At 37.9% G+C, this 50,611-nt stretch overlaps 1 protein-coding gene across 5 annotated transcripts; it reads right to left on the bottom strand.

The window, feature by feature from the left end:
* Positions 1 to 433: 433 nt before the first annotated feature.
* Positions 434 to 42,845, bottom strand: LOC113538915 (coiled-coil domain-containing protein 9B). Of its 5 annotated transcripts, XM_034308156.2 has the most exons (16): positions 42,718 to 42,845; positions 42,404 to 42,525; positions 33,678 to 33,785; positions 33,411 to 33,515; positions 32,926 to 33,066; positions 32,361 to 32,492; positions 23,757 to 23,834; positions 17,451 to 17,620; positions 14,903 to 14,946; positions 14,601 to 14,654; positions 12,383 to 12,470; positions 10,921 to 10,954; positions 9,815 to 10,478; positions 8,988 to 9,070; positions 7,988 to 8,050; positions 434 to 5,688 (listed from the first exon to the last, which is right to left on the bottom strand). In XM_034308156.2, exons 1-15 carry the CDS (start codon positions 42,734 to 42,736, stop codon positions 8,036 to 8,038), a joined length of 1,857 nt encoding a protein of 618 aa, XP_034164047.2. In that variant the 5' UTR covers positions 42,737 to 42,845; the 3' UTR covers positions 434 to 5,688; positions 7,988 to 8,035. The 5 variants fall into 5 exon arrangements, with proteins under 5 accessions (XP_034164047.2, XP_026790153.3, XP_026790154.3 ...); XM_026934352.3 differs by lacking the exon at positions 7,988 to 8,050; XM_026934353.3 differs by lacking the exons at positions 7,988 to 8,050; positions 42,404 to 42,525; positions 42,718 to 42,845 and adding an exon at positions 40,066 to 40,312.
* Positions 42,846 to 50,611: the final 7,766 nt, after the last annotated feature.

Raw genomic sequence — 50,611 nt, 5'->3', positions numbered from 1 at the left:
CTCTGTATGCTATAGCATGACAATTTCCCTTCACTGGAACAGCTATATTATAATATCTAGTGGAAAACCCTACCAGAAGAGTGGAGGTTATTATAACAGCAACGAGGGGCTAAATCTAGAATGGATGTTCAACAAACACATATGCGTGTGATGGTCAGGTGTAAACACACTTTTGGCCATATAGTGTACATACAACTGAAGCAAAATCCAAGTGTAATATTGAGTAAGGATCTTGCTTAAAGGCTTAACAGTGACTCTCTGATAGTCCATGGATTTGAATTGACAATCTTTCAGTCACCAGCACAGAACCACCAGTAATTTTAAGGCCTCCTAAACAACTACAGTCAAATTGAACTGTTTTCTTCTAAGCCAACTCGATTTGAGTGATGAGTCTACCATAAACTGTAAGTCCGTCAAGTCCAACTACTCAAAATTTCCCCTAATTCAGAATTTTTTATTTGGACAGTTCTGTTGAACTACTCAGTATGTTACACTCTTATGACAATGACAAAAACAAAGACATGAAAATATAATTCTTGAGCTAATAAATACAATCATGTACAGAAATGTGAACCAAAATATGTTTAATACAGTATGTAGTACACAAAATTCATTTCAAATTCTGTTGGACACAAAGTGACAGTGGCAATATATTAATTACAGCATGATGTACAAAATTAAATATTAAATTAGTCACTTAATCCATGCTTAAATAAAGCAGAAAATTGCAACATTCAAGTGAACAGAAATATTTCAGATTTAAGTTAGCAAAAGCATTACTTATATTTAGTAATAATGAAATGTTCAGAAAAAGGCCTAGAACAATACAGGGTGTCCCAAAGGTCTCTATATACAGGGGAATTAACACATTTAACACATTAGGCATTTTGCTAAAAAGTGTTAATTTGCCCTATGTATGGAGACTTTTGGGACACCCCTATATTGTCATTGAAATATGCAGGACCCAATCACTCTATAATGGTAATAATTTTCCCTAATAAATATTAACATTTTTATATTATTAGGCAATTTTTAATGCTATAAATAGGTACAGATATTTTCAACTTGACTTTTGAACCAGGTTGAGTTTTCCTTCTTCGTACCCAATTATTCATATTAGTATTATAAACATAAGTCAAAAGAAGTATTGCGTTATTCTACACAAATTGCCTCAGGCCTATTTTACAATATGTGCAAATACAAAATGCATTTTTTCATTCTTCACAGCTGAACAAAATTCTGCATAAGCAAATCAATTCTGGACTTCAAATATTTTATGTGACAGAAGTGTTCAGTCTTAAAGGGGTTTGTATTTCAATGTACAGTGTTTATCAGATTCAACGGTAACATTTCTGAACATAGCGAGCATTTATACAAAATAAAGTGCTTATAAACATACTTTAAAAGCAGTAAACATTGCTTGAACTGTCTTTGCACAAAATGTCACTTCCCAAAATATATGCATACAAAAATACAAAAATCAGTAGCATGTGATTGATGTATCCGGTATATAAGTCTGTATATGTGTGTATGCATGTACACAATTTGGATCGTGTGGTTGATTTGCCGTGAGTATGTATGCTTATTTTTGTGCATTAAAACTTAATTTAGACATTCAATATGCTGCGTAGTGCTTTTAGCATAATGCGTCTTCCTTCAAACCACAACAGCTAGGCTGATAGGCATTTCAGTAAACAGTAGCAACTAGTAGTGGGCAGTTTTGGTGCAAGAAAAGTGGGCATTTCTCAATCATGTGTCTGTTTCCCAGTTGTTAAAATGTGATTGGCTAGAATTTATGTCAGTTACACAGTCAAAACGAGGGTGACGGGAGTATCAAAGAAGTGTAAATGTAATACTATAATAAATTAATAAGATCATGCACAAAAATGGGAATCAGTGAGGGTTTAATATGTGCTACACAATGTTCAAACTGATGTCAAATAACTATAAAAGTTATCTAGCTGTCTGCTACTGATAGACTTAATGTTAGCTGTAAATGACAAATTATAAATGCACCAGTGTGAGTCAAATGAAATTCTTTTTTTTTTTTAATCATTTATTACCAATAGGTTTCACAAAGGTGCATCATTGTTCTACCTAATCTGTTTTTTTTTTTTGTGTGTAACACAAGTGTTCCTGTGCTTAACGAGTGTCTGGATTCATCTAGAAAAAAAAAACTGTTTGTTTCTCTAATTTATGTTGCACTTACAAGGTTTTCATTTGACTCAGCCTCACACAGCGCCTTTAAAAGCAAGTCTGGAAAAACAGCAATGATCATTGGTTTCCTCTCGTCTTGGGTAATATTGCAATATGTGTGATTTATGGATGAAAGGGAAAGCTTCAGGGTTACTCATTTGTACATTTCTGTGACACTTTTCCTAATTTACACCTAGTCACATCATCCTAACACATCCACGTCATCACTATCATTTCCAGTTTCTCAGCTGAAGTACAGCCTCAATACTAAGACTTCAGCATTTCACATATAGATTTACCTAACCAGGACTTTTTCTCCCATAACACACTCAGATAGAAACAAAACCTCTTTATGATAACTCCTAATAAAGATGATTGAGTACCAAGATTGCAAAATCACTTTTAATACCAACTAATGATGTGTGAGAAACACCCATGATTGAGAAAATTCCACAAGACTTAAAAACTCTTGTTTTTTTTTCTTTTCGTTTTTTTGTCAGAGACTGCTTCTCCTAAAAAAAAAAAAAAAGTCCACTGTGATGTATTGTGATCATTGTCAACCCTAGTTTAAGCTGTATCATCCACCCCTAGTATTAGTAATTTCCTTGTATTCGCTACACATTTACCTCATAAGATCTAATCTAGATCCAATATCTTTCAATGACTTGCAGGCACCTTCCTTTTTTCCTCATTCCTAACTTTTCTTTTAGCCAAAATACACAGTACTCAAGTCATCATTATGGCCTACACATTAGCAAAATGTGTTAAACCCAGTAGGTAGTAATCTCATGGAAGTAGTGGGCAGTACGGCCAAAAATTTATATCACAGTGTATATTAAAATGATCGGTACATATCATGGTATACTGATGTAATGATTAACTGATCATTTTTAGTATCTTTGATTCCCTGCTGAATAAACAACAGACATTTATGATTTCTTTCAGAATGCTTTATGCACTTTATGCAGAAAAAGGATAAAGGTGATTTCATGATTGGGGTGCCATTTAGCCCCCATTCTTAGGCAACAATCTCACTTTTACAAGGTTTCTTTGATGAAGATGTAATGTAAAGATGAAGGGTTGAGGGTTTTTTTTTTTTTAAGCACAGAATTAGCAAACACAAAAAAATATGGTTAACTAGGATCTATGCTAATGGCATGAGGACATTATGTAGGGTGACCATATTTTGGTTTTCAAAAAAGAGGACACTAGGGCACTAGGATGGTGGCGTTCGGCACACGGGCACTCGTGGTGGGTGGGAGATTGTGGTTAGTCTTAACAAATGCCTCAATAAATTATATGGCCAAATAATCTCCTTTCGATTCAATTAATGTCTCTTACAAATAAAAACAAATAAAAGCCAAAAAAAAAAAGTTTTACCACTTTTTATATATTATTTTTCTTTTATTGACCATAGAATAAAATATAATCAAATCAGTTGCCATTTTAAAAAAATCCAGTACTTCACTAGACTTGTTTCAGAGAATAGCAAAGAAAATATGTGCAATTTTCAGCAGTTCTGAATGAAATTCAATGCTTTTAGACCCCTTTTAGAATATCTGGTCCACTTCCCAACCGAGACGTAAACAGGAATATTTTCTGTAATTCATCTGTGTATTTACATTTGTGTCAGGCTCCATGCACTGCTCTTCTCAACCAATCATCTGTCCCTGGTTGTGGTGTGGCGCTTCCTACACACACGCTGAGGGTAATGACTGAGAAGCAGTTTGACCAATGGTTGCATGCAGGGCTTGTACACAATCGACCAATTGTGGAGGGCGAAAAGGTGGAACCTAAAGAATTGGGTTAAAGCGATGCAAATATGCACACAGAGTGTGTGGCAATTGTAGAAAATGTAGACCTGAAAGCAAAGCAAAACCCCGGATATTTTACGAAATTTAGATGAAATGCATTGGAAAAGGAGGACGTATGGTCACCCTACATTAGGGAAATTTTAATGAATTACTTAAAATAATTTTTTAAGCTAATAATTGGACCTACAATTTGTAACAGTGTTGTACTTTAAAGTGACCTCGTCAGTCAATGCCACAATATCACTAGAAAAAAATTAAGGAAACAGAATGATCTTTTTGATCTTCAGGAAATTTGGATGATGCAACTTCCTGTTGAACATGCAACTTGGATATATTCCAAATATTTCGTAGAGATGAATATGTTCGGGTATCAAGGGTGAATGAATATTGTGAGACGTAACTAAAATACATAAAGTACATTTTTCATAATCTGTAACGGATGACTCGTGGAAAAGGATGTTTCAAGCATGGGATGTCAAATGGATGTGCACACTAATGCAAAAACAATATTTTAAGTATGATATTTTTTAGGGTAAAGTGTAGTTATAGCGGGCTAGGACAGCCAAAAATGCTGGTTTTATTAATGTTTTCAGTAATCTGAAATATGCAAGAAAATTATAACATGAAAATGGCTAACCCATATGTTGAGACATAAAAGGGACATTTTGAAAGAAATTGGGAGAAATGGTTTTTGTTTACTGGTCAAGACTGACAAGCTTTCCCTGTTATCCTGTATGTATATGTATGTCTTTAACCAGTCTTTATTGCTGTTAACTCTATGCAGTTGTCTGTATACACATATAAACTTTAATTCTAAGAATATGTGATACATGGTCGAGTAATATTGACAGATGCTTTTTAAATACTGGTATTATTTTATTTCCCATTTTAGTTTAGATTGTTTAGTTTATGATTGTTCCGCCTCTGAAAAGTAAAGTAACAAAAAAGAAAAAATATCAGAATTATGCATATAGCTTGTTGTGAAGGACACTTTACCCATAAATAAAATCTCTTTAACTTTTCTTTACATACATATCTGAAAATGTAATAATAGCGGGACACAAATGGCACCACAATCATGGAATCACACATAAAGAGAAACCAAATGAAATGTAAGCTTGCTGTTGAGCAAACCACTTCACCATTGAATTGAGTGGTTCATCATGAAATAAATAGCACACTTATTTTAAAATAAAATTTTTTATGCTGATCATGATGGGTGCTAACATGTATGCTCAAGCCAACATCACACCCTAATTTATCCAAATCTGTTCAGGTTTTTAATGTGAAAGACCAGCAAGTAAGCCAATCAACACAGAGGACTGCTTCAGTACTGCGCACTCTCCCTCTTTCTGAATGACAGCAGGCATCTTTAGTAGCCATAATACATTTTTTTTTTAAATACAGATACTTAGCTGTTAGTTTGTGTATATGGACATAATAACATCCACTGAGCATCATTAAAAGTGAGTCATGATCTTAGAACTGCCATACTGCCCACTACTACAACATGGTGGTAATTTCTATTAGTTCTCAAACTAACCATTCCTGAAGCTGGAACAGACTAAAACAGGCAAACTGCAGTGCAGCCTTTTTCTTTGTTTGGTTTCTGTCTTCCATCTCAATCAGATGTGACCACGAAACACACCATCTAAACTATTTTCCCATTCTCTCTAGCCTGGATGGGAGAGGGAGAAAGAAGCAAATGTTAAATCATATACAGCATGTTCAATCACAAGTCATACAGCTTCACAAATACAATTTCACGTGCTCCATACTAAAACCATAACTGAACATAACATGCCTTTATCTGCCGTCAAAATAAAATAGGTTAAAATTGCAGCTGAGTTTTCTTCAATGTGAACAAAAAAGCATGAGGATGGGGAAATGCTGCTGGTAGTGCACAAGCTCACTGAGCATCTGAACATTCTGCACTTTCTGGTTTGCCATACATACATATTTTATATATATAAGAGATAGACACACACATGTGCGTGCGCGCACACACTGATCAGCCATAAAATTAAAACCACTGACAGGTGAAGTCAATGACATTGATTATCTCATTACAATGGCACCAAGGGGTGGGATATATTAGGCAGCAAGTGAACAGTCAGTTCTTGAAGTTGATGTGTTGGAAGCAGGAAAAATGGGCAAGCGTAAGGATCTGAGCGACTTTGACAAGGGCCAGATTGTGATGGCTAGACGACTGGGTCAGAGCATCTCCAAAACAGCGGGTCTTCTGGGGTGTTCCCGGCATGCAGTGTTTAGTATCTACCAAAAATGGTCCAAGGAAGGACAACTGGGGAATCAGCGACAGGTTCATGGGCGCCCAAGGCTCCTTGATGAGCGTGGGGAGCGAAGGCTAGCCCATCTGGTCCAATCCCACAGAAAAGCTACTGTAGCACAATTTGCTGAAAAAGTTCATGCTGGCTATGATAGAAAGGTATCAAAACACACAGCGCATTGCAGTTTGCCGTGTATGGGGCTACGTAGCCGCAGATCAGTCAGAGTGCCCATGCTGACCCCTGTCCACTGCCAAAAGCGTCTACAATGGGCACGTGAGCATCAGAACTGGACCATGGAGCAATGGAAGAAGGTGGCCTGGTCTGATGAATCATGTTTTCTTTTAAATCATATGGACGGCTGGGTGCGTGTGCATCGTTTACCTGGGGAAGAGATGGCACCAGGATGCACTATGGGAAGAAGGCGAGCTGGCGGAGGCAGTGTGATGCTCTGGCAATGTTCTGCTGGGAAACCTTGGGTGGCCTCTTTCAGCAGGATAATGCGCCCTGCCACACTGCAAAAATTGTTCAGGAACGGTTTGAGGAACATGAAGAGTTCAAGGTTTTGACTTGGCCTCCAAATTCCCCAGATCTCAATCCAATTGAGCATCTGTGGGATGTGCTGGACAAACAAGTCTGATCCATGGAGGCCCCACCTCACAACTTACAGGACTTCAATGATCTGCTGTTAACGTCTTGGTGCCAGATACCACAGCACTTCCTCAACGGGTCAGAGCTGTTTTGGCGGCAGAAAGGGTACATACACAGTATTAGTCAGGTGGTTTTAATGCTATGGCTGATCGGTGTACACACACAGTGTATAATCTGGCCTTTCGGTTCAGTGGTTTGCATCTTGAGGTAAACCATCTGTATTTACATTCATGAAGGCGTCTCTTGATAGTGCAAATGTGTCTGTAGCTATGTACAGTATATGGCCAAAAGTAAGTGGACACCTAACCATCACACCCACATGCGATTTTTGAACATTCCACAAGAGCATTAGTGAGGTCAGGTACTGATGTTGGCCGGGGGGAGGCCTGGGGCACAGTCTGTGTTCCAATTCATCCCAAAAGTGTTCAGTGTGGTTGAGGTCCACACCAATCTCGGGAGCCATCTCTTCATGGACCTCTCTTTGTGCACAGGGGCATAGTCATGCTGAAAAAGGTTTGGGCCCCTTAGTTCAGTGAAGGGGAACTGTAATTCTACAAAGACACTCTAGACAATTGTGTGCTTCTAACTTTGTGGCAACAGTTTGGGGAAGAACCATATATGGGTGTGATGGTCAGGTTTCCATATACTTTTGGTCATACAGTGTATGTGTATGGGTGTGTTAGTGTATAATGCCATGCGATGGACTGGCATCCCATCCAGGGTGTATTCTTGCCCAGTTTTCCCATGATAGGCTCCAGATGCATCACAACACTGACCAAGGTTAAGCGGTTACTAAAATGTATAAATATATGAGACTTAATGAACTCTTGTTACTCGTCTTGTCACTTAAATCAGATGCAAATTACCATTAAATGTCAGATTAGGATAAGATTAATTACCTTGCTGTTCACAGATTAGGAATAAGGGTTTTTTTTTTTTTTTTTTTAAAGTTATTCTCATTTGGCAAGCCAAAGATATCACATGTACCTATACCAGTTGGTCAATCTTGCTGAGCCACAGAGAACCTTAGTTAATCGTTACCTGTTGCTAACTTGCTAAAATCATATCTTTTCCATTCTTCTCAGGTTTTCAGTCATCTAGAACCTTTAGAGACAACAAAAATTTCCCCTTGACTGTAAGGCCACACACACAAAAATCAGGTTTGATTCCTTTTCACGCTGTTCTTAAATATAAATAGCCATAAATATAACTAGATCCCTACAGCTAGCGGAAAAACAGGTACAGTCATATTTATGAAACACAGCTCAGAGTTACAAGCCTAGCCTCAGGGATCTCTAGGTCTTTAAAGCAGATTAGTGGTATCTATGTGCATATGCATAACTAACTATAGATTACACTGCCACAATTGCTGGCAGCGGCTGAAGTCCTCACATCCGCCCCCCGCCCACCAACACACTACAATAACAACGCATAACAAGCAATGGCGCCTTGATGTAGGAATATCTGTTGCTTATCTCTGGTTTAAGGCTCAAAACCCAACCTTACCCTTTACAGTTAACCACAGGGTTAATGATGTACGTTTGTAATGTGTGAGAAGAGTGTAGCAAATAATTTAGACTTTAAGGCAACACAAGTCCTATGCAAGCTGTATAAAACCTGAATATTCGTGAAGCCACTATTAAGATTTCTCCTGGCAATTTTTGTCCACACCACATAAAACCTGATTGTGATAAATCGAGCTGAGCTGAACGAAGTGTACCACTGAACACCAACAGTACCACCTTCAAACCTCATGAATCACTTGAACTCTCTAATGTAGCTTCAGTGAGCTGCACAGCCACACAAGGCAGTGATACTTCAAATTTGCAAGTCAAATGAACAATTCTCGTCAGCATGGAGCCAGAGCATTACTAAACCCATCTTTTTCATGACGCACTAGAAGAAAATGACTCATTTGGATTTGAAATGTGCTCAACCCTCCCCAAAACAGAAGGGCTGAGACATCTTATAGATCATACTATTGCCTAAAAGAGCCAATATTAGATGTGGTTTTGGCCCATTAATGAACCATTTCTCGTACCTTTTCAGTGCTGGTGCTGTGGACAGGCAGCGTATCTCCAGATTCCAAACTCAATACTGAGAGACTGGAGTCAATCAGCTCGTCTGTAAGAGAGAGACATAAATTACTTGCAACTAATCACAACTCCAGTAGTTATGCGAAAGACTAATTTTCTTATTAAACTGTTGAAGCACACTATTTCATCATGAATGTTAACATCTTAGTAGCAACTAAATTAGGTAATGTTTCTTTAAATAGATCAATTAATTAGGTAGTAAGGAAGCACCTAACTGATTTTGATTTTCCTAGCCTAATATTGATTAAGTCCAGGTGACGTTTTTTCCAATCTTCAACGATGTAATTGAATGAGCAGGTGTACAAGTGTTCATAGTGGCTGATGTGTGCATGTTTTTGTCAGTTAACATAAATGTGTTATTTAACTTTCAGTCATAATTACTGTCAGAGCTGCTGGTATAAAAAATTAATCAACACCTTCTGATCAATCAGATTGGAGAATATAACAGCTCTGTGCTACAAATAGTTTTACTTAGGAATGATTAAACTCATTATCAGCTGATCATGTGGATTGGTTGATACTCAGAGTTTTAATATCAGTATTGTTCTGAAAATGAGAAAACAAATATCGGCTTAGCGCATTACTTTTAGACAGTCATACTTCTCCAACTTCGCATATCCATATGGTGATTTATTCCAGTTACAGCAGCCTTATGTAAGCCTTTATCTTATTTATTTAAGCTAAACCATTTTTAGCTATTCTGTTAAGGAATAAGTTACTTCAGTCAGAAACTTGTCAGGTTTACGAGATGAAGAGATGAACACTCCCCTACCAGTATTTCTGGAGGTGTTATTTTTCAGAGGCTCCATCGTGTGAAGCAGGTTCTGTTCAGTAGAAGCTGTGGCGTCAGTGCCGTTTTGAGAACCAACACTATCACAAGGTGATTCTTTAGATTTGCTCTCAGTTTCTTCCTTTAGGAAGCTCTCAGGTGTTGGTTTCAGTTCTTTAATGCTTGTCTCCTGGGAATCAAACTGGCCTGGTGTTTTGGCTTGAGGATCTGTGAGAAGAATGCCTGTGGCCTTTTGCTCCTGGTTGTTTTTCATTCCTTCCTGATCATGACCCAAGTCCTGTTGGGCATCCTGCTCTCCAAGCGCTGTTTTGGTCTGTGGCATGTTTTTTAAAGAACCGGCTTTGATCTCTGTCTTATCAGTGTTCGAGTTCTTCTCGAAAGCTCCCTGAATGAGGTCTTCTGAAAAACGGACCTTCTTCTCAGCTCCTCTAGAGATGGAGGTGTTCTTGTTGGACGAGTCTGTAGGAATAAGCTGACTCTCTAGTTTTGTATCTGCAGAAACATAACCAGTGGTTGTAGCTGTCTCCACAGACGCACTGGATTCGGCTTCCTGGGTCTCGGTGTCTGGACTGTTACTGTTGACCTCAGGATCACACAGAGCATCCAGCTCCTCCAAAAACTCCTCCAAACTCGTGTCTGGACCCACCTGCAGATTTGGATCATAACAGATGGCAAACTATTTCTAATAATTATTTTTACCAGATGGCACATTCACAAATTTATCATGGGAGAGTTTGGTTTCTACAAAGAATACTTTGTTTTTTTCCCAGCTTAGAGGTCTACAGAATACATGCTACATCTGAAGTAGCTTAATATTAATAAATTAATAAATCATGTTGTATGGTATAAATTGTTCAGCATTTTTAGTAAGTATTTAGATGTATAACAGAACTTCATCAAGAGTAATACTGGCTATAATCTAACATGTCAAGCGTAGCTCTTATGTGATATCAGCCATGACTGTGAGGACAGACTGTAGCAGCTGTAACCATAATCAAGAAGACTCAGCTGTATCAAAACATTATTAATTAAGCTCCTTGGGAAAAGGAAGTCAGGTATTTATTTTTTGTACTCATTACAGAACTAACCTGTAATTGCTCTGTTTCCTCTTTAGCGTCCCATCTGAAAAAAAAAGTATATTTGTACATGAACTGTTAAAGCCTGGAAGTACTTTAAAGGGATAATCTTCTCTTTTAAATGTTCTCTTCTCTGCAATGTATTGACATTCAAGCACAAAACTGAATTGACAGGGTAAAGGGGGAAAAACACCTAATGCTCAGGCAGCCAAGCTAAATTCTTTAGCAATGCCAATATCCTAACTATAATGCAAATAATGAACCAGAAGTAATCCATATTTTAGCACCAGTTAATGGACTTAGCCAGTAACATCATGTATCAAGCTGGATACAAATGATTTAAATAAATATATTAGAAATTCATCATAAAAACTTTTGTATTTTACAAAGCTCCTAAGACAGTATAAATTAATATAAGGAGACTCACTAATGTGAAATTCGTCTGACAGACTTCATCAAATCATATAGATGGTTAAGAGTTAAAACTGGCCTGCAATTTTATGTATAGACTATGCTGTCAAGTTTAAATACATTAAAATAAATTTGATTTAATTTAATGAGAAAAAGGTGAATGTCATTTCATATTAATGACTTGAAATTACACAATCCAAAAGAAATACATAAATTAAGACAAATATGACTAGCCATTCGTTCGGACAAAAGAAATGGCACTCATAATAAACGAGGAAAAGGTAGTTTGTATCAGTGGTAGCAGACACACTGCATTAATGGATGTTTTAGTGTACACTGCACCTCAGAGGCACTCTTTCACACTTTAGTCATCATTTTGTCATTTTCAGCTCTCTGTGAGCTTTGCCTTTTACGGAGTTTATTGGACTCACTGAATTCAAATCAGCTGTGCTGTGCATTTGTTTGGTAATTGACAAGTGACTTGAATTTATCAATACATGCACGTGAGTATGAAGAAACTTCATAGAAACATTCGTAAATCTGGTGGGAATTCTTAGTTCGGTTTGGCCTACAACTTTCCTAAAAGATTAAAAAACGAGGTCTGTTGCTATTTGAGGTTACTCTGGTAATGTCTCTGAATCATCGTGAACCCACTACTCAGTAAAAATCCAATAGAATAATTTTTGTTTAACCCTAGAACACACAATACTCAAATTATTGCTCCAATACTGTATAAATATGATAACATAAACAGCCCCAAATTTCTGATTTTATACTACCAGTTAAACAAGTTGCCAAGTTCAGTGTAGCTATCCACCCGTGAAATTACTACTATCTAATGTAGTCACAGTTTATAGGTACATAGAAATTATTTATATACACAAAGTTATTTATAAACACAATATGAAACACTGGGAGGAGCTGTCAAAATATTCTGATGAATTTTCCATAATGGGTGAATATTGGCATAACTAACGGATTCTGTAAATTCCATAATTAAATGAAAAGTCAAATATTATGTGCATTGATGTATTTTCATGATCAGAGCAGCAGCCTGTCTTACCTCCTGGCTCGGCCGGTCAAACGGTCCTTTCCTTTCACTTTACTGCCAACCACAGGAACATTCTTTCCTCTCTTATCACGCTGTCCAACTGGAGCACATTCACAATATACACACCAATACACGTTATATCACACTTCTAAGAAATCCTGTTTCAGTGGTTTCATTGTTTAGAAGGTTAAAGATTTTAGTTTATTAGCATAGTTGATGTTTTAGAGATAAGAGCCCTAGTGTATGGTTTGGTAATAGTTTAGTTTTCCATGACGATTCATAAAAAACACAGATCTCTGTAGCAAAATTTGGACAATATGGCTATATTATATCGATAATGCAATAAACTATGTCACACAAAAGAGCATCTTGTGTATTAACATGACTTTGTATAACACTGACTATCTTCTCTGATACTCACAGTAATTCACTGGATGTTAAAATCCATTTTTATAATGAATGTTTTTCATTTTCCATTCTGCTCCATGTTATGAATTTATTTTTGCAGAAGTTCAATAAACATACGCTCACCGTCCACTTTAATAGGAACACCTGTACACCTGCTCAATTATGCAGTTATCCAATCATCCAATCATGTGCTAGCAGCACAATGCATAAAGCAAAAGCAGATACAGGTCAAGAGCTTTAGTTAATGCTCATATCAAACATCAGAAAGGTGTAAAAGTGTGATCTGTGTAATTTTAACCATGGCATGGTTGTTGGTGCCACATGGGCTGGTTTAAGTATTTCAGAAACTGCTGATCTGGGATTTTCCCACACATAACGGTCTCTAGAGTTTCTAAAGAATGGTGCGAAAAACAAAAAACACTGATGTGTTGTGCATGCTGAGATGCTTTTCTACTCACCATGGTTATAAAGAGTGATTATTTGAGTTATTATATCCTTTCTGGCAGCTCAAACCAATCTGGCCATTTTTCTATGACCTCAACAAGGCCTTTCCACCCACAGAACTGTCACTTACTCAATGTCACTTGCACCATTCTGTGTAAACTCTGTTTGGTGTGAACATTAACTGAAGCGCTTGACTTATATCTGCATGATTTTATGCATTGTGCTGCTGCCACATGATTGGCTGATTGGATAACCACATAAACCACATAGCAGGTGTACAGGTGTTCCTATTAAAGTGGACGATAAGTGTATATTAGATTTCATCTGAAGGCATTTTAAATGCCATTACTGTTTAAAATCCTACATGTGCTGTTAGTAAATCCAAATTTTATGATACACTATATGGCCAAAAGTATGTGGGAACCTGACCATCACACTCATACATGGTTCTTCCCCAAACTGTTGCCACAAAGTTAGAAGCACACAATTGTATAGGATGTCTTTGTATGCTGTAGGTTTACACTTTCCCTTCACTGGAACTAAGGGGCTCAGACATGTTCCAGCATGAAAATGAGCCTGAGCACAAAGCAAGCTGATATGAAGTTTATATATTTAAATACAGGCCCACACCACAATACATATAAATTAATAGAGGCAGATAAGAGAGTAAGAAGCTTTTTGCAGTCCCCTCCATCCCCTCACCCCGGGTATAGACTTTAATGAACACAATCCAACTATTCAAATATTATTATCATTATTTAAATGTGTACAAAAATATTCTAGCTATTTATTAGAACCATTGTGGATTTATTCCTATAAGTTGACTTACAGGACTACTTGCTGAGGTGGGGGATTCAATTAAGTGACCATCCATCCTTCCATTTTCCATACCGCTTATCCTACACAGGGTCACGGGGAGCCTGGAGTCTATCCCAGGAAACATGGGGCACAAGGTGGGGGACACGCTGGATGGGGTGCTAAACCATCGCAGGGCACAATCGCACACACATTCACACACCCATTCACACACTACGTCCAATTTGGAAATGCCAGTCAGCCTACAACGCAGGTCTTTGGACTAGGGAAGGAAACCGGAGTACCCAGAGGAAACCCCTGAACCACGGGGAGAACATGCAAACTCCACCCACACAGAGCAGAGGCGGGACTCGAACCCCCAACCCCAGAGTTGCAAGGCAAACGTGCTAAAGTACTAACATTATATTATAATAATAATATCCATAATAAATATAGTTATGCTTCAAGTACACCACTTGAACCACTGGCAGAGCTTGTAAGTTGCCAAAGACTTCAGCTGGTATCATGGATTAAAACTAAATAAAAGAAATGAAAAAATTTGCAGACTTTGAGATTTGTCTACCTCGTGATTCTGTTGTGGAAGGTCTGGAATGTCCTCTTCTAGCATTTCTTCCTCCTGTTCATCAAAATGAACAATAATTATTTAAGTTCTAAATGAATACCTATGTGATGTATGAATAAGATTAGCCTTAAAATGTAAATGGTTGGTTTCTATAATCTATAGATTTAAACAATAAATTAAATAAACAAAACAAGAAGTAATTATCCTTCAATTTTCAATCTTGTTTTTTTTTTTTGCACCTTTTTCACCCTTAAAATGTTGTTTAGTTTTATAAGAGGGACTTACAAAATTGATTTTCTCACCTCTGCTCTGTTTACCTCGCTCTGCTGTGCCTTTTTCAGAAAACCTGTAAAGAATATTTGTGGACAGGGAAACAAACCAGATAGGTACAAGTGACCTGGTCAATCAATAACATCATGTGAGTGGTGCTACAGTGCTGAAAGCACAGATGCAAAAAGAAACCAAAAATGTTAGTCCAACAACCTGTGGAACTGTTTCTATTTATTCATATCAATATCCTAAAAAAAGGCTTGTAGATAAAACCTGAGTGACGCGTCATGTTATTTTTTATTGTACACTTATTTTATTGTACTGATTGTCAGCCTGTATTTATGCAGCGCTCACTAAACATTTTGGCCAGAAACATTTACTTCTCCCGCTCCACTTCAGTTTATGGTGTTTGCAAGCTAGTCCAAATAAGGCAAGGCATTTTAAGCCTGTCTAAAAATAGGCTTCTTTTCCCATGCAGTGCTTCTCTCACAAGGGAATCATCTCAGCATCTCAAAAGCTGCTCTGTTGAGGGCTTCCAGACAGAGGGTGTGTGAAGAAACATTGGGTACAGCACTTAGACATAGCAGAGCCTCTACATTCTCACATACAAACAGAAAGAGAACAACTGGTGGGGAATATACAGGACCCAAAAAGTTAAGATTGTAAAGTACTTCTGCTGTGGCCTTGTGCGAGACACAAAACCAGCAAATATCTCCAGCCCATCAACTGCTTAAACCCATCCAACCAAAGCTGAAACCAGCTCAGAGATAATGAGGGACACAATGAAATAGGTGTCCATGAAATTCTCATTTCCTTCTCCATCTGATTTCTTTCCCTCTCACGCTCACTCTACTTTGGTTTGTCAACTCATGTTATACTCTCCTTTTAAAATGATTTTAAATGATTTTGCCAGTGGTAACTTGCACACGTTCACCCACCTTCTAATTTAGAATTATAGATCAGGACATGGACGTACACTTTCAACCAATGCCATGACTCAGATGTGCCACCCACATTCTCTCTCCTCTCCCTCCCTCAGTGTCAAGTGTAGCCTCCTGAATGTGCGTGTCTGTAGGTAGGTTGATGGGTATGCAATAGCTGCATCAGTATAAACTTATAAGATAATCATTTTTCTTTTCCTTCAAATTTTTTTGGCGAACACAATAAATTTTGTATGTAGCCCAAAAAAAAAAAAAACACAACCCACAACCTTAGAATTTTTACCCGTGACTGCATTTTCAAACCATCTCAATTTGATGGGAAAAGATGGACTTGGTAATGCTGCATAAAAAAGACATAATTTAATACTCACAAACAAATTCAGCTCTTTCTGACAGTCTGAAATAGCATTTGAATAAATGTACCATTATCTTTCAATAAACTCTTCTATGTAAGCTCACTCTCATCTGCATGGGTGAATATAAAAAAAACCCTTAACTTTTCATTACATTTATACCAATTTAAACAAATAGTTTCTCCCATTTGTACAAATATGTAATATCTTCTTCAATATCTAAAACAACTGAGAATTTTATTGGAACAATAGCCATTTCTGTTAAAAAGCCATTTCTATCACTTGTAATAAACAGTAATAAGTAAGAGTAATTTGTATAGGTCCCCCTTATTTAGCAACTACAGCATCACCACTTTGTCCAATTTGTGCTAATAATCCAACATGCATCATGCTATGGAGAAAACTGAACTACACCTGATGAATCATGGGTTTTAATAGGTTTAATGGGTCTGAATAAGTCAGAATAAGATTGTATTGATTTGCAGTAACTCTTTCCTGAACCCAAATCAAGCCAGTAAATCAGTCAAATGTTCCCACAGCGCAACAGAGCCACTGGTCTTTCAATTTGAACATCATAATATGTTAGAATGTCCATTTAAATGGAAGACAAAAACTGTTGCGTTAAATTTCATTTAATTTTTCGTACAACTTGCTGAAAAGTGAAAACTAGAACCTTCAAAAAACACTTTAGAAAACTTCACTGTTAGTAGACATCCTCAGAAGCTCAATTTCTGTAAAATATACCAGAAATGCACAGTCTGGCGATGCATACAATTACTGTGATACAGTCTGAATCTTTTTTCCCTTTTTTCCCCCGAACTGTCATTATGTCTAGTCTGAAAACCCCTGTTCCTAGGATCCATAATGGGTCATTTGCCAGTTATAATTAAATGTTAAAAAGCCGGTATTTTGGACCAAATGCAGCGGTCCATAAAATAGTAGAATAAAATTTAAGACTAAATAACACATAAGTAAATATTTCCTGAAAAATTTGGAATCTAATAAAATATTATTTTTTCAATCCCTTTATTGTGTTTTAATTTTTTCTGTATGAAGAAAGCTGAAAAGGAACAAAAACACAAAAACTCAAGTCAACTTCCACAAAAGAACTTAAATTTATCATTTAAGTGGCAGTTAGACATGCAGAAAGAGAAACAGCTCAACAAACAAAGACAAAAGAAATTAGGACAAGGCCCAAACCAAACTAAGACAAATGGGTTAATCACAGGTGTACACGAGGCACACAAAATGCATGCAACAGGCGGAGGACGGCCGCGGCAGCTTACGTAAGCTCCGGTTTGTCCATGTCCCAGGCTCTCTTCCACTGGCCCTGGGAGTTTCTGTGCCGAGCCACACGTTCTCGGTCGATTTCTTCCCTCTCTTTTTTCCAGCGCAGGTACTCCAGCTGCTCTTCGCTGGACGTGGGGATGCTGAGGTCAGTCAGCACTTCGGTTTGCTAAAGAGGGTGAAGGATAAGACAAGAATAAAATATAGTGTATAAAACAACTACGTCTAAAGAACTTGATTCTGTATAAGCTGCTGAAAAAAACTGCTCATCGTTCATGATTTTTCATTGCATGAGCACAGAAATTTTTTTTTTCAAAATTCTAATAGTCAAATTTCAGGAAGGCAATTCATAATAACTCTTTTATACTGCTTTAATGCCTAGTGGGACATTAGTTTCTCCTTCTAGATCTAAACATAAAAGGATATGGACACACACTATACCAAAGCATCAACCTGAGCAGATTTAGTGTTGTTCTAAGAGAAATCAGCTGAGGGAAAACAGGAAGCACTCCTAGGAGTACAACAAAAAGCACAACATTCGTGAAAGCCATTGTGTTCTTCCCTTAGGAGCCGAGCCATTAGGTCATTCGTGTCCGACATGCAGCTCAGAAACAGGTTCCTCAACTCTAATTAGTCATCTGCAGTCATAAAAATAAATTAAATACAAATCTATATCTAATACATTTGTTTCATTTTATCTCAAAGTTACTACAACAAAAATCAAACACAGAAGTATAACTACAGGACTGCTTCATGTTGTCGAAAGTCTGTACACCACCACAATGGATTTGAAATGAAGCAATCAAGATGTGATTGAAGTGTAGACCTTTAGCTTTAATTCAAGGGGTTTAACAAAGATACTGCATTAACCATTTAGGAATTACAGCCATTTTATTTATTTATTTATTTATTTTACATAGTCCCTCCATTTTCACAGGCTCAAAAGTAACTGGACAAACTAACATAAGCATAAATATTAGGATTAATATGGATGCAAATCCTTTGTAGTCAATGACTGCCTGAAATCTGGAACCCACGGACATCAACAAATGCTGAGTTTCCCTTGAGATGCTTTGCCAGGCCTTTAGTGCAGCCACCTTCAGTTGCTGTCTTTCTGCCTTCAGTTTTGTCTTCAGCATGCTCAACTGGGTTATTTAGGAACATGGCTATTTAAGAACAATCCATCCTTTCGCAGTATGTTTTGGGTCATCACTTGACTGAATCTGAAAGTAGAGCTCTGTACACTTCAGTATTCTTCCTGCTATTTCTATCAACAGTCACCCATCCAAGTGCACACACACCGTGAACACACACCCGGAGCAATGGGCAGCCTTTTTTTTTTTTTTTTGCTGCGGCGCCCAGGGAGCAGTTGGGGGTTCGGTGCCTTGCTCAAGGGTCTCACCTCAGTCGTGGTATTGAGGGTGGGAGAGAGCGCTGGTCATTCACTCCCCCCACCTACAATCCCTGCCGGACCTGAGACTCGAACCCACGACCTTCAGGTTCACCTTCGGGTTGCAAGTCTGACTCTCTATCCATTAGGCCACGACTGCCCTAATTGGGTCATGAGCCCTTCCTTTCCTTCTCCATACTTCCAATCATTCTGGTACAAGTTAATCTTACATCAGAACTGGCTTTGCTTTAAAAACTTAAAGCAAAGTCTAATCTAGCCTTTCTGTTCTTGAATGTTACCAGTGGTTTGCAGCTTGAGGTAAACAGTCTGTATTTACATTCATGAAGGTGTCTCTTGATTGTAGACTTTGACAATGACACGCCTACCTCCCCCAGTGTGTTCTTGACTTGGTGAGATGTTATGAAGGGGTTTTTCTTCACCAAGGAAAGAATTCTCTGATCATCCACTTTAGTTGTCTTCTGTGGTCTTCCAGGCCTTTCGGTGTTGCTGAGCTCACCAGTGCATTCCTTCTTTTTAAGAATGTACCAGATTGTTGATTTGGCCGCTCCTAAAGTTTCTGCTACCTCTGTGATGGGTCTGTTTTTTTGTCCCCCCCCCCTCAGCTTAATGATGGCCTCTTTCACTTGCATCAACATCTCTTTGGACTGCATATTGAGAGTTCCCATGAACAGCTACCAAATGCAAATTCAACACTTGGAATCAACTCCAGACCTTTTATCTCCTTAATTTGTCATGAAATAATGAGGAAACAGGCCACACCTGGCCATGAAACTGCTTATCAGTCAGTTGTCCAATTACTTTTGAGCCTTTGAAAATGGAAGGACTCTGTAATAAAATGGCAGTAATTCCTAAATTGTTAATGCAATATTTTTGTTAAACCCCTTGAATTAAAGCTGAAAGTCTACACTTCAATCTTGATTGCTTCATTTCAAATCCATTGTGGTGGTGTACAGAGTCAAAAATTACAAAAATTGTTTAAACTGTCCAAATACTAATGGACCTGACTGACTCTACCCTCAGTGATCTAGGAACCTCTGGAAGTACTGACTCACATGTATATTTTTTCTAATTTCCACCAGAACCGTAATAAAGGAATAAACACATCTATAAATTAATAGGCAAATTTAGGAAAGAAACTTTAAACTGCCTTTTAAATCGGTCTTAAGTGATGCTTTTATTGCAGTTTTTCTCAATTGCTTTGGCACAGTACTCAAGAGAAAATCAATGTTTTAAAACATTGTGTGACATATTCACGTTGGTTATACAGTTTTCACAGAATTATACACATTCCTTGTGTTCAGACAGATTTCAGACGCTTCAGCACTTTATAGCAAATACTAAGTACAGTTGTCATCAGCTGTTACAGTGACGCAATGTAAAAGCATTAGTAGCAAAACTGATACCACTGCTTTTCTACTGAATTTGATTACTCCCACATGCATTGATCATTGTCTAAATCTTTACATGCAAAATAGTAGAGTAAACAGGAAAAACTGCCAAATACATATAATGCCTAAGCATTAGTCATCTGGCTTTACTATGTAAGAATGATAGGGAGCTGGACAGGAATGACTTACAAAAATATGCAATAAACTGGGATAATGTTAGCATTCATTGCACAAACCTAATAAGGGTATAATTTTTAATGGAATTCCTCCCACTCTACTCCCTTTTCCTCAACCCCATAGAAGAATTTTCCTAGTTTATGGAAAGTTTATGACCATTGGCCCTACGGCAACATGTCATTGATGGAAGCGATAGATGCTGCAGTGGGTGGTTGTGTTGTAATGCTTTGGCCAGACCAGCATGAACAACAGGATGAAGTGTAGGATGTAGTGTAATAGTCAATTACTTCATTTTACTGTAATTTCCAATTATTTCAATATTCAGTTATTCTTACTTGCATTACTGCATTGTTGTTATAGTATGTATCTCATGTACAATGCTTAATAATATACAATAAATACATATATGTTTAAATAGGTTGCAGGGCTTTTGATTTGACCGATATACTATTGTAATTGAGTGGGTACAGAGAAATTCATCTTCATAGTACACTGTTCTCAACGACAACCAAACTGTCATTGAAAACTATCAACTAGCATTTTGAAAGTCTTGGCTTAAAAAAAAAAAATAAAGGGGCATTTAATTTTGGTGGCTCTGATGAATTCATTGGTGGATTTACTTAATTTTGAAACACAAGTTAAACATTTTTCAAACTTCTCTTTCTAACTCAGTGAGTTATGACATTTTGCAAGAGAAATATGTTGTTGTGCTGCTTGGTTCAGCTGCTGTGGTCATGCCCTTACAGATTTGATCATTTTGAAAATGTTTCAGGAAATGTGCCAAAGCAACTGAGAAAAACTTTAATAGGAAAACATTCAAAAATGCATTAACATCAAGCTTGCCCTTTAAAGAAACTATTATGTGTTGAATAATTGGCCACAAAGTTTTGATGTCTGACACGATTAGTGAATTGCTGAAAGACATTTTGGAATAGGTAGGAAGTTCTGTTCACCAGAGTATCTGCTGGTCACTGTGGAAAACACATGAATGAAACTCAGAGTGTATCCAGATGGTGTACTGGAAGCTCCTTCTGGGGTTTAAACCAGTTTCACAAGGAGAACTTGATAGCCTCATTTCTTAAGGCCATGTTAACTACAATGATGAGTTTGGTTTATTATGAATCTATTCCCTTAGAAGAAGAAGAAGAAGCCTTTATTTGTCACATACATTACAGCACAGTGAAATTCTTTTCTTTGCATATTCCAGCTTGTTAGGAAGTTGGGGTCAGAGTGCAGGGTCAGCCATGATACGGAGCAGAGAGGATTATGGGCCCAACAACGGCACCTTGGCAGTGCTGTGGGCTTGAAAACCAAACCTACTGACCAGAAAACCAGAGCCTTAACTGTTGAGCCACCAAATGAGAGACTGACAGACTGACTAAATGAATGACTGACAGACTAACTGAATGAATAACTAACTGACTGAATCACTGACAGACTGACTGAATGACAGACTGAATGACTCACTACCTAGTAACTGTAATGTCAGTATAAGAGCAAAGTATAGCTACTTTACCAAACAACCCATGCTCAGTAACACACAAGCTGCAAGCAAAAATAAAAAATTATACACACATATTCTAATGTAATTTAATCCATTTATGGATTTTGCTTTGCTAATAAAACCATTAAATGATATAACATTCCCAGCATCCTTCGCTCTGTCCCATTATCAGGCATTTTTAAGGTCAAGAGATTTATACATGTCACTTTAGAAAGCGCCTACAATTATCATGGTAATATATCCATAGCAGCTGGTGAGCATGTGATCTGCAGTGCCCCCTGTCTGCCTGTGCGATTTAGGATCAGATGCTGCAGTTTTGTACACTGCCATATGCACACACCACCCACGTGAATCTTACATAATCTTCCCAGCATAACCAATATAAATGGCAGTTTTACCACTGAAAGTGATTCCCCAGAGGTTTATTAGTTTGTGTACATGGTAGGGGTTGTCTCAGCTAAAACGAATTCCAAAGAATGCTGGGGAGACATGGTGCTGAACACAGACAATAATGAATAAAGCCATGATTAACAGCTGTGTTTCTACTAACAAGGTTCCCTTATTGTTTCATTCAGTAAGTATTTCCTTGTAAATGTTAATGCCTCTTAGAAATGGTTGGGATTTTTATCACCGACCATAAAAACCTAAATCCATGCTTACTGAAGAACTCACAGAGTATAGATTTAATTACCATAATCCTCATTATTAAAAGTAGAATGGTATTATTTATGATACCTCATTCTGAATATCTGTAATAGTTAATAAATAGATACTCATTTAATCATTGAGAGAGAGGGAAAAACTTCTATATAATTTTTCCACTGCAATTAAACTTTCCTCCTGTGAGTTCAGTGTACTTCAGTGGCCTCCACAGTCACCGGATCGGTAGATTTGCGGCATGAATGTGTAGCTGACAAATCTGCAGCAAATGTATGATGCAGTGATGTTCACATGGACCAGAAACAATATTTCCAACACTGTTCTGCTGTTCTAAGAATTAGTATTAGTGTTCTTAATAAAGTGGCCAGTGAGTGTATATATATCTCAGACTCTGCCTTTATAACTTTATATTAAGAAACACAGAGACCTAAAGTTGTCGTCTTGTTTGTAATTTGTGTTCTTTTGTGTACCAGTACATGATAGAAAATATTAAATACATTTTTTGTAGATAATCAATAAACATTAAACATCATTAACTATGACTGCCCATTATTTGTTTTTAATCTAAAAGGTCTCCAATGTGCTTATAGTGTTTAGTTAAATGGCCCTTATGGTAATATCCTGTATTACTCTGCTACTGCGCAATTTATCAATTGGTTTCCTCAAGGTTATATGCAGATTGCTATTATTAGTGGTGCTAGACCTTGAGCTCAAATGTTATTTGTGTTTGTCAGATGATGGTGTATCACACACTAAGCTCTTGCTACTTACAGCAGATTGGGGCAACGCTAAAACACAACCATCCAAAATGCAACACTGCAGTGATGTAAGAGAATGTTACCCATATTTTACTGTTAATTAGAGGAATCAACAATGAATAAATACAATGAATAAATGCTGCAAAAGGGTGCTGCATGTCCTGTATGATCTTGTCATGAAGTTTGTGTTAAGGTTTTATTAGAAAAGCATGTCCTCTTTCTCCTCTACCTTCTACTGTCACTGACTCTGAATCTCTCTCTACATTTAAAACACTGCACAACAACACTGAGAAACACAATTTAGAAGCATGACATGTAATGCCAAGCTCAAATTTTCCTAACATTGTTCCACCATTAGCTAGCAATTGAATGGAAAGAGAGAGAGAGAGAGAGAGAGAGAACCTTACCTGGGGATAGGAGTTATACTCGGTGAATCCATGATGAGCACACTCAACTCGACACTTTCGTTCCTGCTTCTTTCCAACCTGAAGATCGAGGGATTTAAAAAAAAAAAAAAAAAAAATTAAAAATAAAAGAGTAGCAGCAAACAGATTTACTTTACAATGGTATACACTTATATTAACAGAAATATGAATATTCACTTCGAGAAATGTTTATGTTTATTTGTATATTATTTGCACTAGGTTTATTATTTGTATGAACAAGCACAATCTGAATTTACATTACGCAATCATTTTACAATAATATAGCTTAAATTATTTTAATCAGCAGAATTTTAGTGGATCATGCATTTCAACTGTGTGCAAGTTCAACAAATAAATTCAACACAACACACAAGAGAAACACAACAGGAGAGATGAGGGTTAAAGTGCACTTTGGGATTATACTGCCCTCAACTGGACAAAGTCAGTTGTTTCAGAGTCAAGGTAAACATGAAATATTACAGGTTGGCAATTAAACACAATAGTGAACAAAAATTATTTGTGTATACCTTTGCTGCATCCATGAAATACACACTTGGCAGCATTTTCTAAGTTGTTTATTGTATGGTATGGTAATACAATCTTACCAGTTTAGACATTAAAAATGAAATGTTACATTGACTTTTTATTTGCATTTTTTAATTTTAGCACCCAATATACGTTGTGAACAAAAATATGCAACTGAATTTAAATTGTCATAAACTATGCACATTTAAAAGGAAACACAACTGTAAATACATGCTTGAATTAGTATTTTCTAATTAGCATTTGAATAGTCTGTAAAATGCTGCCATACACACAGCACACAGAGACAAAGACAAATGTTTGTTTTACTGTTTTTGAGGCATTTTGTGTGTTACTGTAGCTAAATAATGAGCTAAACACCCACTCAAAATTAAACTTCATTAACCAGAAGTAAGTGTGGTTAAGCGTCGGCTTGATGGTGCGATGAGGGAGTCACGTGCAGCAAGCAGGTAACGAGTGTGTAGCTACAGCTGTGTGATAAACTGGACAGTAATATAACCTTTGTGTCCAGTGAGGTGCTGAATGCCTGACAGAGAGAGACACATAGTGGAGGTATAACGCTATCGTGTGTTAAATGAGACTTAAGTTCTGTACATTCTTATGTTTTCTGTGAAGATTGTCCCAATGAGACCCATTATTAATAATAACAATGAACTCAACACCTTCTCAACAACAATAAACTCAAATTCTCATGGTTTCCCATTTGGCCTTTGTAAAAGTCTAAAAACCTTTTCACACACACACACACACTCATTTGTCTTTTTATTCTTGTGAGGACCTTCCATTGATGCTATATCTACACCCAAACCTAACCCTAACCTTAAACTTAGTAACTAAAAGGAAACATTTTGACTCTTTTAAAAATACGGCCAGACGCAAAGCAGAGGATCCTGGTTTATACCGGACACGTGACTTTGCTTTAGCGTGCAGCAGCAACATTGCGAGCAGCATTGTTCACACACACACACACTGAGTAACTTATGTACATACGTAACATTTAAAAGCGACATCCACAAGATGGCATGTTACAGCCAAAACATCCCTGTCCATCAGGTTTCCAAGTCAAATCATAAAATGTTAAGCGATTTCATTAACAGTGACGTTAAACACATTGCCGAGCTCTGTCTCTCTTAAAACTTTCCGTTGCTGTCATGATTGTTGGCATGAGCTGCGTCTCAAATCAAAAATTCTAATTCATTCAAAAGTATTTACTAATCCTTACTAATCTAAAAAATCCAGAAAATACAAATGGTACAAAAAAAGACTGATCCTTCAGTATGTTTGAAGCACATGAGAGGTTTTTAAAATATAAACACTAACTGTAATAGGAAAACTGGTTAATGATAGTACTCAATAACACTCTAGAACAGTACATAAGAATGCAATCTGAGACACAATGCTTGTTTGTTTAGCTGAGGCAGATGGGAAAATTTGTTCATTTTTACTGAACTATGCTAGCGCTGTGTGTTAGGATATTAAGAAAGACTTCCATAGCATGTACCCAATTCATTTAAGTGTGGCTTTTCTGAATGTGACTCCCAGTAATATTTCAAAGTATTAGCACACAAAATTGATCTTTGATATTTCTAATATTATTTTGTAAAATAAATGGCCCCATATGTAAATCAAGAGACCCCACTTTGGGTCACGAGCCCTAATTTGGGAACCCCTGTGTGAGATATTCTTGTCCCTACCAAGTTATATATATACATATATACACACACAAAACAACACACACACACACACACACACACACACACACACACACACACACACACACACACACACACACACACACACAAACCCCTCTCTCTCAGCCAGCCTACTCTGGCACCCTGCTTCTTGTCTCCCTGCTGAATAATTTAGTCTTTCAGAACAAAGTGCAGCTAAATGTTAATTAGTTTAAAAACCTACTGTTCATTATGCTGGGAAACAATGCTGCAGAGACAGTGTGAGTGAGAGAGGGTGGGTGTGTGTGTGTGTGTGTGTGTGTGTGTGTGTGTGTATAATGAGCGGGCACTGAATCAGGCAGTCAGCGGTTTCCCACTTCTCGCTCTTTCTCTGTGTTTTAGCGCTGAAGCTCTGCCCACACTGCCGTGCGCTACAGCCTCTAGCCTCTGACTCTCATGAGAGGAAGCAGCAGCATTACACAAACGTTTTGTTCATGGCTGCATTCTGCAGATTCAGACAGAGCTTTAATGGATTATGTTCCCTCTAAATACTAAAGAAGTTTCCAGCATCAGCCTGGACAAAGATCTGGATTCCAACAAATACATCATGCCTTGTGTCCACTCCACACACATACTGCAACACTTCACATCTGCTAACACCTGTACTCGTCCTAGTATCTGTTGGCTTGATCATATAGTATGCAAGAAATAAAAGACGACAGACTGTGCTGTTATAGGAAAATAATCAACAACAGGATGGTGCGTTATACCTTCAAAGTCAGGAACTCAAGACCCATTTTCATTGCTATCTACGATTTCTGCCATTGGTCCATCCATCCGTCCATCCATAAGTATCTGCATCTGTCCCAGATTCTGGTTATTGTGATATCTCAAGAACAAATGACTGAATGATTACAGGATTTATATTAAATTTTCATCGTAACCAGCAGATGAACTGATCAGAATTTGGAATTGATCCAAACAGGGTCAAGGTCACAACAAGGTCAAATGTCTGAAATTGTTTTTCTTCAATAGCTTCCTTCATGCTTGAAGTATATTTTAAGGATAGTTCAGGCATACAAATTAGTAACAAGAAGGACTAGATGTAGACGCAGTCAGCATCAAGTTCGACTTGTTTCCGTAGATTTCGATCGAATAGGCCACAATCCTCCAAATTACCCTCATTTGTTTGCAACAAACATTTCTGCATTTTTTTGAGATTCTAATCTAATCTAATCTAATCTAAACTAATCTAATCTAATCATAGGTCAGGCAGTAATGCGAGCAGCCACAAATCCTTCCATCAGTTTCTGTATTAGCTGTATTAGTATAGCGATAGCATTCAGATCAGTTTAAAAAGCTACTCAATTGACAGCTGCCCATTGACCATGTGCATCAAACACATTTAGCGTCATGTGCTAAAAATGTGCAGTCTTTTTGCTTTGCTTTAAATCCTAAGGGACCAATCAGTAGAGGCAAAATACAAAAGGCAAGGGCTTGGTGGTTGTGAAGAGAGTTGTAAAATCCTTGGGAACAACTGAACAACTGTTTTCTGCTGCACTATGTCTAGACAAGAGAACAAGGAGCATTTAGCCCTGCTGAATATTCAAAAGCACAAGCAAAGCACTGGTGTGAATTGGTTATATGAGCGCTGTCGAGTGCTGTGCGCCTCCACATCAATCACTACAGACAATCTGGCCCTGCATGCAACGGTCTGGGGAGTCATGGGAGGGCCATTACTTAATGTCTGTCTCTCAAAACTGGGCATGAGACACCTAAGGAGTCCCTGATACTAAGTGCGCACTGAATGAGGAAGGGAAAACAGGGTGCTACTAGTTTTCAAGCTGCACAAGAAACACTGAAACATATAATCCATCGAAAAACAGCAAAAAGCACCATGAGAACAGTGTAAAGAGCTGACATGCACACCATTAATGCTAGGCTATATGACTAATAACGATATTGTGACGAATTATTTCATAATATGTTTTTCTGAGATATTGTGGATATCATAATATCTTTTTAATAATATCTTATGTTTTTAAATAAATTTAATGACAAACTGACAGGAAGCATCCACTGTGGTGTTCAAATTTTGTGCTTAATCTTTAAAAAATTTAGAGATATTTTTTTCTCCTTTCCAGTTTTATGAGTAATAAAAAATAAAATAAAATATTTAATAAAAAACTTTTTAAAAAAATGCATTTTTGTAGGCAATAAAGTATCAAACATATTTTTTTTTAATGAAACACTACTACCGGTTTCCACAAAAAAGAAATTCATAAAAATATATCGTACAAATTCCTACAAGAATCGTCATGTGATATATTTTTGATAGATCATCCACCTCAATCAGCATCCATAAATAAAAAAGCTGAATATTTATTGGGCCAAATTTTCAAACAACAAACCCCATCTCACAAACATTTGAGCAAAACAACTTGCTAAACACTTTGAGCAACAATAGATACACTAAACAGAAGATATATCATTATCCAAGGACAGATCTAGGGCAAGCAAGTTGCTCATCTGCACAAGCTATACTTAACACTCCTCTAATCACTTCTCAAGGATCAGGCATTAGTACTTTGAAGATGGGTTTAGTGAGTTGTACTTTTTGTAACATTCAAGCTTATATCTAGATGTAAATGTGCTGTTCCAATACTTTCGGAGGGGACAAGCATGCGCAAATAGACTACAAAGATTTCGTAATACATTTTTTTTCTTTACTTTTCACCACCAGCTTATGTGTTTTTATAATTTGAGTTTGGAAAAACTGTAGCTAACCTTCTAACCTAAACTTTAGCTAACTTTACCTTTAATAGAGTGAGAACTGGAACAGGGGCTGTGCATGGGACTTCAGTCAATCCTACTGCAAACCAAGGGGGCGCATAGTGGGGATTTAATGTTTCTTCTCATAGCAGAGCTCTTTGGCCTGTTGGTGATGATGGTCTGTACTATAGAGTAGTATTTTCTTAATCAGCTGAGCATTAGACTTCATTAACGTCTCATACGAAACATGAAGTACACACTAATGCTGAAAAGCCTAAGCTCAATCCTGTTGTACCAGTCTACAAGTGTTCCTCAGGCAAAGAAGGCAAATGTTATTCATTTTCAACAAGAGCTGAAAGGCTGCAGTGACAGAGGTGAAGTAACTGTCATGGGCTGAGAAATGAGTGGTCTGAGAGACTTTATACAAATTAGAAGTGAAGTGATAAGGTGACTACAAATGGGAGCGGGGAAAGTGGTACAGTTCTTTTTTTTTTTCCTTCTCTGACTGCAACTTCCTCTGATTATGCAGGTTTTTACTTAGTCATATTTGTACATACTCACACCTCCAGAAGATACTCAGCATTCTGTTACAGACATGAGGTGTTCTTACAATTCTATTTGGGTCCACTTACACTGCAAGATTCATGCCAGAATTTATGAAGAATAAAAAGCAGCTCAAGGCTCATTCTCACACTAGTACATGGTGATGCACTGCATGGTGATGCACTCATTTTACACATTACACAAGCATTTCCCTCCAGAATCTTTTTTTTTTAACAGGAGTTCATGTAATTTGTGATCACAATAGCCAAACTATGTCATTTTTAGTCGGAGGACATTTGATTTGTGGTCAGTCAAATGTCTAACAAAATCCTAGCAGGTAGAAAAGAAAAAAAACAGAATTATAGACAGGTTTTATGTTTGTAAATATAAAGAGTTGCACACAGCCTGATTGCAAAAAGACCCGAGTAGCCTAGCAACCTGAGGCTACTTGGAATCTATCAAGAATTTTACTTAGAAACTGGATTGACATTAGCTAAAATGTTATTTGCTTATTATTATAGATCATCAGAAAAGACAGGGAATGCCAAATTCGGCCAAACTAACACTTTTAAATGGTCTAAGTGCAGAAGATCCTTATGGCTTGGTGCCGTGTCAGTGGTTAACGGATGCTAAGAGTTAGTCTAGCCTGCAATGGCCAGACATATACACCGAACAACCATAACATTAAAACCACTTGCCTAATACTGTGTAGGTCCCCCTTCTGCCTTCAGAACAGCTCTGACCCGTCGAGGCACGGACTCCACAAGACCTCTGAAGGTGTTCTGTGATATCTGGCAACAAGACATCAGCAGCAGATCCTTTAAGTCCTGTAAGTTGTGAGGTGGGGCCTCCATGGATCAGACTTGTTTGTTCAGCACATCCCACAGATGCTCAGATAGAGAGGCCAAGTCAACACCTTGAACTCTTTGTCATGTTTCTCAAACCATTCCTGAACCATTTTTGCAGTGTGGCAAAAAAAAAAAAAAAAAAAAAAAACTGCTGAAAGAGGCTACTGCCATTAGGGAATACTGGTGCAATGAAGTGGCGTACGTGGTCTGCAACAATCTTCAGGTAGGTGGTATGTGTCAAAGTAAACTGCACTTCTTCGTAGTGCAGCCTAGTTCCTTCTCTTCCCCAGGTAAGTGATGCAACTGCGCCCAGTCATCCACATGATGTAAAAGAAAACATGATTCATTAGACCAGGCCACCTTCTTCCATTGCTCCATGGTCCAGTTCTGATGCTGACGTGCCCATTGTAGGCGCTTTTGGCGGTGGAAAGGGGTCAGCATGGGCACTCTGACCGGTCTGCGGCTACACAGCCCTATCCGCAGCTTGCTGATGCACTGTGTGTTCTGACACCTTTCCATCATAGCCAGCATTAACTTTTTCAGCAATTTGTGCTACAGTAGCTCTTGTGTGGGATCGGAACAGATGGTCTAGCCTTCGCGCCACACGCGCATCAGTGAGCGTTGGGCGCCCATGACCTTGTCAGCAGTTCACCAGCTGCCCTTCCTTGGACCACTTTTGGTAGGTACTAAACACTGCATAGCAGGAACACCTGATAAGACCTGCCGTTTTGGAGATGCTCTGACCCAGTCGTCTAGCCATCACAATTTGGCCCTTGTCACAGTTGCTCAGATCCTTTCCTGTTTCCAATACATCAACTTCAAGAACTGACTGTTCACTTGCTACCTAACATATCCCACCCCTTGTCAGGTGCCGTTGTAATGAGATAATGTTATTCACTTCACCTGTCAGTGGTTTTAATGTTATGGCTGATCACTGTATATATCTCATAGAAACTCAAAGCATTTGTACTAGGGAAAAATAGAAGGCATACAAGTCTCCTGGTGCTTACAAACTTTGTTGCTTTTTGGGCACGTTCAAGATGTGATGATTTACAGTTACAACATCAAGGACATCATGGCACTAAAAGCTAATGTTCTGAATAGCCAGATGCTATAAACTCATTTGTTATCAAAATTACCTTAAATGTCCATTACTGACAACTCAGACAATTATAGACAAGGAAGAACCTAACCTAGCTATCTAGCTATTCTTACTTAGCATGCAACGGATATGATAGTTAACTATTTAATAGAGATTAAATGGGCAACACAAAGATGGAGCTCAGACCAATTATCCCTCCTATCTGCCTGTAACCACAATCAAAAGGTGTCTGATTTAACAGTATATGGTAAAAACAAATACTCTCCTGATTCTGACATCCAACAGCATAACACAACATTTTAGAAAACAAATCCTGGCTTCCTCTTAAATATCACCATAGTCTTGCACTTTGCTTCTGCAACCAGGACACACAGCTGTCTTTAGAGGTCTGTGCCACCTATACCTTAGTGTATTTACTGGTTTGTTTTTTTGTTTTTAAATTAGACAGCAAAAATAAAATATGAACGCAACAGTCACGTGTGACCTCTACTTAATAATTAATGGCTCCTCTATTTTTTTTTTTAAACTGACCAAAGGGACCACAGCTTCTCACATATTTTTTTACTGACCAAAGGGACCCACAGCATTTTCACATATCAGTGACAGTTCATCTAAATAAAGCAAAGCAAAACTGCAACCCAAATGTGTCTTTCATGTTTTGAGCCCTTTCCCATTCAGTAAACTGCTTTTTCTGATAGAAAAATATTATTTGCGTTTGGCCTGATGACTGCTTTAAGTCAGAAAGTAAAAAACCTAAGCTTTCAGATGTCTCTTGTATCACCATAACAAGGAGTCAAAAATCAAAAAGGCTCTGTGTCAAGAGCCATGCCATTTTGGTGGCAGTATGACACTAATCTAGGACTACCAGTGAAAGCATAGCCACTATCAAGCAGTTTAGTGTGATTTCAGCTACATGAAGCATAAAGTCACGGCCGGTGTGAACGCAGGATTAGAGCATCTTCAAATCATTGACTGTCTCTGACATAAAATAGTAAACCAAAGATTGGGGCTTTAGACCCAAAAACATTAGACCCAAACAAATACAAATGGCAATGAAAATAGAAAATCAAAGCAGAATTAGGGCATGTACACGCCTTCAAAAAGTTACCTGGCTTTTTGGACAGTCCCTTCTTCCTGCATTCGTATCCAGCGGCTCCCCCCTGCCATCAGTAGAGTGTTTTATCCCTGCTAGACCAGCCGGACAGCTCTTCTCCACCCTTTCACTGACCACCCTCTTCCCCTGCAGTGACAGGACACATCCCAGAGTACATCAACGGCAAGTAAATCAAGATCTGTGGACACGTTTTTACTTTTGCAATGTTATTGCCATGATTTTTCACCAACTTTCACCAATAACAGATTTGCCATAAAGCTTCACTATGCATCATCAGAGCTCGCTTCCCTCACTAATAGTATGATTTTATCAAAGCTGTTTCATGTGAAAGTTAAATGTGAATTCTTACATTTACATTCCACTTCCTTGGGGAACATCTCAGTTGCTGTTAATACATGCAAATTAATATGATCTGGCATGGTCACTAAAGGAAATGTGTAACTATGTAAACAGCCAACAAATATATTTTTCAGCATGGACAAACCACCAACATCTGGAACAGGGATCAAGTCAATATTCCTAGTTCCCACACATTATAAGGAACCAATGCCAAGCTTGCCTTAGTGTTTCCTGGGGCGGTGACTAGAAGCTGCCTCCTTTTACCACGGCCGGCACTGAAAACGTTGGACACATCCTCCTGGTTCTGCACCCCTTTAGGAATTGCATCTCCCAAACCCTTCTTGGTTACAACACGCTTCTCCTTAGGTGGAGAAAAAGACAAAAAGGGGAAAAAACAAAACAAAAAAAAGTGGTTATTTCAAACATGGCTGCTAAACTCACAAAGAATTAACTGCATTTTTTAACCTGACTAGTTATTTGTAGTTCCATCATAGCTAGCTACAAATGAATGCTAGCACAGACCAGTTGTTAACTGATCTTTTCTCTTTTCTGACACTTTGGTTGCAACGATTTTGTCATTGTTTCATGGTTTAAACAAGTTTAAGTTTTAATAAAGACCATGATACTGCATAATGTAGGAAGTACGAAGTCTGATTAATGTGTGTGCCTGGGGTCGGCATTAAGCAAAAGGGATAAAAGGCTCACAGTGGGGGACTTGTTGATGGTGATGGTCAGGTCCTCAACCTTCCCTCTGCGGCTCTGCATTGCCATGCCCTCCTGCTCCGCCCTTTTCTTATCCTCCTCCACCTCCTAAAAGGCAAGGTCTGAGCGTAAAAACTGTGCCAAATCAAATACACGGACCAATGATCCGCTGTGGCGATCCCTTAAGGGAGCAGCCAAAAGAGGAACAAAAACAACAAATCTGAATTGGTTAAATAAGCTAGAAAATAATACAAACGTCCTGATCGTCACCTGATAGCGCTTCATAAGGGCCTCATTCTTCTTTCTCAATGCCTCAATCTTCCTATCCAGCTCGGCATCTTTCTGCTCCTTCTTCACCAGCATCATGTCTGTGGGGCTCTGAGGAAAACAATGTTTATTAAAGTCTCCAGCCTTTTCAATAAGCTAGAGTAAGATACAAAAAACACAGAAAAGCAACAAGTAAAGCAGAATAACAAAATATTTTCAATATTCACATGCACAACCATTTGTAGTGTTGGCTGCTGTATACCAAGTAACTCATCTTGTGCCCTGAGGCAGGTAACAGAAGAATGTATTATAGAGTATGAAAGACAGTTCTTTCAAGATTTTACATCAAAGCCTGAAGATTTTGGTCTTGCCGAACCATATTGTAAGCCTTCAACTACCTCTTTGTGCTGAGGCCCACATACTGGTGAAATACTGCACATGTAATTTCATATAGATGCAATGTTGTTTTCCCACCACTTTAACCTTCATCTAGGACACTTACAGCATTGTGCTGAGTTTGAATTTAAAAGCAATGTATTCAGAGTACAGCATAAGGACATATTGACAAGAAAGCACCCTGTAGTTGTAAAAGACAAACAGCATATGAGAATGAGATAGTTATATAGTATCTCTGGGTGGCCTTTCTGCTTCATCATGTGCAGCAGTAAAAGACCTTGGTGTGATTATCTTTCATCTCAGAAATATTGCTAAGATAAGAAATATAATGTCACTACAAGATGCAGAAAATCTAGTTCATGCTTTTGTTACCTCTAGGTTGGATTATTGTAATGCCTTACTGCCTGGATGTTCCAGTAAATGCAGCTCCAGTTAGTCCAGAATGCAGCGACAAGAGTCCTTACTAGACCCAGAAGATATGACCACATCACCTCTGTCTATCCACACTGCAGTGGCTCCTAATCAAATGTCTTCTTGATTATAAAATACTACTATTGAACTATAAAGTACTGAATGGTCTCGTGCCGCAGTACCTGTGCGAACTTTTGGTCTTTTATGATCTGCCACGCCTACTTCGATCAAAAGGTGCAGGCTATTTGTTGGTACCTGGAATAGTGAAGGCTACAGCAGGGGGCAGAGCTTTCTCTTACAAAGCTCCACAGTTATGGGAACAGCCTTCTGATTAGTGTTTGGGACTCAGACACAGTCTCAGTGTTGTCTAGGCTGAATACATATTTGATTAGTCAAGCCTTCTGTAAATATTTTTTTCTTAGATAAAGGAGCAGATCTAGAGGGCTCACGGGCATAGAGTGTTGTGGTGAACTGGGATGTTTGGATGCTGTGTATCATGTTGATCATGTAGTACACAATTCTAGAAGGGAAATATTAATAATCGCACTATCCAGTGTCACCCAGATGAGGATGGGTTCCCTTTTGAGTCTGGTTCCTCTCAAGGATTCCTCTTCATATCATCTCAGGGAGCTTTTCCTTGCCACCATCGCCTCTGACTTGCTCAATAGGAATAAAATTATAAATTTATAAGTTTAAAATGTATATTTCTTTAAAGCTGCTTTGTGACAATGGCCATTGTTAAAAGTACTAGACAAATAGAATTGAATTGAAGATAGCACTGTTTAAAAATATTCAGTATTCAAGCCTTTACTAATTTGACAATAAGCTCAAATTTGTCTTCACCACTAAAGAAGGCTGAGGTTGCAACTTTATTTTTAAATCCTCATATGATTGATTAAATCCAAGCAAAATTTTAGAATTATTTCAATTTTCACAATTATTAGGTTATTAAGGTTCTGATTTCTAAGTGAGTGAGACATCATTTAAATGAGTCATTTCTGTAACAGACAGTACATCTACTGGCATGTTTCTGGAAAGTGGGAGGAAACCAGGGAACCTGGAGGACACCCACACAGACCCAGGAAGAACATTCACACAAACTCCACAAACAGTAACTTAAGCTCAGAATCAAACCAGGAACCCTGGAGCTGTGAGGTGGCAACATTATCTGCTGTGCCACTATACTGCCCTTTGTTAATAACAATAATAATATGGACTGATGGACTGGTGTCCCATCCAGTTCCCAGATAGGCTCTGGATCCAACACAATCCCGACTACCCTCTTTAATATGGCTTAAATTACATCAGTGCTGAATAAAAACCAAAATGTAGGCTTTCAACCAGGAAATAAAACTATTTAAGAGAATCATTTGAAAAGCTAGTCTTAGAATTACAGCACACAAGTTTAGAATATGCTCAGAGTCAGATTAACAATAAATATTTATTAAATCTTTTCACAAAATGGAAGACATTACAATGAAGTATGTTGTGTGAAATGATTTTTTTTGCATCCACCGTCACTGTGCTTACAGAACGATGTGTGAAATGGCACTGTGTTCCTGATCCCCACAGGGAGCCTCAGTTATGGCTCTCTGTGATGGCAGAGTAATGCCGGTTCTTTAAATGACTGTAGGGTTCACTAAAGGGCATGTCTGAGAAGCCTTGGGGAATGAGAAGCTCACAGTTCACACTTGCTGGAGACGACGCACTAACCATCCTGCACAGTCATGAGTTTAGTGACATCATTATAAATTGACTTCTGGAGTCAGTTTGCTCTGAGAGCTTGGCTGCAGGTGGCCCTGTTCTCGGTTAAGGTATGTGAAGTCAAGATGCTTTTGAGCACTTTTTCAGAAAGAAATAAAAAGCAGCCTGGAGAGAGGCCAAGTGGTGCTACAGGCTGATTCAGGATAGTTACGCAGTGTGAAGCAGCACTGTCAAAAACACATGCCATCAGATGTGAGAAAGGGGGACAAACAGAGCTTTCAGCTTGCAGTGAATGAGATTATGAGCTGACAAGATTCTTTCATATGTGAAGCCTTTGATAGCACTAATAGACATAGCACACACACACACACACACACAACTAAGCGGCCCAAACCTGTTCCAGCATGACAATGCTCCCGTGCACAAATCAAGGTCCAGGAAGACATGGCTTGCCAAGGTTGGAGTGGTTAGAGTGGCCTGCACAGAGCCCTGTCCTCAACCCCACTGAACATGTTTGGGATGAATTGGAACACCAACTGCGCACCTTCTCGCTTAACATCAGTGCCTGACCTCACTAATGCTCTTGTGGCGTGGAAAGCTTTTCCAGAAGAGTGGAGGTTATTATAATACAAAGGGGCGATCAAGCATGGAACTGGATTTTCAACAAGCACATGGTCAGGTGTCCATATACCTTTGGCCATATAGTGTACATTGTAACTAGTAGTGTGTGCTCTTTGTCAGAGTGATGTATTTCACCATCACCAGCCAATCAGAAACATGATCTGATACTATGTCCATGATCGAGATTTTCTTACTCTAACCAAGGTCTGGCTTTCAAGTTAGTCAAACAGACTGTGCTTTACTATAAACTGTTTACTCATACACTTCTGTAACAAATAGCATGTTAGTAACAAACGATAGGAAGAAAAATAAAGTGGCTACAAACTTTATCTCCATTTGAATATGCTGAATGACAGAATAAGGTATAATAATATATTAAACAATATTTTGTGATGTATATTACCAATAATCTCAAAGGGTAAAGTGCTCTTGATATAAAAATAGCCTAGTTCTAGTTTAACGCATGATTATATTATATTATGTTTATAGATGAACATAGTACCATTTGATCTAGGCGCACCATGACTGCTTTTACGAAATTTACCATCCACAAACGGTACTTTAAATTAAAAAGTTTAGATAAAAGTTTGATATCCCTTGCCCTATGATAAAGTGAAGATCGCATTGCTTATAGTAACACTGACTTCATCATGCGTTAAATGAAATAGCTGGTGACATTTGTCAGTCACTACTTGAGTGCATGGTGCATCCTGCTCCCCAATTAACCACTCATAATAAGCCACTTTAATGTAAGTACGATAGAAAGATAATGGCAAATAAACAAGATTCAGTTAATATCAATTTCTTGCTGCCAAATGATATATAAGACGCAAAGTGCTTTTTCAAGTGGCTCAGACTGAACTGAGTCTGCACATTAGCGTGTTTTTTTCTTTCCTGCACGAGAGACATGATTTCATGATGAAATTAGGGTATATTTAGAATTTTGACCTTGATTATATCATGGTTAATTAGGCTTGATTTCACATATACACTAGAAAAACAGCTCAGTCTATGTTCTCTACTCAGTGTGCTACATTTAACTTAAAATATCAGTAGCATCATGTCACTGATCACGAACACAGGGTTGAAGGATACAGCTACATTCCGGGAGAAGCACAGGAACCCTTGGTCTCATTTATCCATCATGCATTTTGTGCGTAAACTGTGTGTACACACGTTTCTATGCATAGAATGTGATTTATGAAGTTATTCTTGTGTGAGATGATGTGTGTATATTTAGAATTAATCCTGACCATGCACATGCACAGACCACTAGTGGTAGAAAAATGTAATAAACTGATTATTTATTGTCAAGTAGGTTAGTAAGTGACAGAGTAATTACTGATTTCAGACACAATGTAAAGTAAAATCATATGAAAGGCACATCTAAACATGGACTGGGATAATTCCTTATTTAAAGATTCAGCATATGTAACTTTGCACAGGCAATGTGTTTTTAATAAACAAAGAAACGTGAGAGTGATTTAGTTGATTTTCTTTGTCCAGTGCAATTGTATTTGATCTCTGCCCCACTTTTGGAAAAAACACACACAAAAAGCAGTAATAGCATCATTGTTTACCATCAAGTCCTTTCTACTTTAGGGTTTTTTTGCCCACTGGCACATTCAACAAGGAATCAGAGACATTTTACAGCCAACCAGCTGAATAATGACACATGTCTACATGTCTTACAAACACATTTCCAAATACAGCAGCAGAAAAAAACAACAATAATGACAGATCTCCACGTCATGGCAGGTTTTCCAGCTGTAACTGGGGCAGCAGATTGCACACACTAGCCATAAAATCACCCTTTTAAAGGGACCTTGTTTTCCATACAGTATATGGCCATTTGGGTACGTTTCTTTATGTAAATGAGCATGGCCTTGCACAAGCAGATGCAATTTAGTATGTGCAGGATTTATCAGTGTCCATTGTCTACAGCTGTGCACACAAACATGTGAAATGCAAATTCTATAGTGCATACTGGAGGGTCTTACTCACAGAATTCTTCTTCTTCAACTTGTTCTATGCATATGTTTATAAATGAGACTTCTGTTGTCTTGTAAGGCAGATCTAACTGTATCTGCATCAAAGCAGATTCATTACAAAGAGGAAAATGTTTGCCAATTATCATCAGAGAGAGGATAGACACATACACTGGTTACTATTAGCTCCTGTTCGGCAGCCTCTCTGTCAGCAATACAAGAGAGAAGGTAAAAGAGGGAGAAGGAAGATGAGACGCAAAGGAAAGCTTCCTATCACTCGGCATCATGTTAGGCATGACATAAGAGTAACCATCCCTCGTCCATGTGACATCCATTTAAAGCAAAATGATGAGTCAGAACGCTGATGCTGACCAGCGCATGCAAATGGGGAGGACCACCTCTGTGGAAAAAATCAGCAATCTCATAGAAATTCTGACAGAGTCTTTATATTCTCAATCTGTTCAGTTTGAGAAAGCAGATTCGGACTGGTTTGGGTTTTTTAAATAAATAAATAAATAAAACAATCCCTGCTATGCACAACAAATCGAGCACTAACTTTGTTAGGATTCCCTGCATTCTCAGTTGTCTTGGCATACGGAAACAGACTGACTGTTTAGTAAGCACATTACATGGAGCCTGAAAAACAGTGTCAGCAAATCTATGGAAGAAAGACTGTCCTCTGCAGGAAAAAAATCTGTCTAACCAATAAATCTGATCTAAAGACCAACACATGACTAAACGACTTGATTAAGCAGACAAGCCGAGAGATAGGGTCTTACGTCATATAGAGTAAGACTGGGACATGGAGGTCTTGCAGGCCAAGAAACTCGAGCTCTGGTTGTCAGGGTACGCAAACACAACAAGCATGAACACACACACACACACACACACACAAAACAGAAGGAGAGAATGTCTCCTTCACAGTGCCCAAATGAGTCACTGGCTCGCAAAAGGAAACAGAGACCATAATAATCTCAGCATGCACTTCCCCACCCCCAGCTTGGACTGAAAATACCCACACATATTAGCCCAGATGATCAGCTGACAGCAGCGTCCATGCCTAAAAACAGAGGCCTCACTCCCAGCAATCATCTTTAGCCGGACGGTGTAGAGGTAAATGAGAGACACGCACGAGGAAAGGGACAGAAGGACGCAGATGACAGTCCGAGCTTAGTGACAGACAGATAGTGAGGGAGGGCAGCAGTGAGGAAGGGAGACAGTGCGAGACAGAGGGAGATACAGAGAAGAGATAGAGAGTTAAAGCCACTCACAGATCGGTCCATGTCAGCGACGAAAGCTGGATTGCTTCCAGACACAAGGCAGCCGAGGAGGCACAGAGAAGTGAGTGGAGTGTGCAAGCATGCCTTGATTACAAATGAAAAAACCCTGATCTCCAGTGAACGCAAAGAGCGCCCCTGCTCGCAAATTTTATAGCAACAGCCCACTTACTCATGCACACGCGCACACACACATACTTTCTGCTTCTCTCAATCTCGCTGTCTGCCACTCCTCCCTCTCCACCACCCCCTTTTCCCTCTCTCTCTCTCTCTCTCTCTCTCTCTGTCTCACACTTACAACCCTTCATCCTGTCTCTCTGCTCCCTTTGTGCCGAACTACAAAAAGAAACAAAGCAGTCCATTACTCTTCTGCTTTCAGTCTAAAACTTGTACCATACACAGCCTACCATGATACAGTCTGAAATACTTAGAATAAATCTAGTGATGTAGGCTATCACTTAAACAACGACTTCACCAAACTACAAAGATCCAGATACAATATAAAAATATACTCACAGATTTTAACAGGCAACCTTTAAACAAAAACAAACAAAAAAAAAAAAGAACATGTGTACTAGGTGAAAACATCAACCCATTAATAATATGACATATATTATTTACACTATATTAACACTTAATGTAACAATATTTTTATATAAACATTGTTGTAGGGATGAAATGATATGAGAAATATATGGTCTGATCTGTACAACTTAGGGTCTTAAACACACTTCACATTTTAAATTAGTTTGACATTAATTGACATTTGGCTGTATTATCATAAGTATACCATTAAAGCTTGGATAAGGAAAATGCTAGAAAAGTAATTTTTAAATATCTAAAGAAGACTAAGAGCGATTCTTTCAAAACCATCATTACGCATCATCAATCTTTCAGTAAGTGCTTTATCTTTTATGGCTGTTTTTTTGGAGAGATGCGAGGAAACCAGAAAACCCTGAGGAAACCCACACTGAAGCTCAGGGTCAATCCAAGAACCCAAAAATGTTATGGTTAAAAACAAGGTATTTATGAAAAAGCACACTAAAGAACCAATGTAAATCACGAAGCTATGAGAATTACTATGAATCCAGAAAAATCTATTTAACAAAGTATGTTCCAAGATAAAAATCAAGTCAAGTTAAATGTGTATTTCCATTCTGGATTTAAAAAGGAGTCACTAAGCTGGAGTTCCTCATGTTCTCTGCAACATTATTCCACAGTTTAAAGCTGATGTAAGAACATCATCTTCCACCAGGTGCTCAGTCGATTTGGTAAGGGAAACAGACTTAGAAGTATTTTCACTAACTTCTCATAAACTTTTCCCAATGCAAAGCTGCAAGCCATGGCCTAAATAACTGGAAACTTAATGCCTGATATAACTGTGTGTATTCTATATGGTCTGTGTCCCATTCCTTTTTCACTCCTGTGCAAAGTGGCCTTGGGGTGGTGTAAGAAATGTGCTATTTCTATTATTATTATTATTATTATTATTAACTAGCTTGCAAGCTAATGACATGTCTTTAACCTTTTCATGCATAAATTAATTTTAAAAGTAAGTGGATAGTCCTTCTGTAGGAATACATAAAGGATAAAACTGACCATCTAAAAAATATCTTCCAATGTGTTTATAAAGAAAGATTATTAACATACAGGTCTAAAATATTTAATGTTGACCAACAAAATTATAGATATCATTTTCCAAACAAACCATAGCAATATTCTTTGATATGTACAAAGTTTACACTTTTTAGGGCGGTTCTCTGATATGCAGGTGATTTCAACAAAATTCAGTAAAAAATCATTTTAAAAAAGCTATGGTGTTAATTGGAGTCTGGCACAAAAATATATTTTAATGTAATTTTATTTTAATTTGGTGTAGACATTTTGCAAAGATAGAACACAGATATTCTGTGCTGAGAAAAAAAAACAGAACTCAAGATAACCATTTATGTTCAATTACAGTAATATTTTCATTACTGTGAAAACATTACAACACCTTAGCTTTTTTAAAACAACTTTTTAGTGAATTTTATTGAAATCACCTGCATATCATGCAATCATCCTACACTGTGTAACCTTTGTACATATCTATATCTATATCTATGCTGTTGATTAACAATGAATATTTTAGACCTGTATGTTAATAATTTCTCTTTATAAAACACATTGGAAGATATTTTTTAAGATGGTCAGATTTTATATTTTTCTTTTCTTTTTCAACTTAAATTGATTGTCCATAAGTGTGCATGAAAGGGTTCATTTCAGTGTCACGGTGAGATCATGTTTTGTCTCCACAATCCTCTATTAAACACACACTCACATCTGAACTCACCTTTTCAATGATGTCAACATTTTGAAAATAATCCTCTATGTTTATGTGGTAATCCGGATCGATGAATGAATATTTGGTATCATCATACAGGCCTGTGTTAGCCCACAGATTTCCCATTTTACCTGCATACACATACACACACACACACACACACACACACACAAACACACACAACCCTTCAGCCTTGCAGTGCAGCTAGCTAACGTCCTTAATGTCATAAAAATCTCACAGTCTTAATGAAACTCATGATGTGACCAAACCGAACTGGTTCATTAACACACAGTTCATTAGTGAACACATGAGCAGAAGTGTACCTTGGATGTAGTAGGCCATGAGCTCAGGAAACTCAGGCTAACACGCCTGCACGTGCACCACTGAGGCCTGAGGACACACTTCAAGCAGTCCTCTGTACTAGTTTACTACCCGTACTAGCTAGTAGAGAAGTATTCAGACGCAGTGTGTGACACAGTTCACCACTAGATGGCGGGTTTGCTATAGTTTAGTCTATTTATTCATTTAAATTATAAACACTCTCACCGGCCACTTTATTAGGAATACCTATACACCTGCTCATTCATGTAATTATCCAGTTAGCCAATCATAGAAAATCATGAAGGACAAGAGCTTCAGTTAATGTTCATGAAAATATGAAAATGATGTGGTCTTCGGCTGATGTAGGCTGTACGCATCGTTCTGACATGTTGTGCATTCTGTCATGCTTTTCTGCTCATCATGGTTGTAAAGAGTAGCTACTATAAACTTCCTGTCAGCTCAAACCAGGCTAGTCATTCTCCTCTGACCTCCTCATCTCATCAACGAGGTGTTTCTGCACACATAAATGCCGTTCACTGGATGTTTTTTGTGTTTCGCACCATTCTGTGTAAACTGTAGAGTAGAGTGACCATATTTTGGTTTTCAGAAAAGAGGACATGTGGGCAGGAGGGTGGCACGAGGCACACAGGGACCTGTGGAGGGGGTGGGGGAGGTTGTAGCTGGGGCTTCAAGTAGGCCTAATTTGTAGCACCATGACATGTGTGTGTGTGTGTGTGTGTGTTTGGGATAGTTGATAAAAACTTCCAAGACCATAAAACTATGTTAATAAATTTGAATACATAAACAGTTAGCCTTAATGACCTATCTGGCCACATAATCTCCTTTCAATTAAATAAATGTCACTAACAAATAAAATAAACAAAAATAAAAAATAAATAGTTTTCACTTTTACATGTATACACTTTTAATGGCCATAGGATGAAATAAAAAAATAAATAATAATAATAATAAAATAAAATAAAAAAATTTGCAATCTTCAGCAGTTCTGAATGAAATTCAGTGCTTTTAGTCTCGTTGTAAAATATCTGGTCCACTTCCCGACCGAGACATAAACAGGAATATTTTCTGTAATTCATCTGTATATTTACATTCGTGTGTTGCGCATTTTCAGGCTGTGTTCAGGCTCCATGCACTGCTCTTCTCAACCAATCATCTGCTTGTTGTGGTGGTGTGGCGCTTCCTACACACACGCTGAGGGTGATGATTGAGAAGCAGTTTGACCAATGGCTGCATGCAGGGCGTGTACACAATCGACCAATTGTGGAGGGCGAGAAGGCGGAACCTAGAGAGATGGTTAAAGCGATGCGAATGTGCACACGGAATGTGTGGCGATTGTAGAAGCAAGTGGAGACGTGAAAGCAGAGCAAAATAAAACCCCCGGATATTTTATGCAACTTAGAAATCCCGACAGGATATTTTTATATCCCAGAAAGAAAAGGGTCGAGAAAGAAGACGGTCAACGTGCTCTAGTGGCTGCTGTGTAATGCCTGAGGATCAGCAGTTTCTGAAATACTCAAACCAACCAGGCACCAACAACCATGCCACAGTCACTGAGAGCACATTTTCTTCCCCATTCTGATTCTGTCTGATCTGAACATTTCACCTGTATCTGCATGTGTGTATGTGTGTGTGTGTATATATTATATATATATATATATATATATATATATATATATATATATATATATATATATATAAAAGACCTTAATAGGAACACCTGTACACCTTTTCATTTAAAGAGTTATCTAATCAGCCAATCACAATACGGATCAAGAGCTTCAGTTAATGTTCACATCAAAGATCAGAATGAAGAAAAAGTGTGATCTCTGTGACTTTAACCGTGGCATGGTTGTCGGTACCAGATGGGCTGGTTTGAGTATTACAGAAACTGCTGATCTCCTGGGAATTTCACACACAACAGTCTCTAGAATTTACACAGAATGGTGCAAAAAAAGAAAAAAACCTTGTTGATGAGAGAGGTCAGAGGAAAATGGCCAAATTGGTGTGAGCTGCCAGGAAGGATATAGTAACTCATATAATCACTCTTTACCACTGTGGTCAGCAGAAAAGCATCTCAGCAAGCACAAAACATCGAACCTTGAGGTGGATGGGCTACAACAGCAGAAACTGGACAGTTGAAGATTAGAAAAAAATAATATCACCTATATATATATATATATATATATATATATATATATATATATATATATATATATATATACATATATAGGTGATATTATTTTTTATATTATTATTATAATAATATAATTATTATTATATTATATTATATATATTATTATTATATATATATATATACACACACACACACACACAGAGACATCAGACATAACAGCTTTAATGACAGTGTGCACTCCAGCTGGAATGGACGTCAAAAGTTTCTATAAATCGTTATGATCCAATTTAGATCAAATCCATCAGTGTGTCGTCAGAGCACATGCTTCAGTGGAAGGGATAAGACTCACTGAAAATATGACCTTTTTTTACAAAGCAGTTAACATGTTCAGTATCACAAATTTGCTTAAATTTAAATAGTGACCTAATAAATGTGCAACATTTTGAATATACCTTTTTTTGTTTTAGAATTAAATATTTTCAATGTGGCCTCAGACCTTTGGACCCCGCTGTATACAGTATGCCTGTGTTACCTTCTGGCTCTCTCTTTTAATTATGCTGTCAGAGCTAGTCCTGCTTGAGTCTCCTGCTTGCACTCTGGTTACAGCGTACTCCCTTTTAAACCACTGTAGGACATACCTAATATTTTCTGTCTCTCTCTCTCTCTCTTTGTCAAGCTGTATGTGTACTGCAACCTGATATGATGTTGGTGACACACTTCTACCGCTGTGGCTCATCTCGCCCTTGGAGCTTACTGCACTTGTGACTCACTCTCTACTTCCATGAATGGTCCCCGCATGGATATTGTAAAGGTTTTCACTTCCCAACAGTTCATGACCTAGTTACATGCCTGCTTCAGGGGATAATCTCACTTGGATACTGTAGACTTGTACCTAAGAACTGTTGCTGTAATCATAACAGCTTTCCTGTGCTCATCCCAGCACTCTTTTTCACAATATCACAATATACTTATACTGAACATACTTCTAATACCTAAAATACTGTTTGCCTTTACAGTATAGAGTTGTTTAAGAGTCATTTATAATCCCACTATTCAGCGTCACCCAAAAGAGGATGGGTTCCCTTTTGAGTCTGTTTTCTTTTCCCACCTTTAATGTGAAATTACAAATAAAGTGAAAAACAATCAGAAACTTATTTAGGGAAAAAAGAAAAATTAAAAGCTTAAATAACCTAGTTGCATAAGTGTGCACACCCCTAAACTAATACTTTGTTGAAGCACCTTTTGATTTTATTACACCACTCAGTCTTTTTGGCTAAGAGTCTCTCAGCATGGCACATCTTGACTTGGCAATATTTTCCCACTCATGCTTGCAAAAACATTCTAGATCCATCAAATTGTAAAGGCATCTCCTGTGCACAGCCCACTTCACGTCACCCCACAGATTTTTAGTTGGATTCAGGTCTGGGCTCTGGCTAGGTCGTTCAAAAACAATGATCTTCTTTGGGTCAAGCCATTCCTTTGTTGATTTGGATGTATGCTTTGGGTCATTGTCATGCTAAAAGGAAAAAATCCTTTTCATCTTCAGCTTTCTAGCAGACACCTGAAGGTTTTGCACTGAAATCAACTGCATTTGCAGCTATTCATGATTCCCTCCACCTTGATAAAAGCCCCAGTTCTGGCTGAAGAAAAACAGCCCTAAAGCATGATGCTGCCACCACCATGCTTCACTGTGGGTATGCTGTTCTTTTGGTGATGTGTTTTTTTTTTGCACCAGACATAACTTTTGGAATTATGGAAATATTATACCTTTTGGAATTGGTCTCATCAGACCATAACACATGTTTTGGGGTGATTTAGTTGAGCTTGGATGTTTTTTGCGAGAAAGGGCCTCTGTCTAGTCACCCTATGCCATAGCCCAGACATGTGAAGAATACGAGAGATTGTCGTCACATGCAGAGAGTAATCAATACTTGTGAGGTATTCCTGCAGCTCCTTTAATGTTGCTGTAGGTCTCTTGGCAGCCTCCATGGAAGTTTTTGTCTTGTCCTTTTGTAAACTTTGGAGGGATGTCCTGTTCTCGGTACTGTCACTGTGGTGGCCTTCAAGGTGTTCCATGGTACATCTAATGTTATGGAAATTCTTTTGTATCACTCTCCTAATCAATATCTTTTGGCAATTGAGACATCATACATGCTTTGTAAACTCTTTGCGGACCATGGCTTCAGCACTCAAATGAAACCAAGAAAATGTCAAGAAAACAGAAACAGCTGGTCTTTATTTAGGATTAATCAGAATAATTTTATTGATGACAGCTATATAATAATTACTTTTGAAAACGAGAATGTGATTCATTTCTGCAGAGAGCCACATCTCAAATTATAAAAGGGTGTGCACATGTATGCAAGGTTATTGTAAGTTTTCTATTTTTCCTTTTTTTCTCTCAAATATTTCTGAATGTTTGTCACTTTATTTGTATTTTCTTCAATTTCACATTAAAGCTGGGAAAAAATCTAACGACTTATTTTAGTGTCATTCTTTTACTGCCATTTTAACCTCATAAGGATAGTAAGACATATATAGTGTGTGTTTATATCTTGTTGGGGGAAATAAAGGAATTGTTCCTCTTTCGGCTGCTCCCATTAGGAGTCGCCACAGCAGATCACTGGTACCCCGTATTTGATTTGGTACAGTTTTTACACCAGATGCCCTTCCTGACGCAACCCTCCCCGGGCTTGGGACTGGCACTGAGAGCGCACTGTTGCATGCAACCCCTGTGGCTGGGGTTGGTTACCTGTCCTGGAACCAATCCCAGCCACCTGTCAGGGTCTGGGAAGCCTACAATCAAAACAGTTCTTCAGATAGTTAAAGGTGCATAGCCTCTGAAAGGGTTTATGTATTTGGAACCTCTATGCTACACGCCACATGCACAGTTCTGCAGATTAAGAGATGGACTCTGACGCTAATATTCTAGAAATTCTGAACTTGAATGTAATCAGCTGTGAGAGGTTTGCAAAGTGTGTTCAAAGAATGTATTTTGTCTCAACACAATAAAAAAACTATTTAAAGATTCGTCCATGTAGGGCTCCATTGCGCTGTGTGAAGAATTCTAAGCCAACTTAGTACTAAAATGCTTGTTAGCCTTTTTGAAGGTGTAAGGAACCATTTAACACACATACTCAGTATGCACATGTATGGCATAATATTAGTGTAAACTAAAAGGTAGTAAGAAATGACATATTAATTAATAGGGGACACACTGTAAAGCTATAATGACAAGGTTCAGGGTTCTCATATTCCTGAACTTCCCCTTTACACTCATCTTAATTTTTGCCTTTTTACATTTGACTGATCTCTGACTTTTTTCACTCCCAGCACGTTTTGCTACCTGAACATTTTTGATTATTTGTAAAATGTTTTAAGTAAATAGTAACTATTCAGACAATGCACATCTGAATAGTTGATACTGGTGGTTCAAGCCATTATCAGCCCTGATAGTGATACTCAGTTGATCAGTGCAGCCCTAGTCTGTGTTACTGTGCCAGCAAAGTGCAACAGTTGGTTCCAGTCCACTAATTTGATTGGTCGAGCGGTGTTTCAAGCGTGCCTATATTCTCTATAACCGCACTGGGACGTTTCACTCCGTGTATCACTCTGCTCACCTGTGTTCGGCATGTAAAATTCCACTTCCTAGTTCAAAACGGTTACTACAGTAGAGTTAGTGACATCATCAGCAGACGTATCAAATGATAATCTTCAGGAATATAACTTTTGGCTTAAAATATCAAAGCTCATCACAAGCTCAAGCTCAAGATGAAAAGGAAGAAGGGATTTAAGCACCTTTAACAGGAAAGTAAAATAAACAGAACATTTGGCCATATTTGGTCCCAAATGTCATTTACTCAACATTAATTTCTTGTTTATAGAACTGTTGTATAAAAGCAATATCAAACTCACAACCACGTGGTCATACTCAATATCGGCATGGCTGTGATTCGCTGTAGGCTCGAGCCCGCAATATAATTGCCTAATTGTAATATTTTAAGAAGCAAATCCCATTAAGTAATTCGTGGATGCAAAATTGACACTATGAGACTTGGACACTTTATTAAAAAAAAAAAAAAAGACAAAAGTTTCTCAGCTGCGCAAACAAAGTACTCCTGAAGCTGAAGGAGGTGAAAGCATTTGATATTCAAAATGGCTGATAAAATAATTGTTGTTGTCGTCAAAACATGACATTCATTCCATGGGTTTCCCTTAGCAACAACTAGTGATACAAAAGGATAATATGTTCATTGTTGTTAAAGTGTGTCACCACTGGAAAGGAGAAATCCTTCATTCCAAACAATCAGCCAGTCTCCTCTGGGTTTCTTTGATGTAAAGCTGATTGCATCTCTTACAGGAAATACAATAAACAGCTCCTGCAGCAATGTATGAGGAGTGATGGGTGACAAAACCTGATCCCTTAGGGATCCCTCAGTGGCTGTCTTAATAAATTCGCAGCAAACTGTAAGCTGATGGGATCAGTTCACACCCCTGACTGCATGAATGTGGCCTAGAATGAAGTTTATTGATAGTTCTATTTAAAATTCAGAATTTCCCCAGGACGAGACACCTTTGCTTATTGTGCCTGTTGTTTATAGTCCCACTGAAATTGTAATCCTGGTGATTTTCACAAGAACAGGAATTGCCAAACAAGTATTATTTTATCTCATCCTGTTGTAAAATAGTAGACTAACTTTGTCCCTAAGTACTCAGCTGTTTTTGTCAGGATATAGTAAGTTAAATGAATGCCCAGAGGGAGTTGAGTAAAGTGTTCTGTCAGACATGTTTAACGAACCTCTGACAAGTAACTATAAAAAGGCTATTTCTTTCATGTTTATAATAAACCGCTGGGCTAGCAGAGGAACTTTTTCATACAATACGTACTTAGAGTTAAAAGTGTCTGAGAATGGTTTATACAGTGCATGCTTAAAGATAAATAAAAGCCTCAGAGACCTTTCAGTCACATTTTAGTGTTCATACTAGTTCATTAAATTCACTCCTGACAAAAAGCATATCATTAATGTCCTGTCTGAAAGAGATCAGTGGATATTCCTTAAAAACCAAAGCAGTCTCAGGGTAGAGGATCCTGAAGTTTTTTAGTTTAATTTAACCACTTTTTGGGCATCATCTAACACTTTTTCTCAGGAAGTCCCGAGTTATAAATATTATATAGTAGCTACTATACAGTATATCATCCAAACAAAAGAACCAATATTCACGCTGCATTCCAAAGCACTCTGAGCAAATTTTGAGACACGGTGTAAAAATAGAAAAAAAAAAGAAAAGAAAAAAAAAAAGGCATATTTTTACCTTAACCAGACAAAGTCCTCCCAAAAATAAATGCTGACAACATATTTCATAACTGGTTAAAGAAGGTATGTCAGCTTCCCCAGACACACCTACAATGAGGCAACTGAGTATAACAAGAGATATCTTGTGTTAAAGTGAATATCTTTCAACTGAGGATCAACATTTCAGAACCTAAGTAGTAGGAATAAAGGTTTTGTGAAACAAATACCATGTCTGCTTTAGAAATTAATGCCACCGCAATAATAATGAACAAAAGTTAATTCATTTAATAATTAAGAATACAAGTGCAAAATACCCCATAAGTAAATGTTATCTAGATTCTGTATATTGTGCAGTGATATTTTGGTGTATGAAACATAGGAGTGACCAGACAGACAGGCCGTACATAAAACCGGAGATACAATGAGGAAGTATTTGGACAATGACAG

Source organism: Pangasianodon hypophthalmus, chromosome 10 (genome assembly GCF_027358585.1).
Source record: "Pangasianodon hypophthalmus isolate fPanHyp1 chromosome 10, fPanHyp1.pri, whole genome shotgun sequence".
Lineage (NCBI taxonomy): Eukaryota > Metazoa > Chordata > Actinopteri > Siluriformes > Pangasiidae > Pangasianodon > Pangasianodon hypophthalmus.
The sequence above is the reverse complement of the archived record's forward strand: the minus strand, read 5'-3'. Positions and strand labels throughout refer to the sequence as shown.

What these genes read in the sequence shown, in the direction of transcription:
- LOC113538915 (XM_026934352.3), bottom strand. An exon ending in GGGACTGTCCAAAAAGCCAG is followed by an intron (nt 23,835 to 32,360) that starts GTAACTTTTTGA and finishes CTCGATCTTCAG; the next exon opens with GTTGGAAAGAAGCAGGAACG. An exon ending in TTCCACAACAGAATCACGAG is followed by an intron (nt 12,471 to 14,600) that starts GTAGACAAATCT and finishes AATGTGCTCCAG; the next exon opens with TTGGACAGCGTGATAAGAGA.